This window comes from Peromyscus maniculatus, chromosome 4 (genome assembly GCF_049852395.1).
Source record: "Peromyscus maniculatus bairdii isolate BWxNUB_F1_BW_parent chromosome 4, HU_Pman_BW_mat_3.1, whole genome shotgun sequence".
NCBI lineage: Eukaryota > Metazoa > Chordata > Mammalia > Rodentia > Cricetidae > Peromyscus > Peromyscus maniculatus.
Window position 1 is genome coordinate 107,493,398 of NC_134855.1, and position 72,089 is coordinate 107,565,486.

General features: G+C 47.1%; 2 long non-coding RNA genes and 1 pseudogene across 2 annotated transcripts; 2 read left to right on the forward strand and 1 right to left on the reverse strand.

The window, feature by feature from the left end:
• Positions 1-19,753: 19,753 nt before the first annotated feature.
• LOC121829002 (glyceraldehyde-3-phosphate dehydrogenase pseudogene) lies at positions 19,754-28,840 on the forward strand (annotated as a pseudogene).
• Positions 28,841-41,012: 12,172 nt separating this feature from the next.
• LOC121828838 (uncharacterized) lies at positions 41,013-51,121 on the forward strand. Its single transcript, XR_006071452.2, has 3 exons — positions 41,013-45,593; positions 47,550-47,607; positions 48,499-51,121. It is a non-coding gene; the product is annotated as an uncharacterized LOC121828838 (long non-coding RNA).
• Positions 51,122-52,038: 917 nt separating this feature from the next.
• On the reverse strand, positions 52,039-57,359 carry LOC121828839 (uncharacterized). The gene is made up of 3 exons (XR_013050759.1): positions 56,806-57,359; positions 54,731-54,838; positions 52,039-52,685 (listed from the first exon to the last, which is right to left on the reverse strand). It is a non-coding gene; the product is annotated as an uncharacterized LOC121828839 (long non-coding RNA).
• Positions 57,360-72,089: the final 14,730 nt, after the last annotated feature.

Sequence of the window (72,089 nt, forward strand, 5' to 3'; positions counted from 1 at the left end):
GTCTGCATCGTTGCTCTGGCTGCTCTGGAAGCTAACTAGACTGCGCACAGTGAAAGTGTGAGGACCTGACTACCTACAGAAACAAATCATTTTTCATTTCTATATACTGCGCTCCTTGACATTATCTACATTTGTTTTAATCTCTGCTGTAGGCCTGACTGCCACAGCACCAGCAAACAGGAAACATGACAAAAAGCTTCTGTTGGCTCCTAGATGAGTAATAGTTGGAAAACATTTCTGTCGCTTTTGTTTTCCTTCTAATAGTTTTTGAGTGCTCTCTCTGGAAGACTTTTTAAAAAGACATGAGTAGCCGGGCGGTGGTGGTGCACGCCTTTAAATCCAGCACTCGGGAGGCAGAACCAGGTGGATTTCTGTGAGTTCAAGGCCACCCTGGTCTACAGAGTGAGATCCAGGACAGGCACCAGAACTACACGGAGAAACCCTGTCTCGAAAAACAAACAAACAAACAAACAAAAGACATGAGTAAATATATATTATGCATAGTACATAGTGTGTGTGTGTGTGTGTGTGTGTGTGTGTGTGTGTGTGTGTATAATTCTTAAAAGCTTCTGTTAACATTCTTTTGTCTTTTTTCGTTGTTAGTGACTGAGCTCCCTCAGCCAGTCACAATTTTTTTTTGACATATATAAAACAGACTATGACAAACCATGTGCTAACCTTACCTTAGAACAAGGATATATCCAAACAAACACACACACACACACACACACACACACACACACACACACACGCAGGCACACACACGCAGGCACACACACACACACACACACACACACACACCAAGGAATTCTGACCTCCAACACTTGGAGACTCTTGGTGAGTAAGTGCAGCTCCTGTACTAGAAACCCTGTCCAGATATGTTGATACAGTTATATTTCTTAAGGTACCTGGATGCCGCCACTGGAGATGTTAGATGATGCTATTTTGACTTTGTGCTGGCTAGTCCCGTGTCAAGTTGATATAAGTTAGGGTCATCTGCAAGGAGGGACTCTCATTTGATGTAGGAGGGCCCAGCCCCTTGTGGGTAGGGCCACCCCGGGCTGGTAGTCCTGGGTTCTATAAGAAAGTAGACTGAGCAACCTACAGGAGCAAGCTAGTAAGCAGCACTCTTCCATGGCCTCTGAAGCAGCTCCTGCCTCCAGGCTCTTGCCCTGACTTCCCTCAGTGATGGAGTTCAACCTGAGAGCTGTAAGATGAAATAAACCCTTTTGGACATGGTATGCATTCACAGTAATAGAAACCCTAGTTAAGAGAGACTCTGAAAGGGATCTGGGCATCAAAATGGCAGGAGGTTCTAAGAAGCTGATGGGAACACATGCAACAAGCCAGGTGGTGCCCTTGTGGCACATCACTGTCCAGTCTGTAACCATGGTACTCGCCTCTCCCCTCTATACTATAAATGATTTGTGGCTCGTTCTTCTGCTTGTGGAAAGCGTCTGCTTATGGAGAAATTTAGCAAACTCTACCAAACAAGCTTAATATAGCCAATCAAAATATGTCACTCTGGGTTGCTATGTGGGGGTGAGGAAGCAGGCCCGGGGACCGAAGCGGCAGAAAATGCTCTGTTTAACTGAACTGAAGCTCAGTCTGGGGACTGGCGGTGCCTAGGTCTGTTGTGTTCATGCAATAAAGCTGCTTCCTAGCTTGGTCGTTTCCTGAAGCACCACTGTCCCAGGAAAAGTCACACAAGAACATGACAGCTGAAAGACTCTACAGATTGCATCATTTAAAAGGGAATGGAGGGCTGGGGAGTCAGTCCAAACCTCGGGAGAGGAGCACAGGGAAAAGGAGGAGGTGAGAACCAGTCCTAATCCAGACAGGGCCATCAGCATAGCTGAACACCAAGTCCTGAATAATTCCCCAAGGACTCAACCATGCTCTGTGACGCATGGTCAAAATTCCCCTGCCATGAATCTCTCCAGGTAGCTTTACAACACCCTCTGCGACCAAGATCAGCGGAGGGGTGTCTAGCTTGATTCCGCCCTCCCCTTTGACTGCAGGGTAACTAGAGTTGGAAGTGGCAAACGAAAGGGAATGGCACTAGGTCATTCCTTCCCACAGCCCATGAGCAGGGAGGCCCAGGAGGCAGAGCCCGGCCTAGCTTTGCGGAACCAGAACCCTGGCTCAGTCCCCGGGACACTTCTCTCCAGGTGGTACCCTTCATGGTTCCCCCCACCCCTAAGGGCGACTCTATGCCATGCTTTACTCTCCCCTCTGCCACAGACACATGCCCATTGCCCCCTTAACAACTCCATTTGTGTGTCGCAAGCGTGCCACACCTTACCCATCCAAAACTCACTCCTGATCATGCCTCAAGCATGATCCCCTCTTCAGGAAACACCAATAACCCTGTGGTTCTGTTGTAGAGATCAGTGCCTAGAAGCCATCCCTCTCTGCTCTCCTGTCTCTCACACCAATATTTCTTCTCCAACATTTCCTTGGCCATCAGATTCTATGGGTTCTACATTTCCAATGTAGAGCCTGACTACTTCTTGCCATGTTCTGAGCTGCCAAGATGTCAGTTGGGATGACCCAATAGTACCTCCTGTTTGGGGTCCTCTGATGCCAATGCGCGTATCTGTGTGTACATGGAAGGCATCTAAGGGCACTGAGAACTTACTAAATTGTCTCTTCCACTCGTCACTAAGAATTAGATCCAAACAGTCTAAGAGTGCTAGGCATTACGGTTACTAAATGTTCCCTCAAATGGTATTGGCACTTAGAAGAATTGACCTGCTACTTAGTCAGCCCTGGTGCAACTCTGATTCTTTGCCTCACCTAGGGCCCTCCTGTCCACACAGTCTGACTTCCATATAAAACCATCTTTTGTCAGCTAAGCCCTGCCTTGGGGTTCTGCCACTAATCATTCTTAATGAGTGGGAGAGGTATGTCTTCCAGAATCCAACAAGGCGCGGTCACCGTGGAAACTCCTCATGGATGGGATGACACCACTGCCTTATGCAACACAGATCCATTACTGCTTGTTGGAAGGTATGCTGCAGCACCCAGTAGGCAGCCAGAGCCTCACTTCAGACCAGGAATTTTTGAACAAAAAAGAGCCATAGTCCGCCAATCACTTTCAGAGAACAGCAAAAAGCTACATTCAAAGAACCCTGATGATAATGAATATGCTAATGTGATTTCTACCAGGTCCCTACACACTTTCAAAGAAATGCTTTTGACCTTCCACATAGATTCAAAGCTTCCATTGAAGTCCAAGGGGGGTTTGGGCTTAAATAACATGAAAGTTTTTACATAAATGGCTACAACTGGAGAGTTGTGAATTAAAAGTGAATTTCACATTGTCCCCAAAAGCTCTGACCTTGAATGAGACACATAGGTCCTAATTGGTTGCCAGTGGACCTTCTGGCCAGGCAGCTGTTACCTTTGGGTAGAATGAGCCAGGAAGCATTAACTGGAGTCTTTTCTGCATGACAAGTGCACTCTGGAAACATGGGTTCAAATGCCAGCTCTGCCACTCATTAGCTGGCTGAGCTGATTGAGCTCAACTTGCTCATGTGAAAAGGCTTAGTGATTTCTTGCTAGCAATCTGTATGTGAGAGGGGCTAGGCATCCACCCAATCACAGCACATCCAAGGTATGCAGACCCCCCACCCCCAGCCAATCCCCAGCCTCACATGTTCCAATTCCAGCCTTTCCTCCCTCCCTCCAACACATACTGAGGAGGTACCCAGGATTCAGCTGTGAACAAACCAGATGAATAGGAGCTGCCGTATCAGTGGGAGGGGCTGGAGGTAAACCAGGAGCAATCAAGAATCTATAAGAGGTATAAGTTATAAAGGAGAAGTGGAGAGAGCAAAGCCTTAACATCATGCAGACCTGCATTCTAATCCCATCTCACGGTTTCCTGGCTGTAACTCTTAGAAGAGGCTTTTGATGACATTGTTCTCATATGTTCAAAGAGACGCACGCTGGCCATTCTTCCACCCACTGAACAAATATTTATGAAACTGTAACCCATGTCTGAATGCACTGCTCTGAATGCTACAAAGCCCACAATGAACAGAACAGACAAAAATCCTTGCCCTTGGAAGTTTAAACTCTAGAGAAGAGAAATAGACACTAAACAGTACAATCTCCCCTTGGTAACCACGGGGAACTGATTCTAGGATTCTTAATATAGAAATCCTTTGGTGAGCAAGTCCCTTATGTAAAATGGCCTTGTGTGTGTATAGCCTATACTCTCCAATGCACTCTAAGTCATCTCTAGATTAATTATACTGATTAATGATAATACCTAAAAACAATAAGCGGTTGCTACACTGCTTAGGGAATAATGACAAGAAAAATACAAGCCCTCACTTTGTTCTATTTTTGTTGTTGTTGTCTTGAGACATGGGTTTTTCTGTGTAACATCCTGGAACTGACTTTGTAGACCAGGCTGGTCTCGAACTCACAGAGGCTGCTTCTGCCTCTGGAGTGCTGAGATCAAAGGTATGTGCCACCACTTCCTGCTGCTTTGAGGGGTTGGGCCTGGCTTCGGGCAGGATCAGAGACTCCAGACCACACACCTGAAGCAGCTGGAACCTGCCTGGCTCTGTGCAAGTGCTCGACAGAGAACAGCTTTTATTTGTGGCATTTTTCATTGTTATCGGTGTTCTTGTAGGCTCTGTGAATTGGCCACTTTTCTTCTCTGAGTGATAACAAGCAAGGCTAGTTCTCAGGTCCCTAGCTAGCAGGGCTCTCTGCCTCCGATCCCAGACAAAGCCAACAGGAATGTCTGATGCGTGTGGTGGTACAGTCATGGAAAGGGGATGTAATGAGTGAGTGTCGTTGAAGGATGATCATAGTGTCTTGCATTCCGTTCCCCTCTACAGCCTCGCAAATTAGATGCCTTGGAAAAACTGTACCTTCATCTTGGGTGAAAGATAACATCTGCTAAACAGATGTGTCTTTTTAAAGAGCTGGTACCTAATTAAATTCCTTGGCTCTGGTATGGGCAGGCAGAGCTGAATGGACAGGGGCAAGCCAAAACATGGCATATACTCTTCCAAATTGAACCAACATCCTCTCCCCCAGAATCCTTCCCCAGACCCATTGAGTCAGCCAACCTGGCCCCTAACAAGCCATGCTCTCTCAAACTACCTCCTTTCCTTTATTCACCCCTCCCCATGTCCTTTCAAAACCCAGCTCAAACGCCAACAGCTCCTCCATGAGGCCTTTTCCAGCCTCCCAGAAACAAAGAATTACCTCCCATAAGATCTTGTTTTACAGCATACTTTATACATTACTTGACTGGAGCATCCATTTCATTCCAGTTTTATGAAGCCTACTGTTTCATGAGATCCTTGTAACCGGAAATCGTTGTTTAATTGAGTCTTTAAAAAGTAATGTTTGTATTAGTTCTTTCAGAATCTCATACAATGTATTTTGATCATATTCATCCCAACTTTTCCTGGATCTTCCCCAACCTACCTACCCACCCAACTTCATATTCACCCCAACCCTGACCCCCATCAAGTCCAGTTTGTCTTAAGTCTACTCCTGGGTGTGGGGTTTGCCCCACAGTATGGTCAATATCCTAGTGTCACACACCAGGTGTCACATCACTAAAGAAAACTGACTTTCTCTCTCCCAGATGCAATCAAATGCAAGTAGCTCTTGAGCTAGGGGTGTGACTATGTGCCCACCTGCATGCTGTCTTCATAGTTAGGATTTCTATTGCTGTGAAGAGACGCCATGGCCATGGCAACTCTTACAAAGGAAAATACTTCATTGTGGTGGCTCACTGCTTACAGTTCAGATGTTCTGTCCATTATCATCATGGTGGGGAGCATGGCAGAGTGCAGGTAGACATGGTGCTGGTTACACTTGATCAGAAGGTAGTAGGAAGTAAACTGTAACACTGAGAGTAGCTTGAGCATAGGAGACCTCAAAGCCCACCCCCACTGTGACACACTTCCTTCAATAAGGCCCTACCTACTCCAACAAAACCACACCTCCTAATAGTGCCACTCCCTTTGTGGGGGGCATTTTCTTTCAAGCCATCACATTCCACTCCCTGGCTCCCAAAGGCTGGTAGCCATATCATAATGCAAAAATGCTCTCAGTCCAACTTCAAAAGTCCCCATAGTCTATAACAGTTTCAAAATTGTTTCAAATCCAGTCTCTTCGGAGACTCACGGCAATCTCCTAACTGTAATCCCCTGTAAAATTAAAATAAAAAGCAGATCACAAACTTACAACATATAATGGCCCAGGATTTACATTACCATTCCAAAACGTAGGAAAGGGAGCACAGTGAGAAAATACTGGACCAATGCAGGACCAAAAACCAGCTAGGCAAACTCCAAACTCCCTATCTCCAGGTCTGATGTCAAAATGATCTTCAGATCTCCAACTCCTTCTGCTTCATTGATGACAACAGACTTCTTTCTCTCGGGCTGGTTCTGCTCCTTGTTAACAGCTTTCCTTGGCAGGCATCCCACGACTCTGACATCTCTAACATCTGAGGGTCTCTAAAGCAACCTAGGCTTCAATTTCACAGCTTCATGAACTGGCCTCTCTAGGCCTCCACTACAGGGACACCCCTGACACAGGCCAGACCTCAGCGGGTTTTCTTAGGCTTGAAGGCAGAGTCAACAACCCATTTCTTTTATCCTTTAGTCTAAAGCCAGAACTACATGGTCGAAGCTGCCCAGTTCCGCTGCTTGCTGGGGCTGGAACACGGTCCCCTTGTCCAATTACATCTTCACCAGCTTTCTCTTCTTCACTGCCTAAGCTTGGCTGTCCCAAAACTGGGTCTCTAGACCAAGCTGGTCTCAAACTCAAGAGACCCACCAGCCTCTGTCTTCCCAGTGTTGGGATTAAGGGATGCACCACCACACCTGGCTCTAAGCTTTTCTTTAGTTCCTTTTCACAAGTTGGAAACTTAGCTGGGTGGGAGCTTGCCTGGAGTTCACCACCCCCTTTATTCCTTTTCTTAACCCATTTATCTCTTTGAACATGAGATTTAGCTCTAGTCTACTTCTTGGTGCCCTTTTTCTCAATCTGTGAATTTTGTTATTTTTATTTGCTCAGCTTGATCCTTTTCATTATAAATCTTCATTAGAATTAACACTATTAACCACACAACAGAGTCTATACTAAGCTGTTTTGAGATTTCCTCTGCCAATGGAATTAATCCGAAACTCTTCACTTTAGCCTCAGGCAGGCTCTTCAGACAAGGGCAAAAAGCAGCCACATTCTTCACCAAAATATCACAAGAACGATCTCTAGGCCACATATTAATATTCTTCTCCTCCGAAACCTCCAGATCCAGGCCCCCACATTCAAATAACTCTTACCACTTCTGTCTTCCACGTTCCTACAGCATGGCCCATTAAGCCATGCTTAAAACATTTCACTGCTTTCATAACCCCAAGTACCAAAGTCCAAATTCCTCCAAACAAAAACATGATCAGGCCTTTCACAGCAATACCCCAGTTCTGGGTGGGGCAGGCCGTCATGGTGCTGGCTACCTCTTGATAGAAGGCAACAGGAAGTACACTGTGACACTGGGAGTAGCTTGAGTAGAGGAGACCTCAAAGCCCGCCCCCACAGTGACACACTTCCTCCAACAAGGCCATACCTACTCCAACAAGGCCACACCTCCTAATAGTGCCACTCCCTTTGGGGGCCATTTTCTTTCAAACCACCACACTGTCACAATGATTTTCTAAGTGCTTGATCAAGCCTCCTAGAGTTTTGACTGATGCGACTTTGTCCACCCACAGAAGCATCAGCCTCAGGTGCCAGAGCCAGGGACAGCACTACCACCAGAGGGTCTCACTCCTCTCTGTTAATTTGCAGGTACTTCATGAACAGGCATGTGTAAAAATTCTGCAACTAAACTTTCAGAGCAACATTAGACCCCTTGTTTGCTGCAGATCCTCTCTGAGACCTCCGCAGTCAGAGGAGTAAAGATCCGTGGGAGGCAAGAAGGCAGTTCGATTTAACACCAGCGTCGAGAGTCTGACCCCAAGTGGTTTATTTTAGGCATATTTAAGCACAGCACAATTTGGTGAAAACTTTTCTGCTATTAAATAACTCAATCCTGTGTGCACAATAAAGCATACATAATACTCTTTGAGGAACAAAGTAAGCGAAATAAAGATTGGGCATGACTACATTAAAATTCTTTGTAAAGTACATGTGGCACCCTCCATCAGATATGCTCTATAGATTGAATGAGACAAATAACTGTATGAAAAGGATCTGGGGAAGGGTCCAGTGCAGTCTCCCACCACACCAAGCTAGAATGTACATCCCTCCCTAACCTTCTGGGCAGATAACAAGTATAGCATTCCCTTTAAGGAATAACCCTGTAGGCCAGCATTCCAGGTTCCTCTAGTGGTTATCTGTGAGCACAAGGACCTGCATGCCTCCTACATCTCCCCCCCCCTTTTTTATTTTTAAAGAAAAAATTGTGGGTACAGTAGAGGCTAAGGTTATATACATTACCTAATGGCTAGTCTAACTATTACAAGCGAGCATAACAGAATTATAAGAATAGCTAGCAGAGAATCAAGGAAAGGGAAAGCCCTCTTAACCATGATGGCCATTCAAAGGTCACTTGAGAGATTTTGTTTATCTCTTTTTATGCAGATCATTAGCTTGATCGTCAATAGTGTGAGAAAAATCTGCCACAGTAAAGCAACACATGCCAAGAAATTGTTGACAACCAAGATTATTTGTTGCTGGAGCAACAAATAAATATACAGTAGTAGCTCTTGTAATGAGTCTTTTTCTGTCCTGCCAGCCAGCTCCCAAATAATGACACAGAGACTTATTAATTATGAAAGCTCAGCCTATGTATTAGGCTTGTTCCCAACTACCTCTTATAACTTAAATTAACCTATTTATATTAATCTATGTTCTGTCACATGGCCGCACCTCTCTTCCATCTTGCACCTACTGTTTCCTCTCCGTGTCTCCTGGCATCTTCTGGGCACCCAGATTCCTCCCCTTCTTCCTTTCCCTGGAAACCCCACCTATACCTCCAGCCTAGCTATTGGACATTCAGCTTTTTGTTTGTTTGGGGTTTTTGTTTGTTTGTTTGTTTGTCTTTTCAAGACATGGTTTCTCTGTGTAGCTTTGTGCCTTTCCTGGAACTCACTTGATAGCCCAGGCTGGCCTCGAACTCACAGAGATTCGCCTGGCTCTGCCTCCTGAGTGCAGGGATTAAAGGTGTGTGCCACCAGTGCCCGGCTGACATTCAGCTTTTTATTACACCAGTCACAGCAACACATCTTCACAGTACACAAATATCCCACAACAAGCTCTAGTTTGGAAAACTGTGGGTTTTGTTTTTTTGGTTTTTTGTTTGTTTGTTTGTTTTTTGTTTTTGTTTTTTTGGGTGGTTTTTTTTGTTTTGTTTTTTTGGTTTTGTTTGTTTTGTTGTTTTTGTTGTTGTTTTTGAGACAAGGTCTCTCTGTGTTGTCTTGGTGCCTGTCCTGGATCTCGCTCTGTAGACCAGGCTGGCCTCGAACTCACAGAGATCCGCCTGGCTTTGCCTCCCAAGTGCTAGAATTAAAAGGCATGCACCACCGACGCCCAAGTAATACTGTGGTTCTTAAATCACCCATTTCTTGGTTAATTTCTGCTGATATGTTTGCTGTAATGTTAGTAGTTTTACTAATCATACAGGCTATTTTTGAAACCTCTCTTTGATTTCTAGTAATCATGCCTGGTACTGGTAATAAAAAAAAAAAAAGGCATAAAAACAATCCTCAGCGTGGAAAAACAGCATGCTACTGTCTCCTATTAGGGCATGTGTTTTCTCTCCACTGACATTTTGGATTTTATATTGACAAGCTGAGAATTAACATGTGATACAGTTAGTAAATACCACAGCATCATTTTAGGGTCAGTAGTATTGTGCCTTGTTGTTGTCTTCCCAAGGTCTTGACTTGATGGGTTAAAGTCCTAATGTCTCCCCAGGTCTGTCCTGGTCAGGTGTACTGGAACTGGAGCCATCTGGGACCTCGTTCATTTTTCTGGAAAAACAAAAGCATAGCCTCACCCTGATGTCAGAAGAACTGGTCATTTCCATCGATTAGTTTCTAGATCTTTTCATTTAACAAGTACTTTAGGCGGTATATACTTTAGGGCAAAAAGTTAGGGGCAGCAGAAGAAGCATTGTCCTTTTTTAAAGTAAACTTGACTAAATGTAGCATAGTGTGTAGGGATTTAGGTGGGTGTGTAATTTTTTTAATTTGCCATTGAAGTGTTAGATGGTGTCATTCCACAATAGCTTGACCCTGTGGGTTGTAAGAGATTTCAGTTACTTGATTAATATTCTGTATATTGCATAATTCCTTAAAGCTCTTGCTATTATAAGCAGGACCATGTTATCAGGTTTTAGTTATAATGGGAGTCCTAGAAAGGAAACAGTGTTTAGTAAATGATTGATGGCATCCAATATGCCTTCATCCTTGTGAGCAGAAGCAACAATCATATTAGAAAAACTATCAACTGTTACATGAACATATTTTGAATTTCAAAATTCTGAGATATCTGTTTGCCAAATGGCACCAGATTTTAATCCTTGAGGATTAATTACGCCAGCAGAGGGCAGTGGGGTGAAAGAAAAGGACAGAAACAAATGGTACATTGTTCATAAGGGAAGAGAATTGTACTTGGAACAAAGTCTCATTTGGATGAAGAAGTTCTTGAGATTTATGAGTGGCCAGTAAAGATCATACTAGGGGCAAGGAGACAGCCAGTGCATCATCTTGAGCATTAGTGGATGCTAACAGGCCTGGCAAATTAGAATGAGCAGGAATATGAATTATGAAAAAGGTTGAGTTCATTATCATATAGACATCTGAAGGGAGAGAAATAATTATGAAATAACATTAGTAATGGCCTTGGGTTTAAATCTTGCAGTTTCTAAAAGAGAAATAGTTTGAGCACAATACACGGAGTCAGTTACAAGAGTCAATGGCTGAGAAACATCTAAGAAAAGCTGATTGATTTCAGTGAGTTCAGACAACTGGGGTGGGTTCAATCTTTTTTGTGGAGGATGTGGAATTTGTATATAAAACATAGATTCCTTGTCTTTTTGAAGAGGCATCTGTAAAAGCATTAAATGGAATCTTTGTAGGATTTATTAGTTGTAATTTTAGGTAATACCCATGGGGTATTTTCAGAAATATCTTAAAAGGGAATCTTTGGAATAATGATTAACTATAGATCCAGAGTAACATGCTAATATTACTTGCCAATTATTAGCAGTGTGAAACAAATAATCAACCTGCCCTTTATTTAATAGCACAGTGACTTCTGTAGGATCTTTACCAGTAAGTTGTTCAAGAAGTGTCTTTCCCACCATTATCAAGTCCATAATTTCTTGTAAATAAGGAAGTAACAGATAATTATGACATGCATAAATTTCTATGATACCATTACCTTGTCGATATGTAAGTCCAGGAGGTGATGAGGAGGAAGGAAGGACAAGCCAGGATAAGGAAGTAAGGGATTAATTCTATGAGCCACCACTTTAGCAGCAACATTATTTTTTTGAAAGTTTAGACATTACTTTCTTATTTATTTTGTAATTAAAAGAATTCAAATGCCTATTGAAGTCTTTGCCTTTGGTTTTCTTAACTATTTACCATTACACACATCCCATAACACACAAACATCATATTGAATTGAATTGTTAAGTTCTAAAAAATGAAGAGAACAGAAAGCAGGGTTAGGTCTGGGGGTGTAGCTCAGTGGTAGAGCTTAAGCTTAGCATACATAAGGCCCTGGGTTCAATCCCCAGGGCCAAAAAAAAAAAAAAAAAGAAGGAGGTACGGGAAGGGGTTTGCAGTTTTTTACTTCTGATCTGGAACAACATTTATTTCTTACTTTACCATTTTGAGTTCAATCTTTCAGAAGTGTGTATTCATTTGCTTACTTAGCTCAAGAAATTATCTTTTCCCCCAATTAACATACCTTTGACTTTCAGGTATTAGTAGACAGTCTATATTTCTAGCCTGCACTCATTATACCTTTTAAAGTTTGATTTTGATTTATGTGTAGTGGGCCAGGAGGCACTGGGTTCCCTGGAGCTGGAGCTAAAGGTGGTTGTGAGCTCTCTGACATGAGTACTGGGAACCAAATTCCAGTCCTCTGGAACTGGGAGCACAGCAAGTGCCCTTGACCTCTGAGCTGCCTCTCCATCCCCAGACCATGCAGCACCATTATTTAATAAACTAATAACTCCCTCTGCTTCAGTGTTGTGTGTCTTATAAAATTTAACTGACAGTCTCTGGAAAGCAACAAAGAGTACAGTCAAATCTTTAGTAGTGATAGGCAGATATGGAAGTATCAAACTGATATGGCCCCAAAGGTTTTGTAAATAATTGAGGGAACATTGTTTGGGAAGTTCTAAGCAGAGGATGGTGGATATTATTGTTGCATAATAATATCCTAAATAATCATAAAGTGATTGCTCTTCACTTTATCTGGAACTATGTTTACATTTTGTTCTCTTTTTATTTACCATGAAAGTTAAGCACTCATCTAAGTATTGATTAGATGAGCAGGAGAGCAGAATGTCATCCATATAATGAATGATCAATGGCTTGGGAAACTCAATCAGCACTGGCGTAAGGGCTTTATGTACATAATATTGATACATAGTGGGGCTAGTTTTCATCCATGTGGTAAAGCTTTCCACTGATATCAGGTCATTGGCTGTTGATTGTTTAAAGTAGGAAGAGAGAATGCAAAACACTCCTTATTACCAGGATGTAAAGAAATAGAGAAAAAGCCATCTTTTTTTTTTTTTTTTTTTACAATACCATTCAGTTCTACATATTAGCCATGGGTTCCCCTATTCTCCCCCCTCCCACCCTTTCCCCTTACCCCCAGCCCACCCCCCATTCCCACCTCCTCCAGGGCAAATCCTCCCCCGAGGACTGCGATCAACCTGGTAGGTCTAGTCCCTTCCTCCCAGACTGAGCCAAGTGTCCCTGCATAAGCTCCAGGTTTCAAACAGCCAACTCATGCAATGAGCACAGGACTTGGTCCCACTGCCTAGTTGCTTCCCAAACTGATCAAACCAATCAACTTTCTCACCTATTCAGAGGGCCTGATCCAGCTGGGGGCCCCTCAGCCTTTGGTTCATAGTTCATGTGTTTCCATTCATTTGGCTATTTTTTTTCAATAATTGAGTAAAACCGAAATTTATTATAAGCCACAGTCGTCCTAGGGACCTCCATGCTATATATATAGCCTCCATGGTTCTATGGGTTGTGGTCTGATTGTCCTTTATTTTATATCTAGAATCCACTTATGAGTGAGTACATACCATGACTGTCTTTCTGGGTTTGGGTTACCTCACTCAGGATGATTTTTTTCTAGTTCCATCCATTTGCCTGCAAATTTCATGCTTTCATTGTTTTTCTCTGCTGAGTAGTACTCCATTGTGTATATGTACCACATTTTTTTCATCCATTCTTCCATTGACGGGCATCTAGGTTGTTTCCAGGTTCTGGCTATTACAAATAGTGCTGCTATGAACATAGCTGTGCATGTGTCTTTATGGTATGAATCAGCATTCCTTGGGTATATGCCTAAGAGTGGGATGGCTGGGTCTTGAGGTAGTTCGATTCCTAATTTTCTGAGAAACCGCCATACTGATTTCCACAGTGGTTGTACAAGTTTACATTCCCACCAACAGTGGAGGAGTGTTCCCTTTGAAAAAGCCATCTTTTAAGTCAAGTGTAACATTGCATATCCTTGAGGAGTCATAGTAAGAGCTGGGAGCCCTTGCTGGAGGGCCCCACTGTTTTCATAGTAGCATTTATGCCCCTGAGATCATGTAGCAGAAGAAGTTTATTCTTTGCCTTATTATGAATTACAAAAATAGGGGGCTGGAGAGATGGCTTAGAGGTTAAGAGCACTGACTGCTCTTCCAGAGGTCATGAGTTCAGTTCCCAGCAACCACATGGTGCCTCACAACCATCTGTAATGAGACCTGGTGCCCTCTTCTGGCCTGCAGTCACATATGCTGTATACATAATAAATAAATAAATCTTTAAAAAAAATAGGGGAATTCCAGGGACTGACTAAAGGTTCTGTGTCCTAGCTGTAATTGTTCCTGCACTAGAAGTTTTATTTTTTCCCCATGAAGGGGCCATTGATCAATCCATACTGGGTCATCAGAGACCCATTGTATTTTAAATGGCCTTTGATCAATGACCCCTATGGGGGGGTATACTTCCTTGTATTATAATTATCAGATGATTCATTGTAGCAATGGTAAGCACTGCTTGCATTTGTTACAATGTATCTCTTCCCCACAGGTTATATGTAAGTCCTGAGACAATATAAGGCTGCACAGAGGAAGAATCTTCATTGGTCCAATTTAAGACATTAGTACTTTTTAAAGAATCCTGTTGGCTGCCAATACCTTGTAAACGTGGGCCTCTAGACATTGGCACTGTGGGGGCCCTGTTCTTGATAATAACTGAATAATCTGCCCCTGTATCTAGAATGCTTTTAATGGAATAGTTTTCCATGTATAAGGTCAACATAGGACATCCATCCTCAGATATAGGTCTTGTCCTTGGAGCTAAGAGATTTAATCCCATTGCACTAGATCCTGAGTGACTGGACACTGCTTTTGAGTCTGGTTCATGTTTTATTGTCTGGGTCAATTTTGCCCTTGACTCTAGGGCTGGGGATTGCCCCCTTGGGAGTTTAAAGGCTTACCATCCTTGTCAAAATTGGATTGACATTCCTTAGCCCATTGTTTTCCTCTTTGACATCACGGGCAAAGGCAAGGGGCTGAATTACTAGATTTTTTTTTTTTTTGCACTATTTTTTTCTGTGTCCTTTATCCCTACATTCAAAGCAAGGTCCTCTTAGAAGTTTCTTGAACAGCTGCTGCAGTGACTGCAGCTGCCCCATGAGTTACTTTCTGTTGGACAGCCTCTCAACTTGACTAGGAAATGCAGAACAAGGCTCATTGATCTTCTGTTTTGGTGGCCAGAGAGTCCTCAGTTTCTCCATGATCAGGAGTAGTTCTCCAGGCTTGTAGTGCACAAAGATTATCTTTGTTCAAAACACTGGGCCAAAGCCCTCGTCTGTAGTAGAGCATCACTATATTGTCCCTCTCCCCAAAGCATGTTGAGTTAATAGAGACATTACTGCTGTGGTTTCTTTCTGTCTCTTCATCACAGTCATCATACTATTTTGCTTTCCATATCAAATATTGTCCTGGGCGGAAGCTTTACATACTTGCTTATTGTCCCAAGGAGTAATAATATCCCTGCTTAAATTTTCCCATATCGTATCAGCAATGGATTTTCTGAAATTCTTTGAGCACTCAAAGTAAATTGGTAATGTTGACACACATTTGAGTCTCAAGCATTTAAAATCACAGGCATCGTAAGAGCTGGCATGGTAAGAGGTTCGGTCTAACCATTTTCCTGTTGATTATGTCCCTCGTCTTCTATAAGTAGTCTCTGGAAGTGAGGCAGCATAGACAGAATTTCTGAATCAGATTGATGAGAATGAGTATTTGTTGTACACGGTTATAACATTGAGGTGTTTGAAAGGGGGGGGCAGCATATGTATCTAAATCAGTCTCATTAAAGAAAGGTAGGAGCAGTAGCCCTCAGCCGATGTGTCCAGAGGATCTTCCTCCTTATGGTCCTCTTGGAGGGGTTCCAAGCAGTTCATCACCGCAGTGGAGACTGTAAAATAATTTGACAGGGATTTCGCTCCCCTCTTCGTGGGCTCTTTTCACGTTCACTCCTCTGTCTCTCCAGTTGGCAACACGTGTGGTTCCTTGTTCAGGAAACCAAGGATTTTACAGTCACTTGAGTGAACTCTCTGAATATTTTGCTAAAAGACATCTCAATAATTGTATGAAATGCTTTGCTCAGAGGACTGAGAAGAACTCATGTTATTTCACTCTCTCTTACGGTTGAAACTTGTTGGGTGAGAAGACTGAATTCTTACCCTCCGCTTCAATTAAAAGAAAATTTTTCCTACTTTTTCCAAGTTGTGAGATCTCTGCAACCTCCACGTCCAGCAGAGTGATGATCTGTGGGAGGCAAGAAGGCAGTTCTGCTTCACACGACTCAGTAGCCAGGGTTGGTTCGAACCTTGGAAGTCTGACCCCAAGTGGTTTATTTTAAGCATATTTAAGCACAGCACAATTTGGTGAAATTTTCTTGGTGATAATTAACTCAACCCAGTGTTCACAATAAAGCATACAGAGATCTTCTTGGGGAATAAAGACAGTTAAATAAAGATCAGATGTGGCTACACTGAAATTCTTTGTAAAGTATTTATGTGACACCTTCCATAAACATAGGTTCTACAGATTGATAGAAAAATAAAACAAAACAAGCTTATGATGTGGGTCTGGGAAAGAGTGTGGCCTCCAGCCACAGAGCTAGCACAAAGAACAATGGGCTAGAATGCTCGTTCACTCCCATCCTTCTGGGTGAGTAACAGGTATAGCATTCCTCCCCTTGAAGGAACAACCCTGTGTGCCAACATTCCAGGCTCCCAACGTGCTTGTCTGTGAACACAAGGACTCCTGTGCTGTCTACAGTTCATGACACTTAGAATTGAAATAGATGTTTTTGACTGTTTTTTTTCCTTAATCTATTTTTTAAATAGAAAATAAAATAAACTGTATTTTAGAAACTCATTTCCTAGGAGTAAGGCAAAGAGAGTAAACAATGTTTCCTGGTGTATTCAAGCATCGATGCTCCAGTGACTCTTAGAATCTCAGAGTTGCCAAAGCCAGTGTAATCATAGTCATGCAATATGGGAGCAGTGGAAATTTATAATTTTGTTGTAGATTCCCAGATTCCTAGGGGTGGTGGTTTGAATGAGAGTGGCCTCCATGGGCTCATATATTTGAACGCTTGATGCCCAGTTGGTGAAACTGGGGAGGATTAGAAGATGTAGTCTTGTTGGAGGAGGTTTGTCGCTAGGGGTGGAAATTGAGGTTTCAAAAGCCCAAACCATCCCCCCTCCCTCTCTCCCTCTCCCTCTCCCTCTCTCCCTCTCCCTCTCTCCCTCTCCCTCTCTCCCTTCCTCCCTCTCCCTCTCTCCCTTGTGCTTGCAGATCAGATGTGAGCTTTTAGCTCCTGCTCCAGTGCTGTGCTCCCGCCATGATGGTTATGGACTCCAGTCCTCTGGAACTCTGAGCTCCCAATTAAATGTTTTCTTTGTTTTATAAGTTGACTTAGTCATGGCACTTTGTAACAGCAATAGAAAAGTAACTCATCTTTTATAGACCTCTAGGGTCTTCTTTAAAAGATTGAAATCTTAGTCAGACCAAGTTAGACTAAAAATCTAGAGGCCTCTCAGGAGACCCTCAATTTGTTGACTTCTGTTTTCTGTGTTCCTGCCTTCAAGGGTTTTTCCTGACTTCTTGTCTGCAACCTGCCCTGGCCAATGACACTTCCTCTTGCTTGATGTTTGTTCACTTGTTAGAACTGCTCATTAACTAGCATGCGATGTATCTTTCTTTCCTTTTTTGTTTGCTGCCCATCTCCCATATACATTATATTAAGGTCAAGAACTTTTGCTGGATGGCAGCGGCAGCACACGCCTTTAATCCCAGCACTCGGGAGGCAGAGCCAGGAGGATCTCTGTGAGTTTGAGGCCAACGTGGTCTACAGACAGACTCCAAAAGCTACACAGATAAACTCTGTCTCAAAAAAAAAAAAAGAAAGAAAGAAAGAAAGAAAGAAAGAAAGAAAGAAAGAAAGAAAGAAAGAAAGAAAGAAAGAAAGAAAAGAAAAAAAATCTTAAAACATCCCTGGCATGCAATAAGAGCTAAAAACAACTGTCCATTCATTCAACAAATATTTACTGCATACTCACTTTCTGTTGGTCCTTTGGAGATGATCTTGTCTCAGGATGAGAGAAAGGTCTCCTTTTGAAGGCCAAATACAATTGGTAGTAGATAACTGGAGCACTGTATTGAAAAAGCATTCTCAGAGATCTGAGAATCCAAAGTGCATGAGGAAAAGTGAGTAACGATGTCAGGCATGAACCAACAAAGCAGCCATGTCTCCCAGAGCCTCTGGTTTTATATCAAAGGAAACTGAGCCCCAGAAAGGGATGGGGTACCTGGAGTTCAGATAGCATAGGAATCCCCATCATTCTTTCTGTGTCTTTTGTGGATGGAAGGCCATTCACAGGAGACCAGAAGAAGGAACCTAATCCCAATTAAGGATTCTTCACCAGCATGTTCCAGGAATCCCTAACTGCTAGTCTTGGAATGTTGCATAGCACAGAGCCAAGTGCCCTATAACCGGAACCTTTGGCTGGGATGGAACCATAATCAGCCAGGGCTGTCCATATTTGCATGGCCACGATTTGCATAGACCTTATTTGCATGCCAGAGACTACAAAACCGGAAATTATGTGTGCAGCAACTCATGTTAACCTCCTAGACTGCACAGCAGCCAATCTGAGCTGTATTCCCTTTGCATGTCATGAATTACATGCTAGGAAATGGCACACAAGACACTCATCCTAACCGAAAGTGCTTCTCTAAAATGGAGACATTGCTCCAACATTATGTTATAGGCAGGACTCTCTCTAATTGTGCCTCGGGCTGCTGTCTGCTTGTGGCACACTCAAACGGTTTTTCCTGTTTTATTGTGGATGGTGAGCTCATTTACCACCTGTGTCTGTCAAAGCCTTCCCTGTTGTCCTGGGTGTGCACACCCTGTTTGCTACCCTGTCAGTCTCACTGTATTAGACCCTCAGCTAGAGGACACCTCTGCATGTCCTCCCCTGCCCCCACTAGTCTTCAGGTTCTCCCTCTTTACTGGGCCTTGGAGGGGGTTAAAAGGATGCAGAAGTCCCTGGCCCTGAACCAAGCCTGGAACCCAATTCTGTCTGAACTCACAAGCCAGTTATTTTTAAAAATCCAAAGAGAAAAGGAAGAAAGAAAGAAAGAAAAAAAACCTGACTGTTCCAGTCACTGTACCAGCCAGCTGAGAGAATCGAGATTTGAAAGGAACAAAGGGTTTCCTCAAACATGCAGATCAAGGGCTTGGCTTATGTGGTAACCAGTAACCTACCACCGTGTGCTTTCTGACAGAGCCTTCAGAGGCAGCAGCCCCTGGTCCTGCCTCACTCCTGGCAGGGGATGGGGAAGCTAGGGACACTCTCGTCCCATGCCCTGGGGTCAGCAGCTTACAGTCAGACTCTGAACACTGCCAAGTTCCTGCCACCATGGCACATGCAACTCCAAGCCAACCTAAGGACATTGTCATCTGCCTAGGAAGCATGAGTGCCAGCTCTCCCTGTTCTTCCTGTTACCATCCTTCCCTTTCATCCCTGACATTGGCGTTTTGACTTAGGACACCCTTTAGAGCCTGGGGACAGGTGAACTCTAGGATTAAGATGGAGGAAACAGGAAGAAGGGATCTACCTGACATTCTTGGACACAGAATCAAGTTAGAGTCTGGGGCTCTGAAGGTGTCTCAAAGTACAGGATACCTTGTTGAAAAGTAGAGCTACCACCTAGGGGCATAGAGATGTCCAGCCCAGGCTGCAGCCAAGGACCATGTCGGGGTTCATGGCCCCACCACACCTGGGGTCTCTGCCGATATCCATGGTTCCTGTTATGAAAAACAGTGCAGAAACCCAGGGTCCGAACTGAAACCTGAGGCCATGTTGGTGTCTGAAGATCCTGTGGCCACCATGGCCATGAAGATCTGAGTACCCTGCACAGCATTCCAGGACCATGAGCTGTGGACCTGCACAGCAACGTGGACCTGAGCTGCAGCCTGGGGCCATGTCCGGGTCTGTGTTGATATCCATGGTGCCTGGTACCATCAAAGGCCGGACAGATGCCCGAGATCTGGGCCACCACCTGAGGTCATACTGTTGTCAGAGGGCCACCTTGCAGCTGGGACAATGCAGATCTGAGTGACTTGTACAGCCACCTGGGGGCCATGGCGCCATCCAGGTCAGGGATGCCGCCCAATACCATGTCTGGGTCCATGGTTCTACCGCAACCTGGCTCTATGGTGATATTCATAGTCCACGTTGCCACCAAAGACCACAAAAACCCTACCCCACTACCACCTCTGGCGACCACCTGTGGCCATTTGGGAGTCTGAAGGACATGGTGCTGCCGGGACTATGCCAACCTCGGTGGTTTGTGCCGCCACCTATGGCCATGGTGTTGTCAGGGCCTGAACTGAGACTTAGGGTCATGTCTGTGTCCATGGTCCCACTGTAGTCAGGGTCTGCATCAACGTCCGAGACTCTGGTTACCACCAAAGGCAAAACAGACGCCCTGGCTGACACCTGAGGCCATCTTGGTGCCCTCAATCAGGTTGGCCAGCACTGTCACCCAGGGTCATATTGATGCCCGGGCCTGAACTGTGGCTTGGGGCTATTTCTGAGACCGTGGCCCTGCCGCAGCTAGAGTCTGTGTTGAGGCCTGCGGCTCCTGTTACAATCGGCTGATTGACTGCCTGAGGTCTGAACCACCACACGGAGCCAGGTTGGAGCCTAGGGATTACCGCTGCTGCTAGGCCCATCTGGATCTGAGAAGCCTGCGCTGCCACCCGGGGCCATGGTGACATCCAGCTCAAAGCTGCTGCCAATGATCACATCTGGATCCGTAGTACTGCAGCAACTGGGGTCTGCGTAGATGTCTGTTCCCCGTGTTACCACAGGGGCCCATGCAAAGTATGTGTTGAAGTACTACAGCCCTGCTGAACTGGCCCCACCCCTCACTGGCTCAGGGTGACCTGCTCCTCCACACACAGGAGAGCTGACCCTGAACCTCCTGGCCCTAGGACACTGGGCCCTAATGAGCCCTGCACCAGAAAGCTGGCCCCACCCCCTAAGAGGAGAGCTGGCCCTCCATACTTGGGAAAGATAGCCCCACCCCTCACCATGGGGCTGGCTCCACCCCTCACCTGAGAGGAGTGGTCCTAGCCGCAGCCTGGTTGCCCACTTAGCTACCATCCAGGCACACATCCAGGGCTTGGAGTTGACCCACCCCAACATCTACCCCATCTCCGACCTGCTGGAGGTGTGAAGGGATTTATCCTGTGGAACCATAGCTGCAAGATTTCCATGACCCAGGGCAAGCGCAGGATATTGGAGATGAATGTCAGTGGGGGTCCAGCGTTGATGGTGGACCAAAGCCTTGAGCCTGACCAACAACTCATTACACAACCAACACTGGACAAAAGGGTCTACTGCATGATACACAGCAGCTCCCAATGCCACTGAGATCAACGAAGAGGGGATGGAGAGGTGGGAAAGGAGGCAGGGGTCGGGGGGAGAAGTGGTTTTCTTTCTTTCTCTTTTATTTTTGTTTGTTTTTATTCCTTTTTTTTAAGCTTTCCTTTGGAAGGGACACTACCAGAGTGAGTGGTGGATATGGAGGGACTGGGAGATAAGTGGGGTTGGGGTGCATTGTGTGAAATTCCCAAAGAATCAATAAAAATGGAAAAAGAAAAGAGTCGAGCCATCCCAATAATCATACTATCATTAGAAATGTCAACGGGGGCACTTACAATGAGCAAGACCCCTGCTGAGTGCTCTGTGTGGCTCATCCTAAGCAGGATTTCAGGACTATTGTCACCTCTGTGGGACAGATGAGAAAACCGGTTCAGAGAAGATCAGCGGCCCACACAACCTCCCACTGTGAGCCAGTGGGATCAGGACACTGACCGGATGAGCTTGGAATTCTCTGTCTAACCTAAGACATACTAAAAATGCTGACACTTCAGTGTCTGAGGGAACTGACTCACCGCCCGACAGGGAACAAGTCCATAAGCACATTCCTCCCTCGCGCCCAAGCTTCCTCATTTTTCTCAATGGTTCCCTTTGAAAAGCATAGACCTCAAAGATATTGTCTCAGCTAAGCCCAGAAAAACAAGGTATCTCCTTTCCTGGGAGGGAGGAAGCCCGTGAAGCCAGAGCATTTCCCTTTCTCAGGGCCAGACTTGGTTTCCTCAGCTAGGCCTTCCCTTGGCTCTCTTCTGAAAGCCCTCAGGGATCTGCCAATCTGTTGCTATTAAACTCTCAGCCTCCTAATCCCTGCCAAACACTGCTTCCGATTCAGACACGCTGGCTATATTGCTTGCCCGGGTATCTACACAGTCTATTCCTTGGTATATTTGCTTCAGCCCGAGCCTTCATCAGAACAACGACCTTGTCCCTTTCAGACTAAGCGACAAGTCTCCTCATACCCTTCATGAGTTCCTGTCCTCACAGAACAGGGCCTAAAGTGCTTGTCCTGGCTCTGTCCCACGTTCTCTGCCTCCCTTTCACCAGGACCCAGGTCAAACCAGATTTTCTACTCCAAGCTCTTGTTCCTTCTTCAATTTCCCTCCTGGCTTCTTCCTTCTTTCCTTTGTGTTCAAAAGCCACTCCTTCCCCGTGGTCTTTTTGGATCTCATCTCTAGCAGCACCCTCCGTGAACACCATGCAAGTATGTGGTCCACGTCAATGCATTTCTAGTGTGTAGCCTCTGCCAGGTTGCTTTTGCAAGCCAGAAAACTCCAAGGTCTCATTCCTCTATGGAAGCACCAAACTAACACACTCCGGAACAGGATGAATTGATACAGAAGCTCTGGATACCAGCCTCAGGTTTATAACAACCAAGTATATATCTAATTAAGGAACAGCCACTATGAAAACAGTAGGAAACGTTCTCCGGCCTCTGCTTGGCTCAGCCCCAATGCTTCCCTAGTGCAGCTGCTGTATTGGACTAGCCGAGGTAGCTGTCCTCCCGGTTCTCTTCCTGCAAACCTTACTCACAACATACCAGCATGCTGCGATGCCACTTGCATGCTGCTCTCTGTTTATTTTGACTCTGATCTCTCCCAAGCAGAGACCACCCACGGGCTCTGTTAAAGAAAATGGAGCAGGACACACAATAGGCCACAGATGCTTGTGGCCAAAGATTGTGGAAGGCATACATAATAAGCCATCTGTGACCCCGGGCAGAAGCTTCAGGGACTTCAGTGCTACTTTGCACCATGGCATGTGCAGTACAAAATGCACGTGTGTGTTCAGAACCACAGCTTCCACGAAGTTCAAGATGCCACATGGGTGAATGCCACCTGAAACTTCGGATTCATTCCACGTTTGATTTTGAAGGATGTTTCACTGTTACGCATTCAGCAACCTTTTGCTATTGCCAGATCCACCCCCCCCCCCAATTCCCACATTCAGTTATAAGATCTCACGTGGGGTGAAACTTACAGTTTAAGGAGTTAGGATGTGTGTAATCCCTGTGAAAACCATGAAGAAATATCTGCAGTCTGACAGGTCACAGAACTACAGCTGTTTCTAAGTATGGGTAGACATACCAACATGAAGGACAGAGTGACCATGAAGCCTCAACCTCAGACAAAGAACAGCAGGCAGCTTAGGAATGCTGAGAGGGGGAGAAGCAGTCTTCCTCAGGGAAGAGCTCACCAGTTATTTATCCAACACCAAATGGTCAGTCCTGAAGACATGTACATACAAGTAACATACAGACTGATCAGATGGTATTTGTATGTTAAGATATGTATGTGTGTGTATATACATATATATGGAACAACTAAAGAAAAGAGGGCAAGAATTGGAAAGACAGCAAGGGGGTTAGAGGGAAGAAAGGGGAGGGGGAAATGATGTAATTATATTGAATCTTTAAAAAGTAATGAAAATATTTCCTATCATAGGGAGCTTGTCTATCTATAAGATTATTTTCATTTAAAAGAATGACTATGTGAATAGAAAGTATGTTAATATATTATAAAGGGACATGTTAGTTTGTGGAGAGGTCTGGGCCATACTTCTATGGCCATGTGTGGCCACTGAAACGTTGTGCTTCTCAGAGAGCACACAGCAGGACCTGAAGTTCTCTATAAAATAATTCAACGATGTGACCAAATCAACTCCTCATTTCAACAGACTGTGAATGCCTCCTAGGAATTTTCATTGAAATATTAACTTGAACCTTTATAGCCTTATTCTACAATAACTGTTTTCAACTCCTGGAAAGTAGCAATTGTGAAAGCATTTTTTGCTAGTTTAATTTGGTCAATAGGGAGAGGTTTTTTTTTTTTTTTTGAAGATGCAGGTTATTTATTGTTATATTTCTATACTGTTGAGTATGGGTTTGTGGAAGTAAGACACAAATGTTTTAGAGTCCGATAGGCAGTCGTTTGATAATGTCTGCATCACTGTTTTACTTTAATAACTTTGTGACTACTGACTAAAATCAAAGCTATCTGAGAGTGACAGGAACTCCTGACAGTGACAATATGACATAGTTGCTGTTGTGTCCCAAACAGTGAGACAGCCTGGTAAAGCTCCATGAGACTCTAAGTGGAAACATTTAAAGTCTATCCTGAACGTTTCTCAGAAATCAAGGAGAGAAAAATAGTAACTTTGATCAGGATCAATATGTAAGGTATCAAAGAAAACTAAAAGGCCGTGGGAAAGCCCTAGGCCCCACTCAATAACACTGCCATATGGGAGAAAATGACCAGACACACAGCTGGATCGGGCTTTGTTCATTGAGAAAAGAGAAAGAGCCAGGCGGTGGTGGCGCATGCCTTTAATCCCACCACGCGGGAGGCAGAGCCAGGCGGATCTCTGTGAGTTTGAGGTCAGCCTGGTCTACAGAGCAAGATTTAGGACAGGCACCAAAACTACACAGAGAAGCCCTGTCTCGAAAAAAAAAAAAAAAAAAAAAAAAGAGAAAGAGAAAGAATGATCTTGGCTCTAAACTAAGGAAAGATCCCCAATTCACACTTGTTTTCAAAGAATGGGTACATCATTGCTGGATGTGGTGGCTAGCAGGAATAACCCCTGCTCCCAGAAAGAGGCAGGAGGGTCACTGCAAGTTCCTGGCTAGCCTGGTCTACATAGCAAGTTTCAAGCCAGCAAGTGGTACATGGTGAAACCTTGTCTCAGAGAATGAAACTGTAACATTAAAAAAAGAGGAAAGAGGGTGTCCTTAAAAAAAAAAAAAGTATCAAAATACCCAGAGGGAAGGAAATGAGAAAGAATTAAAAACAGAACTACAAAAACCCAGCTAAATAAAGGAGAAAGTGATAGAAGAGAGAATGAAAGGCAAAATGCTAGAAGACTTGGAAACAAGTAACAAAATGGCCAAAGTAACTATCAGTAACTCATTTAAATATAGAAGGATTAAGCTTTTCAGTCAAAAGGGATAGCTGAGCTGGGGGATTGGTTCAGTGGGTAAAGCACTTGCCACACAAACACCAGGACTGGGTTAAAGTCCCCAGGTCCCACATAAAGCCAGGCAGTGGCACGCTCTGTAATACCAGTCCTATGGCGAGACAGAGGTGCAGACAGGAGAGTCTCCGGAGGCTCAAGGGGCCGATCAGTCTGGTGTACACGGTGCCAAACACTACAAGGGAAACATCTCCTTCCTCCTCCTGCCCCCCAGCCTTTCTCCCCAGCCCACCCCCATTCTCACCTCCTCCAAGGCAAGGACTCCCATGAGGAGTCAGCAGAGCCTGGTACATTCAGTTGAGGCAGGTCCAAGCCCCGTCTCCTGAGCCAAGGCTGTGTAAGGTGTCCCACCACAGGCACTGGGCTTCAAAAAGCCAGCTCATGCAGCAGGGATGGATCCTGATCCCAACACTAGGGGCCTCTTAAGCAGGTCAAGCTAAACAACTGTCTCTCCTATGCAGAGGGCCTAGTCCAGTCCCATGGAGGCTCCTAGTCCAGTCCCATATTGGTCCACAGTTCATGAGTTCCCACTAGTTTAGTCTGGTTGTCTCTACACTTTCCCATCATCACCTTGATGCCCCTTGCTCATACAATCCCTCTTTTCTCTCTTTGACTGGACTCCTGGAGTTCAGCCTGGTGCTTGGCTGTGGATCTCTGCATCTGCTTCCATCAGTTACTGGATGGAGGCTCTATTATGCCAGTTAGGGTAGTCATCAATCTGATTACCGGAGTAGGCCAGTTCAGGCACCCTCTCCACTACTGCTAGTAGTCTAAGGTAGGGTCATCTTTGTGGATTTCTGGGGACTTTTCTAGCACCCTGCTTCTACTCCCTGTTCCCTTGATGTCTCCCTCTATCATGGTATCTCTTAGGGAAACACATTTTTTTTTTTTTTTGGTTTTTCGAAACAGGGTTCCTCTGTGTAGCTTTGATGCCTTTCCTGGAACTCACTCTGTAGCCCAGGCTGGCCTCGAACTCACAGAGATCCGCCTGGCTCTGCCTCCCAAGTGCTGGGATCAAAAGCGTGTGCCACCACTGCCCGGCTATGGAAACATTCTTAAACAAGGTGGAAGGGGAGGACTGACACCTGAGACCATCCTCTGATTTCCATACACGCACCATGGCAAGTACACATGTGCACACCCACAAACACATACACACACACACACACACACACACACACACACACACACACACACAATCATACATGCACAAAGGCATAAGCTGATGAATGGACTAAATGAAGATAAAATTCAACTACCCGGTGTTTAAAAAAGATTTTCTTTAGATCCAACAATGTGCACAGAATGAAAAGGAGGTGATGGAAAAGGTATTTCATGTAAAGGGTAACCAAGAGAAATCTGGGGGTGATTATACTGTCATATAAAGTGCCCTTTAAATCAATTGTGACTTGAAGAGACGAAGAGGAACGTTATATATTTATTTTTAAAATGTCAATTTGCTGAAAAGATGTGACACTTTTACATATGCGTGCGGCAAATGGCAGAGCTCACCCTTTGAATGGGAGTCCTGCGGGCAGGAACGAGGCGAGGCTCGCTCCCTTCCTAGCTGCAGCACCCAGCCTTTCTATGCATGTTTGCTCAGTTCCCACTGTCCCCAGCAAGTGACCTCGAGGACAGTGAATGGGTGAGGCCTGCGGATTGTCACTGGTCATCCTTACTCTCCTGGAGAATGTCCCATTCAGGAACTGGGTATCTGTTCTTTGTTTTCCATGCTCCAGTCGTGAAGACGAGAACGAGGGTTCTCGGACAGGTATATCGAGTCTCCCCAGTCAAGCATTCTAAGGTTTGTGAGTACATGCCGGGGGAATATGAAAACTCTAAAAGGCTTCCCCATTGGAGCTGGTGTTTCCTAGGAGGACACTGAAACCCAGACAGACAGCGTATCAGTTGATGGTCACACAGCCAGCTGACCGAAAAGCCAGCATTCAGACAGACTTGAGTCTATTCGTTACCCTACCTGTAGCATGCTGTCTCTTTAGGAGACTATGCATCTCTATGATTCCTCTGTCATGCCCTCCCCATTCACGTCCCTTGTCACTGGCCACTTTCCATGATGCTCTGTCCTCTGCCTTCTGCCACATAAGGCCACATTTCAGCCTTTTCTATATTCATGTTACACCAAATGTCAATTTTACTCCTATGGTGATCCTGTGGGGTTAAAAATTTGAGTGTTAGGCCATCAAGATAACTAAGAAGATAAAATAACTTGCCTACAAGCCTGACAGTCTGAATTTTATACTGGGGAACCACATTCAATGAGGAACTGACTCCTAAAAGTTGTCTTCTGACATCCATACTCACACCATGGCACACACGTGCCCTCACATGCACACACCATAAACATGGATACAGGAAATGATAGTAATAAATATTTTTAAAAGAAGTTCTCTCTTAGGCTCTCTGCTCCTCCCTGTTCCAGAGACAGCCATATCTTCTCCTGAAGTACCAGCCTCGTCCCTAAGACTCAGTGGTGAAGCAGAGTGAGCAGAGTTGACTCTGTTGGGTGCCTGGTTACCCAAACTGCTGTCGTGTTGGGAAAAGTGGACATTGTTGCCATCAGTGACCCCTTCATTGACCTCAACTACATGGTCCACATATTCCAGTGTGACTCTACCCAGGCAAGTTCGACGGCACAGTCAAGGCTGAGAACGGGAAGCTGGCCATCAACGGGAAGGCCATCACCATCTTCCAGGAGTGAGATCCTGCTAACATCAAATAGGGTGATGCTGATGCTGAGTATGTTGTGGAGTCTCCTGGTGTCTTCACTACCATGGAGAAGGCTGGGGCCCCACTTGAAAGGTGAGGCCAAAAGGGTCATCATCTCTGTCCCTTCTGCTGATGCCCCCATGTTTGTGATGGGCGTGAACCATGAGAAGTATGGCAACTCACTCCAGATTGTCAGCCACGCTTCCTGAACCACTAACTACTTACCACCCGCAACCCGCCCCCGCCCCCCACCTCTGCCAAGGTCATCCATGACAACTTTGGCATTGTAGAAGGACTCATGACCACAGTCCACACCATCACTGCCACGGAGAAGACTGTGGATGGTCCCTCTAGCAAGCTGTGGCATGATGGCCGTGGGGCAGCCCAGAACATCATCCCTGTATCCGCTGGTGCTGCCAAGGCTGTGGGCGAGGTCATCCCAGAACTGAATAGGAAGCTCACTGGCATGGCCTTCCATGTTCTTATCCCCAGAGTGTCCATCGTGGATCAGGCATGCTGCCTGGAGAAAGCTGACATGTATGATAACATCAAGAAGGTGGTGACGTAGGCATCAGAGGGCCCACTAAAGGGCATCCTGGGCTACACCGAGGACCAAGTTGGCTCCTGTGACTTTAACAATGATGCCCACTCTTCCACCTTTCATGCTGGGCCTGGCATTGCTCACAGTGACAACTCTGTAAAGTTCATTTCCTGGTACGACAGTGAACACTGCTACAGCAACAGGGTGGTGGACCTCATGGTGTACACGGCCTCCAAAGAGAAAGGAGCCCTGGATCACCCCACCTGCCCTAGCAAGGACATGAGAGCAAGAGGGAGGCCTTTGGGGGCTGAGGAGTCCCTGTCCCAGCTCAGCCCCTGACACTGAGCATCCCCCTTACAGTCTCCATATCAGACCCCTGGAATAACAGGAGGGGCTTAGGGAGCCCTACTCTCTTAAATACCATCAATAAACTTCACTGCACCCACAAGGAAAAAAAGTGAAGTTCCCTTTTAGGCCTTATTTTACAGATGAGATAACTAAGTTGCTGAGCTGGAAAGAGACCAGCCAGTGGCGGCTGGGTTTTTTGTTTGTTTGTTTTGTTGTTGTTGTTGTTGTTGTTTGTCAACTTGACACAAGCTAGAGTCATCTGAGAAGAGGAAGCCTCAATTGAGAAAATGCCCCTAGCCGATTGGCCTATGGGGGCAGTTTCTTGATTGGTGGTTGATGTCAAAGCGCCCGTTCTGCTGTAGGCAGTACAATTCCTGGGCAGACAGTCCCGGGGTATACGAGAAAACTGAGCGAGTCCATGAGAGCAAGCCAGTAAGCAGTGTTCTGCAGGTCTGGCCTCCGAGTTCCTGCCCTGACTTCCCTTCATGACAGACTCTAAGCTGTAAGGTGAAATAAACTTTCCTCTCCACGTTGCTTCTGGTCACAGTGCTTTATCACAGTGATAAAAACCTAACCAGTACACCCGCCAATGAAGCTGCTTAGACCCAGAGCCAAGCCCAGCCTCAGGTCTGATTTTGAAGGCCTCATCTTCCCTCAGAAGTATTATAATCCCTAACAACGATCTATAAACATTTGTCCTTGTACCCACAGATAAATGTAGGCTTGACCCCTCGTCAAGGAAAAGTCTCTTTGCATAGAGACCACTACAGAAATCCACAGCCAACTAAAATACACTGTTATGGAGCCTAGTCCCAGTGGATACATCTACAAAACACTCCTGCACCTAAGGTTAAGGGAAATTGCAGAAGAGGAGCAGAAAGATTGTAAGAGACAGAGGATTAGGGAGTTTGCTAGCAGACTGTCTCCTGGTACTGTCAGAAGACACACCCATGAAGTCTCACCAACATGATTGCCCAAATGTGTGCCAAACAAGGATGACACCAACAGACAGGCCAAACTGCGTGGGGAAAAGCCACGAGGGCTCAAACAGACACAGAGAATGATAGGCAACTGAGGAAAGCTGGAAGAGATTGCCCAGTACCAATGGTCAGCCCTGCAAATATACATACAAGTAACATCCCATGGGCTCAACAGGTTGTTTTTAGGAACATATATGTATATACAAATAAGAGGCCGTGAATTTGAAGTAGAGCAGGGAAAGGTGTATTGGGAGGGAGAAAAGAGAAGGGGGGAATGATGTAATTGTATTATAGTCTCAAAAATAAAATCAAAGAAAAAAGTATCAAGAGACTTGATTTACAAAAACCAGTTCTGTCTGCTCCCAGTTTCCACAGAAAATCTGTTCCAATTCCTGCTCCTTCCTCCTTAGACTTTTCCTTTCATTTAAGGATGACCATGAGGCATGAGTCTCATTCTCCAAGACTAGAAGACATGGAAGAACATGGGGACTCCCTGGGCCTGGACACCTTTAACCTCTCCAGGCTCAGGGTCCTTGTCAGTTGATAGGCATTGAACTAAACATTGTGCAGGTATGTCTCTAGTTCAACGAGGTCAAAGCCATGGCATCGTTTTGCAGTGGAAGACACCAGCCTGCCAGGAAGTGGCTTGAACCAGAACACTGCCATGGTCTGCTTTCTACCAGAGTTCCCCATGGTAACATACTGAGATGTGACAGAGCCGCTAGGAAGTATTTGAACCCTGCTTCTTGAAAGGATTGGTTTCGAGAGAAACTAACAAGAGAGAGCTAGTTTCTGCTGGAGCAGATTGTGAAAAAGAGAGCGGCCTCCATTGCCCTGTCTCTTCTGTATAAACCCCCTGTCTTAGTTAGGGTTACTGTTGCTATGCTGAAACACCATGACCAAAGCTACTTGGGGAGGAAAGGGTTTATCCAGCTTGCAAATCCACTCAGGAGATATATAAGAGTCACAGTCCATTTAGGGGAAGTCAGGACAGGAACTCAAACAGGGCAGGAACCTGGAGGCAGAAGCTGATGTGGAGCCCATGAAGTGGTGCTGCTTACTGGCTTGGTCCCCATGGCTTGCTCAGCCTGCTTTTTTAAATAAAACCCAGGACCACTTGCCCAGGGGTGAGACCACCTACAGTGGACTGCCCCCCCTTATCAATCACTAATTTAAAAAATGTCCTCTAGGCTTGCCTATAGTCTGACCTTGTGGAGGCATTTTCTCAACTGAGGTTCTCTGTCGCAGATGACCCTAGCTTGTGTCAAGATGATGTAAAGCTAACCAGCTCACCCCCTTCCCTCCCTTCGCTGTGGGTGGACCATCAGGCCCTCACAATAAGCCTAGCAGAGTTTCGTCTCACATTCTTGACCTTCCCCCACTTCTGGAACCCTAATGCAAATAAGCTATGTATACAAATTGTCTCAGGTATTCTGTGATAACTACAAAACTGGCCAAGACAAGATCTCATGGACATTAGCTGAGCCATGCTTTTAACTCCCTTGTTGTCTTGGGCTACAGATTGCTTGGACTGTTGGGCAGTTAGAAGTATGCAAAGCTGGGGTGATCCACCAGCAGAGCCTCTGTGAGTGTGTGGATACTCCAGCAGAGCCTCCGTGAGTGTGTGGATACTCCCAGGCAGCAGAGTCTCTGTGAGTGTGTGGATACTCCAGCAGAGCCTCTGTGAGTGTGTGGATACTCCGGCAGAGCCTCTGTGAGTGTGTGGATACTCCCAGGCAGCAGAGCCTCCGTGGGTGTGTGGATACTCCCAGGCAGCAGAGCCTCCGTGGGTGTGTGGATACTCCCATCCAGCAGAGCCTCCGTGAGTGTGTGGATACTCCCAGGCAGCAGAGTCTCCGTGAGTGTGTGGATACTCCCAGGCAGCAGAGCCTCCGTGAGTGTGTGGATACTCCCAGGCAGCAGAGCCTCTGTGAGTGTATGCATACTCCCGGGCTGCCTTGGCATGACTTACTTTTATTTCCAGTGAGTGAGAAGCAGTGAGAGTTGGTGTGGGGAAGCCCAGGATATTTTTTGCACAAACCACTTGTTCAAAGCCTGTTCTGAAGGAGCCTGACCCGCACAGGAAAGGAGAACTCAAGAGTCACAAGACCTCACTAGGCCCTGGGGTGCGGTCCTAGGCGACCAGAATTCAGCAGTTCCTCCTACTGCTTGGCAGCAGCCCGGTCAGCAGGGGAGGCGACTATTGGAGGAGAGCTGGGTTCCTGCCCAGACCAGGTGTGAGCAGCGGACCGCCACCCCAGACCAGGTGTGAGCAGCGGACCGCCACCCCAGACCGGGTGTGAGCAGCGGACCGCCACCCCAGACCGGGTGTGAGCAGCGGGCCGCCACCCCAGACCGGGTGTGAGCAGCGGGCCGCCACCCCAGACCGGGTGTGAGCAGCGGGCCGCCACCCCAGACCGGGTGTGAGCAGCGGACCGCCACCCCAGACCGGGTGTGAGCAGCGGACCGCCACCCCAGACCGGGTGTGAGCAGCGGACCGCCACCCCAGACCGGGTGTGAGCAGCGGACCGCCACCCCAGACCGGGTGTGAGCAGCGGACCGCCACCCCAGACCGGGTGTGAGCAGCGGGCCGTCACCCCAGACCGGGTGTGAGCAGCGGGCCGCCACCCCAGACCGGGTGTGAGCAGCGGGCCGCCACCCCAGACCGGGTGTGAGCAGCGGGCCGCCACCCCAGACCGGGTGTGAGCAGCGGACCGCCACCCCAGACCCATGAGGTCTGCAGTCCTCTCAGCCTGGTCACTTGATCCTCATCCTTTCCCCTTTCAGTGAGGAGGCTGTTTACTCCCAGAAAGTCAATTGTTCCCAGGTAAGATCAATCTCCTTGGTAAAGAGCCTCCTCTCCTTCTCAAGGAGGCAAAGAGCCCGGTACTCAGAAGCTGTCCTCAGAGCCTGATCCACGGCAGAAGGAAAGAGGCCCTGCAGGTAACACTGCCTAGCAACCCCTGCTGGACTAGTGGGGACACCGAGTCAACAAAGACAAAGTTCAGGGGAGCCACTGTCAAAACGGAGCCCAAAGATTGTCCCTGACAATCAAGCCACCAGGCATCGCTCGGCTGCTGCCAAAACTCCCACAGTTCCATGAGCATCCTCTTGATTGTAAGTTTACACACACCATACTAACAAAGCACAGTGACACTGCGTTCCAATGCAATAACATATTTTAGCATAATGCCCTAAAATCCTATTACAAACAGAATGTGCGAACACAGATTCGTAGTTTAATTCAACATTTTAAAAACACAGCTCTTACCAACATTCCAATCGAAAACTCCAAGGCAACCCACCCTTCTAACAGATAGCATGACCCCCAGCATCGGAGTGCAGACTCTTAATATATGGAACAGAGAATCTAGGCTCCTCAGGAAAAAAAAAAAAAAAAAGGATGAGGTCTGTGTTATTGGAACAGAGTTCGACCTCAACTCGCTCGAACACTTTTCTCAGGGACCACTTCAGTGTCGGTGACTCTGGGTTTGTGTTGGGCAAGGTGCTGCAGGACCCAAGCCATGCTCGGTGCTCATGGCTTCCTTACAGACTATTCACCATGGCATGTGTGTGGCCCTGTACACCCTGGTTGTGAGGCCAGAGCACTCCCCAGTTCTGGGCCTCTCAAGGACCCTGTCAGATACACCCAGCTGTGTAGCAGGGATAGATTTCTAAAGCCCTTGACCTCCCTGCTTATCTCTCCCTGCTCATTACTCCACACCCCAGGCTTCTGTGAGCTGGGGCTGGTTTGGGGGCAGGGTGGGTAGGGGGAGTCCTGGGGATCAGCCTTTGAATACACTGACATAGGCCTTCCTCACCATCTGGGTTACAGGGTAAAGATAGGCTGGACCTTGAGGCAGTGTGAGCTCCTTCCGACCTTGGGGAACTATAGACCACGTCTGGGCTTTGTGGCCCACCTGTGACTTTGGAGCAATATGTTGCCTTACTAATCAGCACGCTCCAACCCACTCTGCTTTGGCCCTTGCTCTCCCATGGCCTGGGCCCATGCCCCCTCACTTCCCATGGTGTGTTCAGGAGCTTTTATGGGTCCCTCCTGCTACAGGCTTCTCACCAGTGGCCCCACGGGCTGAACTATGTTGAAGCAGGCCCATTTTTTATGGATTCCTTTCCCTAGGCTAATTTCCTTTTCTAGGTGGTCATTCATTTCTTTCCTTCCTCACGCTCCAGTTCTCAGCAAAGCTGGCCCCTAGAATCACCATTTAAAGTCCCACGGCCTGAGTACAGGACACAGCCATCGAAAATGGTCAACATTCTCCCAAATGATCCTGCTGTGCCGCTAGGATCCAGAGCTGTGGACTGAATAATCAGCTCCTGGAGACCAGGACCTCTTCTAACTTGTTCCTTGGTGTCTGGCAACCAGGAGAGCAGATGCTCAACACAGAGGTATCCAGTGAATAAGCCATACAGCTGAACACACTTTTTAATCTTCCGCATAGGGTGGTGGTAGCGCACACCTTTGATCCCAGAACTCAGGAGGCACAGGCAGGCAGATCTCTGAGTTCAAGGCCAGCCTGGTCTACAGAGTATGCTCCAGGACAGCCAGGCTATACAAAGAAACTGACTCAAAACTAAAATTCTACATAGAAAAAACTTATAAACAGCATACATGTTTTCCCAGTGAAAAGCAAATTTCTTCCTGCTCTAGGTTAGATTGTCATAAAAGGCAAAGTCCACTAGCTAGGGGTGGAGGAGGGGCATCCTCTGCAGGAGGGAAAGTGGTCCACAGAGCCAGAGGTATGGCCCAGCACTCTTAACTCTCCAATATTTCCACGATGGAGATTTTCTTGCCTCCTTGCTCAGATGTTACCATCACCTTGCTGGTCTCATTCCCCGCCCCCCCTCCCCCCTCCCCCCCCCCCACCCAAGGGTCATGGCAATGACCACCCTGCTCCCTGCTCCCTGCACCGGGGTGACATTGAGAATCAGATGAGACACCAGCTGTCAAGCAGCACCCTGAAGCCCGAGAGCCCTCTCGGCATCCAGCTTGGGCCTCGCCATTATTAGGAAAGACGTCACCGAATCTGAACAGCTGGAACTGTCCTGCAGCCATGCTGCCTTGCCAAAGGTAGCCAGAGGCTCGGAGCGTCCAAAGTCACCTGACTTAGAACTGAGGCCAGCTTTGCCTCTCCCAAAGCCACGGAAGCCGCAGAGCCCAGTCTGCAGGATCTGAGGATGCCCATGCCCGGGCATGCCAGGTGGCCAGGAAGGGCGAACAGCTCACTTTCATGACTGTCTCACCGCACTCAATTGTTTGCTCACAAGAGGGGAGGAGGCGGTGGGAAGCTGGGCCATCCAGTCACACGGGGTAAGTTGACCCGCTGCCAGCCAATCCCGTCTGCCAGAGCTGGCGCTGGAAAGGCCCTGGCCCCATCTTGCCAGGACACTTTATCTTTGTCCCAGAACACAAAACGAGCCTTGTCTTGGCCCCTGCAGTACCAATTCCACATGCTCCTGACTGCCCCGGCCCCTCTGCCCCTAGAAAGGCGGACTTTGTCAAGTCCAAAGACTAACTTGTTTCTTTTTCACCAAAATGTGGTGGCTGACCTGGCTGATTTATCTTGGGAAAATGGTGGCTGGGGGAGGGGAATGAGGTGACAAGGAAGGGGCACGATCCAGAACGCCACGTAGATGGTCTCACTCAGGAGCAACAGCCGTGTCTTGAGTGCAGTTCCAGGGCCTCAGGACGGTCCTCAGCCTTACGAGGAGCACAGGAGCCACCACCAGCTACTCTTTGTCTGCTTGTTTTGTTTTAGCCTTTAAAGCTTAAACATAAAAATTGTCTTTGACTAGAAGCAACTTGTTATCACCCTTGAGTATGAATTAGTTTTCATGAAAACGAAGAGGTGGGTTAGAAGCAGGACAAAATGGTCACAAGGGGAGCCACTGTAGGTTGAAGAGGGAGGCGTGGGAGACAGGAGGGGAACCAGGCCTGGTGATGTTCAGGACAAGCATTCACGGAAAGAGAAGCAGGCACAAAGACCCAGGCACATGTGTGCATGCACACACTTGCATACAAAATATGCACATGTATTCACATAGATGTGTACATAGTGCACACATATGCTCATATACACATAAAACAGGGACATATGCATACATTCATGCACATGCACATGCACACATACTCAGGGTGGCATATTCATATGTGTATCTACACATACAGGCCCCAGTGGTGCAGAGCCTCCCAGAGACAATGAAGAGGCCAACATAGTCAGGTTCTTACTGTATATATGCATCTGTGTGTATGTATATGTTATGTATATGTGTGCAGCTGTGTGTGTACTTATTTGTGTGCATGTGAGTATATGTTTATTCATGTGTGCCTACAACTATATATGTCCATGCAAAGGCACATATCTATGCCTGCATATATGCTCATATGCATTATTAAGATCAATCCACATGAGTCTATTTAATGGGTAGTAGGGATTTATTAAGATATAAATTGAAGAAATACACTCACCTCAAGACCCAGCCATCCCACTCTTGGGCATATACCCAAAGAATGCTGATACATACCATAAAGATACATGCTCAGCTATGTTCATAGCAGCACTATTTGTAATAGCCAGAACCTGGAAACAACCTAGATGCCCATCAATGGAAGAATGGATGAAAAAAAATGTGGTACATATACACAATGGAGTACTACTCAGCAGAGAAAAACAATGAAAGCATGAAATTTGCAGGCAAATGGATGGAACTAGAAAAAATCATCCTGAGTGAGGTAACCCAAACCCAGAAAGACAGTTATGGTATGTACTCACTCATTGGTGGATTCTAGATATAAAATGAACAATCAGACCACAACCCATAGAACCATAGAGGCTATATATATAGCATGGAGGTCCCTAGGACGACTGTGGCATATAATAAATTTCAGTTTTACTCAATTATTGAAAAAAAAAAGATATAAATTGAAGAAATACACTCACCATCACAGAACGGAGTAGACCACTGAAGTCATCCTCTGATCTGACCGGGAGCGAATCCACCTGGCATTTGATCACACCAGGAAGCAGGAAGCAGAGAGAAGGGACTCATGACCCTTCTCCCTTACCTTTTAAGAGGTCACTGCCTCCTTTGGGCCAAGATCATGGGCAGAGCAAATACTAGTACATTCATGTTCATATATGTGTTTACATATATGCACATGACTTGCCAGCATATATGTGTATTCATGAATGTGTGCATGTGTGTGCCCATTTTCATGTGCTTGTATGGATGTGCATAGTTATGTGCATGCTGTGTGTACGTGTATGTGAATGTGTGTGCATAAACACGTTTCCATGCATGTACATGGCTGTGTGTGGTGATCACATGCATATGAGTATGTGCATGTGTGAACACAAGATAATGTATATGTGAGTATATGTAGCACAATGTAAAAAAAAAAAGGCTCTGAGTGACTCTTGGCCATGTAATTTTACATTCATTCTGGGTGACACAAGAAACTGTAAGAGCATTCAAGGGATGACATAAGTCTCCTCCTGACTATTGTATGAGAATAGGTTGGGTGGAGGGTGATGTGACCATCAGGTAAGAGCATCATCAGCTGGGACATGTAGTTCAGGGTGGGCCAGGGAGAGTGGACGGGCTGAGGAAAATAAGCTTCAAGTTTGGGACTGAATGAGCCCTTGATGTGGGAAGTTTCGGTCTGGCCCCCCTTCACTCACCAAGCAACAGTGGAAAAATCCACCTCCCTTTCTAGGCCTCAGTTTCCCTTGTCTACGACATAAGGTCTGAGGAGGTGGAGCAGCTGGTGCCAAGGTCTTCCGCAGTAGGCACTGGCAGCCCTATATTTGGGGCCTTGGCTCTCGGGCTGTGATCCAGTTACTAATCCCAGCAGGCCTGGATGCCCCATGGCAGCTGCAGAAACCTGGGGATGATGCTGTAGCTTAGGGAGAGTTGCCTGTTGTCTGCAGAAACTGGGACAACTAGAGACTTGAGACTTGCCTGCCCACCCACAGGCTGGGAACGGCTGGTCTGATGTCACCTTTCAGCTGGAGGAGAAGTACAGGCTACCAGCCCAGGGCTTCCTGAGCCCCTGAGGGGACTGATGTCCCAGCCACAACGCCTTTCCAAGTGGCCCAGCCTCAGCTCAGGGGCTGTGCCCACGCTCTATGGCTGACCTCAGTGTACCTCTTCAAACCTCTCTGCGGGGCTCTTGACCAGGTAGACATCACTACCTCTGTTTTATTGAGTAGAAAACTGAGAACGAAAAAGTAGTGGGCAGCAGAACTAGGAGGGAAGCAAGGTTAAATAGTTCTTCCACCATTCTTTGCTGCCTCTCAAGGGTGCAGTGGATGTGTGGAAAAGAGAAAGAGAAGCTAAATATGTTTTAATAAATATAGACATTCACACCCTCCTGTTTTGTCGGGGCTGAGGACTTTCAAACAAAAGCTGCTTTCTGCAGCTGAAGTGCGGCCCTTTTGTGAAGTGGATAAGCCCCCTGGTCATTGTTTACAGCTTTTTGCTGCCCATTTATTCCTTTGTAACTGCAGCAAATTTTTTTTCCAAGACATATACATGCTGGGGACTCTATGAGGCTCCAGGGAGGGGACCGCACTAATTAACAGAAAATGACTTAGTTCCTGAACCCACTGGTTTGCGCTGCAGTTGAAAGATGTCCTCTTCTGGCTGTGGTTTCTGCTCCGATCTCTGTACCAGAGAAATGCAGGGGCCTGGTGAGGTGCTGTGATTTCACCGGGGGAGAGACCTGATCAGAATTCAAACCCGGCCTTGTGGCTCACGGCAGCGGTAGTCAAAGCGCCGCCGGAGCAGCCCGCCCTGAGTCAGGCAATTTGATTAGGGTTTAGTAGAGGGATTACTCACAAAGGAAGACAAGACTACAGGGGACCACAAAGCACTCATCAGGACCCTCAGTTCACAGTAAGAGGAAAGAGAAGTCCGTCGGCGGCAGATAGATGAGGACTCCCAACAGAGCTGGGCTTTCAGTGGAGGGCTTGACGATCCCAAAATGACCCTGCATCAGTAGACTAGGAATAAATACTCCAACTTCACTGTCCTCTCTCCTTCCACATCCTTCCCGAGTTATCCACAGCTCAGATCATGGTCATGATGCCTGTAGGACAGATTCTGGCGGAAAGAAGGATACAAAGGGGACCTGGGAGAAAACCATGGGGTCTTCAGCCAAAGTTAAGATGCCTCTGAATCAAGTGCAGCTCATTGGGCCAGGGGAAATCTAGACTCAGGACCAAGCAGGTCATAAGTTCCGTGGTGCTCCTCACTTCAGGCCAACAGGAATGTGAATGTGTGTGCATTTACGGTTGTCCATGCATGTTCCTGCATGTGTGTGGTAATCACATGATCTCTCTCTCTCTCTCTCTCTCTCTCTCTCTCTCTCTCTCTCTCTCTCTCTCTCTGTGTGTGTGTGTGTGTGTGTGTGTGTGTGTGTGTGTGTGTGTGTGTGTAGCTGTGGTCTGGGTGGCTCTTGGTCATGTAATCTTACATTCACTCTGGATGACTCAAGAAGCTGGAAGAGTATTCAGCCAGTGACATGATCTAATTTGCATTTTCAAGAAAGTCTCCTGACTGTTTTGTGAGAATAGATTGGATGGAGCGTGACCATCAGGTAAGAGTGTCATCAGCTGGACCACTTAGTTCAGGATGGGGTCAGGAGAGAGCGGACGGGCTGAGGGAGATAAGCTTCAAGCCGGGGAATGGATGAACAAATGGAGGAGCCCTTGATGTGAGAAATTTAGGTCTGATTCCTATTTGCCCCATCACCTGCCTCCTATGAGATGGTCAGGGGACAAACACTGATGGCTGACGGCTCTTCTGACAGCCTCAGGGTTCGAACTTGGCTACCATCTGTCTGGATTGCAGCAGACTTCTGCAACCTTCCACTCTGCTGGGGCTCTCTTAAGGGGGTGGGGGAGCAGACAGAACAGCAAAAATGTGGGGAGAAACTTTGTCAGTTTTAAGGGGACAGGTAGGGGGTGAGCCTGAACAGCCTGGGAGCTAGCACTGGGGACTTTGGTTTGTTCCAGGCTTGTGTGAGCTCACTGGAAACGAGATATCCTTGCCTGAGGTAGTTGGCTGCAGGGGGTGGATAAAGGAAGTGATGGCTTTATCCAACAAACAGAAACCCGATTCACAAGGTTTCTGAGGAATGCCGAGTTTAGGTTTTGTTTATCCGCTAGCAATCTTTCTGTTTACCCCGTCAGAGTCCACCCCGAGCTGAGCCCAGACTGTCATTCAGGACACTGGCTGCCGGCCTTGGAGCCGGCTTTGGACCTAACAGTGCCTTCATTTGAAAAATGGAATAATTACTTGTAAGGGTGAAATAAATGCCATGTGTGAAGCGTTTAGGAGATGGCTTGGCACAGAGTAGGCACTATTATTGCTAATAGCTATTACGACTACACACACCTCACCCAGACATCAGAACAGGAGCCATATTGAGTGTACTACAGACTTGGACTCATTTCTCACAAAAAAAAAAAAAAAAAAAAAAAAAAAAAAAAAACCTGTGAGATTTTGGTCTCTCTTTCAGAGCTCAGTTCAGCCCAGAGATTTCAGCCCTTCCTCAAGGTCCCACAGCTTACAGACAAAGAGAGGTGTGCATCCAGCTCTCAACCCAACGAAATCTTTATTCTTGTTGCTGCTTCTCCTCAGATCTCTCCCTATGGGTCACTGAGGCCCTGAGAACTCATTCCAGATGAGTCCTGCTGGGCCCTCTCACCAAGGGCATTCCTGAATTCAGTCAGCATCACACCTGAGGGGCAGAACTATGGAGCTAGTTCTGTTTCCATTCTTGGAGAAGGAAACTGAGGTTCAGGGAGACAGAGGAACTCTCCCAAGACTACTCAGCACATGGGTAGAGACAGCACAGGTATCATTTCCCCCGAAAGACAATCCAGTCTCTAGGACCCCAGCATCACCTGGAAGTACCCCATTGCTAAGCCCAGCAGCGCCCCCACCCATCTCCCTGCTTTATGACCTGTTTTATGAGCCAGAGGCCCGCCAGCTTCTGTGTTGCCATGGAAACAAACCTCGAACAGATATCCTGGTTGCTCATTCCGGGGTTGATGATTTTTGTTGTTGATTTTGTTGCCTGTGTATACATGTGTGTGCGTGGCGGGGGGCGGGGAGCGTGTGCACAGATGCATGCAGATGCATGTGGAGGTCAGACAAAAGTCTGATGTCTGGTATCCGTCTCCATCCCTCCTCACTTTATTTACTGAGGTAGGATCTCTCACTGAACCAAGCGCTCACAGACATGGCTAGCCTAGCTATCCAGCTCGCTCCAAGGATCTATTATCTCGGCCTTCCGAGGGCTAAGATTACAGGTGAGCCATCAGTTCTACCTGGCATTTGAGTGGGATTTAAGAATCTAAATTCTGGTCCTCATACTTGTGTGGCAAGTGTTTTATCTGAAGAGTCATCTCGTTATCTTACAGGGTTGGCAGTTTTACGTCAGGAGCCCAATGTTGGAGATAAGGACTGGAATCTGGGCTCCAGGGCTACACAGAGCCTGCCTGTGTCTCCTCTGCCCCAGTTCAGGCTGTGCCCAAAGGGCTCAGGACTCACAACCTAGAGGTCAAGGGGTTGCCAAGGGATTGGGGGAGTCTGCAACACACAGGAAAATACAATGGCACACTAAACAGGGCTTGGAGATCCAACAGAGCTGGGCTGTCGACCCGCAAGGTCCAGGACATGCAGAGACAAGAGGACAGCCAACGTGAAAGGTGTCACAGTGGTTTACAAAGGCACACAGATGCGCACTCAAAAACAAAGGTGCCCACACAGCAGCTGCAGGAGGAGATGCCCACGGGCAACACAAATCCAGAGTGGTGCCCAGGTGCCCAGATTCCAAGACATACAGAGGACATTTGGATACCCACAGATACATGCCAACACACATAACACACACACTCAAAGCATACAGACACACACTGCTTACCATCTGTGTGACCCAGGCACCTTGTCCCACCTCCTGAAGCTTTAGTCTTATCCTGTGTCACAGGGGTATCAACGCTGTAATTCATGAGAACAGAGGAAATCAGCAGAGTGCCCATGCCACCCTCCCCCCACCTCTATTTAGCCAGTCAACTCACATTCATTAAGCACTTTTTTTTTTTCTGTGCCAGGAGAGAAGTGAGCTAGGAAGGATTCACTGAGCTCTGGACATGTCTGCTCCCTTGGGGATATTCCAGCCCAGGGGTGCACAATCTCCTGCTCTAATCCCACAAAAATCAGACCACCAAAAAGTGAAAGCAAAATGAGATTATGTGCTCCTTCACCAGACCCTACCCTGCTGAGATGGAATGGCGTCTCAGGGGTACCAGAATCTCTCCTGCTTTCCTAGACTTGAGGTCTAGAAAGGGTGCCCAGCCCAAAGGAGGACTCTAGGGCTCTTCTCCATATCCAGAGACCCCCTAGCCTTTGTGCAGAGTGGCCATGGCTGAAGCCTATTTATGGTTGCCAGGGAACTGAATGATTTTCCATCAAGCAGGCAGTTTGTGAGGGTGCTATCTCCCCTCACTCTCCAGGTAGCCTTGAGATGCTCTGGATTTCCAGCCTGGGTAGGCTGCATATTCGTTGATCACTTGGCACAGGGCGACAGAGTTGCTCAGGATCTTGCTTTCTACGGATGCTCAGCCCTGCTTACTAGGAGAAAGGCATGAGGAATGATCACAGTGCCATCCTTGTCTCCAAGGTCACGACCAAGGCAGGCCTAGGGTTCAAGATAGACCTGGAGGATCCACCACAGCTCAGCCAGTGACCTTGGCTGAGAAACTCCCCACCCCACCCCCACCCTCCACTGGTGAATCAAATGTCTTTGTCTGACCTAAGGAGATTACAGGCTTCCTCCCACCTGACTCCTGGAATTGGGGAGAGCCTAAATTAAGGATGAAAGCAGAAGTGTCCTGAATAATTAAAGAGGCAGGTGGGCCTCTATCTATCACCTTGGAAGGATCCACAAGGCTGGTCAGTAATATTGTGCAAGGCTACTCTTCCAAACTCCACTGCATAAAACTCTGAGTCAGAAAATTGCACAAGGCCCAGTAACTCTAACTTTGGGTGCATACCCCCGAACAACTCAAAGCAGGATATCAAAAATAAATTTGTTGGAGCTCGGGTCAATCGTAGTCGGTAGAGTGTTTGCCCATCGTCCGTGAGGCCCATGCTTGATCCCCTGGGCCACCTAAAATGCCTATAATCCTAGCACTTGGAAGGTGAAGACAGGAAGATCAGAAATTCAAGGTCATCTTCAGCTAGATAACGAGTTTGAGGCCAGCCTAGAATATATGAGAACTTATCTCAAAGTAGTCCCAGTAGCCAACATGTGGCGGCAACCTGTGTCTGCTGATGAAAGAACAGATAACATATGCTGTGCAAACGGTGGGATAGTATTCAGCTTCAAAAAAGAATGAATGAGTTTCTGCTGTTACAATATACATAGACCTTGAGTGCATTATACTAAATGAATTAGTAAGTCACAGAAGAACAAATACTGTGTGCTTCCATTTACATGAGGTTTCCAGAATAGTCAAATCCATAGCAACAGAAGAAGCAGTAGTTGACAGGGTGGAGAGACTGTGTTTAATGGATACAGAATTTCAGTTTTAAAAGGTAAGGAGGTTCTGAAGATGGAGTGTAACAATGATTGCACAACAGTATAAATGCACTTACTGCGAATGGGCCATGTTAAAAGCAGCTAAAATGGTAGATATTACGTGATGGAATATTATATCTTTTTTTAAAAAAACACTGCAACTGTGCACAGTGGCACACAGTATGTGTTCTATAAGCACCGGTTGGAAGAATGGAGGGTGACCTCAGCCATGCCCAGAATATACTCATGATATTCCTGTGGTGCTGTATCTTCAAAGATGTCAATGTGGAAAGACGCCCCATGCAAACAGTACTGAGCCAGAGACCGGGCTGAAATCACCGGCTGGCTGTGGACTCTTATTCACCCCACGTTTCAGCAGACTCTTCCAGTAGAGACGTAGTTGTGTGGAAGCTGGTGATGTTCAAAAGGAGTTCTGAGATAGCCGTGCTCTCTCCATCCCTTCAAGTGCCCGTGGTGATTCTTTAAAACCTCCCAACAGGCCTGCAAGGTCACAGTGAAGGTCACGCCTACCACACATCAGGCCTGTCCTGGGCTCAGAAGACACCCCTTTATGGAGCTTACACTGTAGCAGAAGAGAGTAACAGCAAATGGAAAACTTAAAGGAGTTTCAGGGAAGGGTGCTAGGAAGACAGGAATAGAGTTCTGGGGGAGGGGAGGTCAAGAGCAGAGCTAGAGAGTTATAATTTCACCAGGAAACCTAGAAAGTCTGGCTGGGGAACGGTGGTTAAGCATGTACCTGAAAGAGATGTAGGAAGAAGCCATTTGGATCCATCTGGGACAAGAGCCTTGGGTGGGGGCATCCCTAATACATCGGCACAACAGCCAGGCAACCACTGGAGCTGGAAGGCACACTCTTTGGAAAGACCCAAGCTTTAGAACAGGAAGTCACCTGCCTCATAGTAGGATCATGGGCCTATCTGACTAAGCCAGGGCTCTTAACTATAAACGGATGGACTTTTCCCAGACAGGAAGCCACAAGGCATGAGCTGAGCACATGTTAGTGTCAGACATGATAGGAATTGCAGAGGAGCACCTGTCCCTCTGGAGCTGCCACTGAATCCATGTGATTGTGTACATGTGGGAGCAGTCTTAGAATGTGTGCCCATGAGTGTACCTACCTCTGAGTGCAGATGTGCCTGAGTATACATATATATTATTATGTTCTGGCTCCCATGAGGTCAACAGTGATTTCTTAGCCACCCCCACCTGTAAGTGTGGGTGGGTATCTTTGTCCCACCTCATGCATCTACAGGAAGGTCTTCATGTCCATCAGGGTACAGCATCTGCATTCAAATGTCTACAACCAAGCATATGTCATTGTACATGCACACCATGGTCACACAGTCTCCAGAGTTCTATCCAGGTAGTGTGATTCCCTAGGTTATAATATAGGTCTGCCACTGGCCTGATATGACCTTGGGCAAATTTAACCCCCTCTTTGGTTCATCTTCCATATCAGTAAAATGGGAATAATCATTTTTTTAAAAAATGACTTTATCAAGTTGTTACATAAAGCACTAGATCAGAGGATTACATATGGCCCAGAAATTCCAATTCTGGAATCATATCAATTAATATACATGAAATAAATCCTGGGCACAGCGTGTGAGCTGTTGTTACATGGTGTTCTGTCTGTGTGTTTGCCTGTCTGGGTCTCTGTCCTCCTGAGCACTCCATTCCTTCGGAAGGAAGTGTCTTTATTCGGGCAAACTCTCATGTTTGTCATTTGTGGCCTGTCTCTGGTGACAAAAAATCCAATGTAGCTGGCATGGGGACAAGGGGAGGGAGTGCAGGAGAATTCATGCCACAGCTCGGCCAGCTGGACTCTGACCTGACCAGCCAAGCGGCTAAATAGGCAGGCAAGAGAAGGGAGGCCCAGCTTGGGGCCTGGGCCATCTCTAGCTTCGGCCATAGGAATTCCTTTCACAGTCCTCTTGCATCTCAGCTGGAGAAGGGGGTATCCCAGAGAAGTCTTGGGTCTGTGCCACCACTGTGTCACAGCTGCCTTTCTTGAGACAGCTGTTCTATGATGGCCCTTGGTCTAGCTTGCTGAGTCTTCATGTGGACTTCCGGAGACAGGCTCTCTCATTATCTCTGCTTTACAAATAAAGACGCAGAGAGACAGACTGATCATGTAAGTCGTACAACTGGTAAGTAGAAAGACCAGAGCTCAACCATGTCATTTATGTTGAATGAGCAGGCCCAGTGAATGAGAGAGTAAACTGAGATTGGAGGTGGGGTAAGAAGAGTAAGGAGACAGAAAACCATGGGGACTGGTGTGGTATCCTCCTGGCAAAGGCTGGGACCAGCTTGGCACCCTGCTGGAGAGGCTCTGGGGAGAGGAAGGGAGTGGCAGATGGGGCCAGATGGCAGGGGCTGGAAGGCATTGGAGGTGCTGGAATTTAAGCCACAGTGAGGTGCCATGGGGATGAGCCACCTGGATCCTTTGGTGTGGATAAATTGGCGAGCTGAGTGAAGGTCTTCAGGACAGCAAATAGATGGCATCAGCCCAGCAGCCCAGGAGAGCCAATTATAACAAAGGCTCTGCAGTCAGTCTGCCAGAGGGCTGGGACACTTTTAGCCAGACAAGTAACCTATAGTTACTGAGCCCCAATTTTCTCATCTAAATCTCTGGTTGAAAAGATTAAAATCACTGTTTCAGTGCTCGACTCATGATACTCAATAAACAGCCATCTATTATTAAACCAGAAGTTTAAACCACTGGCTTACATTATGTATGCATGCACATGGTACACATACATATACAATGCAAATCATTACAAAGTGATTAAAGGACCTAATAGAAAAGATGGACAGCATGCACAAACAGATGGGAAGTTTCAGAAGAGGAAAAGCTGGCTGGCCACGCTAACCCAATGCTAATGAGCCATGATGCCAGAGAGGAAGGATTCTGGAGATGAGATTAGAATTAGACTGGACACAGGAGAAAACGACAACTCAGTAATGGTTTCGTAGCAAACCTCTGATGCAGACATCTCCAGCTGCGGCACCAGCTCTCTGGATGTGGCAGAGGTTGAAGCGCAGCCCCAGGTGCACCATGCTTGGTGGGATAGTGCCCACATCCCTGAGCAAACATGATGGCATTGCCACCTGTGCCAACTTCTTTCAGCACCAAGGCTTCAACAGTGATCAGGATGGAAACTCTGTTTCTGGGAAACTGGGCAGCCGCCGAAGGCTCTGAGCTGTTCTTAATGCAGCCCTCCGGAGCTCACAGGCTAAGGGGGCGAGAGCGGGGATGTTGGACTGATAGATAAATAAAATGTTCTGTTACATGGTGGCTGAGCCAGTGAAGAAAGTCACAGAAGGGGACCTGAGGAAGAGAGCTGAGGGTGCATTTTTAAATAAGATGCTTGGGCAGGGTCTGAATAAGAAGGTAACATTTGAACAACAATCTAAACTGGGTAGCGTGCAGCAAGAAAGGGAAAGTCGAGGGTTCATCGACAAACAGAAAGAGAGCCTCTCGGTCCAGCGCCTCCGTGATGCCTCTCAGAGCTGAGAATCGAGGATTCCAGCGCTATCAACAGTAGCTGTGAAGGTTACTGACATAGGGGAGTATTTCTTCTACAGATATCTTCAAGTAAGGATGTTAAAATAGCATCAAAACAGACTTCAGGTCTGGGTATTTATGGTCTCAAGTAGAGTCCCACTTCTCTTGTATACATTCTGGGAATCCCAACAACGATACGCTGAATATTTGTTTACAGTAAAGATACCCTAACTGTGATCCCTGTGATCTAGAGTTTTGTCTGGATTCCTGTCTGGTTTATCTCATGAGCCATTATGATTTCATTTAAATTTCTTAGCACGGGCTGGAGAAATGCACCAGCCATTAAAGACTAAGTCTCACAACTCTTTGAAGACAATAACTTTACAATTACCAAAATTACATATATAATATATAAACACACATATATGTGTTTATATATGTATATACATACACATATATATGACTCTTGTGAAGCTAGGCAGCTTCCCCAAAGCGTAGTGGCTATTATCATCACTTTTGGCATCCTACCAACACTAGATGTTAGGGTCCTACTGCTGGAGACACCACATACTTTGGTTACAGGATGTGGAGAAACCAAACTGGAATTGAGCCGGAAACTTCCTCTCTGCTGGCCGCATATGTAAGTGTTAAAACCTGCTAAGCAGGCTGCTGGATGGGGGTGGGGATGGTGGTGGGGGGATGATCATCACGGTCTCGTCCACTCTAGAACATGCTTGCCACAGCACCTGCTTCCCACTTGCGGAAGAGTGACATGACTACAGTGGGGGTAACCAGCCTGTACAGGAGGCCCCTTCCATAGGAGGGCATACACATTCAGTACCATAAACCTGGCTGAAAGCCTGTGACTGAGTGAGTCACGAGCCCAAAGGGGAACATACTATTGTTGCTTCCCTAAATGGACAGGTTGCCACACTTCCTTCTAAATATTTATGTTTACAAGCCTATGTTTGTGTCCCTCTCAGCTTGGGGCAGGCTCCCCCTCCTCCCCCAAGGAACTATTGAGTGTTTATAATCGCTACAGGAGAAGGCATTTTCTTCAGTGGTGTAGCCATGGAGGGTCTATAGCTGGGAAGAAGAAGGACTTCAGAGTGGAAAGACAGGGAGCAAGGGAAGACTTTAATCACAGTACACTGTGTATGTGGATGGACTACTGAAAAATAAATAAATAAAAATAAATAATACATGGATTTTTTTAAGGGCCATGAAGCGTGGCTTTCCCTTGAAAAGCCCATACTCATGCTTAGGGGATGTCTTATTCTTTCCCTGAACAGTTTTCTTTCTACTGATCCCCAGGCATTAAATCCATGTTTAAAAAGCTCTTTTGGAAAGAGGCCATGATTTGAAAGAGAGCAAGACGGGATTTAAGGGAGGGTTTGGAAGGAGGAAAGGGAAGGGAGAAATGATGTAATTGTATTATGAACTTGAAGAAATATTTTTAAATCTCTTTTAATAGCCCACAGCTCTGTTTCATGCTGACTGGTTGTGAAATTCCTTTCTGTTGCCGTCATAGGTTTGGGCTTTCCTTGAGTGGAGCGCTGGGTAAGGAGTAAGGGGACTCCACCACGGGCTGCTGCAGTAAGGGGACTCCACCACGGGCTGCTGCAGCCTAGGAGCCGGATTTCCCTCCCTGCTATCACCAACAGCGAAGGGAACCATGTGACTGTCTTGGGAAGTGTTTGTTTCCACGGTCAGTCAGTGGAAAGAACAGAAAAGCGGGGTGGTGGGGAAGGAGGGAATGTCTGGTGACAGGGTCAGGGGAACAGGGATGGGAAGTTCAGTGAAAGGGTTAGGGACTGGGCCCCCAGCTGGAGCAGATAACGTGGGGCTCTTGGCTTTACCCATGAATGCCACAGGAACCTATCAGTTTCCTACTGTGAGCTGAGATCTGCACTAACAGGATTCTTCACGAACAGCTTGTAGGAGAGCGGGGGGCATTAGAACTTAGGGTACCTGGGATAGAGTTGGAGGTGGTGGATGGAACATCGGATTTAGATTTGGGGTGCACCCTGCAGGATCAACTGATAACAGGTGGGAGGCCCTTATCATTATTGATGTTGTCCTAGTTCAGTTTATGTGGCCGTGATAAGAACATGAGGGCCAAAAGCAGCCTGGGGAGGAAAGGGTTTATTTGGCTTACATCTCTAGATCACAGTCATCCCTGAAGGAGCAGAAGAGAGACCATGGAGGAGCGCTGCTTACGGGCTCCCTCTCATGGCTTGCTCAGCCAAGTTTTTATACAAACCAGGACCACCTGCCCAGGGGTGGCACTGCCCACAGTGCTGGACTCTCCTACATCAGTCATCAGTTGACGAAACCTAACCAGCAGCATTGTTATAAAGGCTGACAAGGACCCCAAGGCTCTTTCTTCAGTACCCCTTCCAATCTTCCTGAGATATCTTGTTGACTTTGTTGGAGGACTGTTGTCAAGGGCCATCTCCCAGAGCCTGGCCCGGAAGGCCCTGAGCCCCCATATAGCTGAGCCATCCCAGCTCCATAATGGCAGGATGTGAGTTGTTTTTTTACTCAAAAATCAGCAAAGGGGACAGAAAACTCACCAGAGAAACTAGTCCTTGCAGCAACAAGCTGCCCTGTGCCCCTGTGGAGAGAACAGGGGCCAAGCTCTGCAGACGCCTACCCACACCTGCTTCCTTGTCCTTCTCCACAGCCCTGACCAGCCTGGCCTCCTCTCTCTCGGCCCTCCCACCTATCCTCCCAGAAGTAAGAGAGAAGACTTCCTGAACAGTACAAAACTATCATTGTTTAGACTTCACTATAACCCCCATGCCTAAACACAGGCTCCAGAACCGTTATAATGACCTCTGGGTCCTGTCTGGTCTGTCTCTACTCTTCATGGCTTTCCCCCCTCGACCTCCACACTTATCCCCCAGCAGACAGAAGAAGCTATGCCCCAAGCACATGCACAGAGAGGCTCCCACGCCTGTTCATCTCATGTAGAGTCCTCACATTACTTGGTGGCCAGGTCCCACCCATCTGCCAACTTCAGGGCCAGTGCATCCTTCCCAGGTCAAACACACGCAGGTAGGGCTCCTTCTGCCCCACAGCCCATTTACCCCCCATCCCACTCATGTTGTACTTCAAGACTGTGGGCACTACAGGTAGCCATGGGCCCACAACATCACCAACAGTGCCCAGCCGTCGGCCCGCTCTCCCACCGAGTCTGATACTGTCTCAAGACCAGAGCGTTCCAAGTTAATTGGAATTAAAATCATTTGAAAGAGTCAACTAGATAGGTTACAACTTGTTAGTCCCCCCCCCCCAACCTCTGTTGCCTGTCAGTTACATGCAGATTTGTACTACATGTGTGTCTTCACACACTGGTGCTCCAGGAGAGCAGGACTAAGTGTCATCCATCTCTCTCTAGCAGGCCACCACAGCCTGGTGATGAGGAAGAACTCATAAATCCAGCCCTGACTGTGGCCTGGAGACAGCTGTCAGTTTGTCCCTGGCCATGCATTTCCCACGCAAGACAACTGCACCCCAGGGAAGGCCTCTGCTCAGAGCCACAGGGAATATAGCCAGCAGCCTCCGCCTGGGCAGGAGCAGGCACATGCTATCTGCCCTTCCACTTCCTCTCACCTCTTCATGCCAAAGCTGCCCAGGCTCTCTGGAGCTTCCTGGGATTTTTTTTTTCTTGTCTACTTCTGATCAGCTGCCAACCTTGCCTGTTGACACAAGGCCTCCCACAGGAGGAAGCCCCGCAGCCATTGGGGAAGCATTTGAGGAACCAAAACACTGCCCCTCCCCCTATGTCTCCGCAGGCCTCTGTCCATGAGAATTTTAGGTCTGACCTTGGTGCAGGCCTAAAGCTCACAGGGAAGGGTCAGGCTGGGCAACAGTGTATCCCATGATGAGAGCCTTCTCACTGCTGGAAGCATCACATCAGGGTACCACAGTGCACATCAGCAGGTCCAATCAACTCAAGCCAGAATGTGTTGGTCAAATTTGGCCCAACGCAGTTTTTCAAAACTATATCACCCTTATGCAGCCCTTTTTGGTGACTTCCCGTTTGCATCTCGGTCGGTTACCATTCTTCTGGTTGCTTGATAAGCTCATTTGCACAACCCTGAGAACATATTAGCTAACATTTGTAACTGAAAAAAGTCTAGAAGTCACATGTGCCACAGTTACATTGAAATCAAGATCTTGGCTCCAATTCTGTCCCTTCATCTGAGCACAGGTCCTCAGTCTAGATCTCCAACCTGGATCCCTCATGGAGGCAACATGGCTACCCCAATTCCAGGCGCCATCGATTCACACTGCACATTTCTCTTCTCATTGTGGAACATCGTGAGCTCCCTAGCCCTGGTTAGCTACTCTTTGGGGCCAGCGGAATGGGTATCAGCCAACGAAAGTATCCTTCTGAGGTGAAATGATCCCATCTTCCACTAAGTCCATGGTGAAATCTTCTTCCTGGTGAGCTCCTTCTCATGAACTCCACCCTGTTCTTCCCTGTTTTAGTCCTTTCTGTTTTATTCTCCTATTTGTTTTTTTCTCTCACCACAAAGGCAGCCATCACTGAGCCCTGGGTGTGAATCTTGGTAACACTTTTCTGTTCACTAGTAACTTGTTTAGGAATGGCCATACAACTTGTTTCTGGCTTATGGAAATGCAAGCAAAAAAATCTGTGTAGGCTTTAAGGAAAGCTTTTGTCTTCCCGACACAGCAAAGAGGCTTGATGACAAGGCCATTCACTCCCTTGATTTTCCTTTCTCTTTATACCCTGGAGGAGAACCTGGTACATGGAGGTGTGGCGATCATAATGGGGCCATGGGGCAGCAAGTGTGAAAACAAATGCGCCCTTCTCAAGAATGGAAGACAGAACCCAGCATCATTGACATAGACATAGACAGCATCATTAGACAGCTGAACATTCCCTGAGTAGCTAGCTCTTGGAATGCTCTTATTAAAAGAATAAGAGAAGAGGAGGAGGAGAAAGAAGAATAGGAGGAGGAGGAAGAGGAAGAATAGGAGGAGGAAGGAAGGAAAAGAAACTATTGGTGAAATTATTAAGGCCACTCCACGTAGTTAAAAGGAGATTTATTTAATGGCGTAACTTACAAATGAAGGGATAGGTAGGTTGAGGGTTCTGGGAATGATGCAGTGTAGTCCGGTGGTGTTCTCTGGAGAACTCTGTCGGTCCACCTCTAGCATGCAGGCTCCTCTAGCATCTGGGCTCCCAGCAGCAAGAGAGCGTGTCCCATTCTCTGGTCTTCAGGGACCTCCCTTGGCCCCACCTTGTAGGTGTAATAGTTACTGAAGCCTCAATGGGGGTTGGAACTTCCAGACCAAAGCTGGAATGGCTACCCACTACAAGAAACTGGCAACACTTCCTTGTTTAAGTTCAAGGTATTTCTGGCTGACAGGAAGTCTTTTTTGTTGTTTTGACAAAGTAAGATGTGTGAGAATTAGAGACAGCTCAAGCTTCCCTGAATCCCAGTTGCATGTTGTGCACCAAGGGTATTTGCAAAAAGGCCTATCATTCAAGCATCCCAACAAAGGAGCAAGCGTCCGGACGGAGTGAGGGCCCCAAAGCTGGGAGGCGCGAGGCAGGAGTATGTCTCATCTACCGTTATCAAAGGGGCCTGTGGCGACGACAATCCAAAAGCACACTCTGAAATCCAGAAACAACTGCCACGAAGTCTTTTCAGAGCCTTCATCTTGCCTGCTTCTCCCATCCTGTAACTAAAATTCAATGAGAAAAAGCCAGGAGTACATACATCACAGCCACAAGTACCTCAACGAAACCCAATACCATCTAAATACTCTATGACAGGGGGCACATTAAGAACATCCTGTACTAAGGAATGCTACATAGTTTTGAAAAACGAGGTTGGCAAGTTTGTAATAGCATAGAGAAAAGTTTTATATATAAAACTAGTGTGTGTGTCGGGGTGGTGGTGTGGGTGTAGTTGAGTACCAACTCTAAGAAATATTACAGGGAAATAAATCAGTAACGAAATGCACTATTGTGTTAAGAGCACTGTTTGCTTAGGTTGTTCTAAAGACTTTGTTGTGAATTTTTCTTGCTGCTGCTCTGGACTGTCTCCTTGTCTCTTTGCTCTACTGTTGTGAGCAGAGAGAATAAAATTGACTTTTCCTTTGAAGATTCCAGGCCCCCTCCACTGTCTGAGACCATTGCTGGTGTCTCCTTCCAGGAAAGCAGGGAACCAAGGGCCTCAGGGAGGACAGCTCCTCCCGAAAAAGAGGCCCCAATCAAAACAGCTTCCACACCAGAATACCTGATTAACTCTTGAAATTCTTTGAAAGAGCAAAGGGAGTAGTGGAGAAAAGGGAGATGGCCTGAACTTACAGGAACTAACAGCAGAAAAGGGATGCAAGAGTTGAAGTTTTATGTAAGTTTATGCAAACAGAACACACACCCTGGCACAATAAGAATTCTGATAGGAGCCTCACCTGGAGCCAAGCCTCAGGAGGCTATTCACGGAGCACCTATTAAGTGTCCAGCTTGCAAAGCATTTACAGCCAGGAGTGCTCTAACTCTTACTCTACCAGAGGTAAAGGTCAGATTATCATCCTTCAGACCTGTCAATCAAGCCAGGTTCTGACAAGAAAATGGTCAATGCAGCTGGCCACCTCTGAAGCTGCTCCTATCTGCTAGCCGGGTTGAGCAGGCCTGGAGTATAAGAATATACCCAGGGGTTATATATATATCTGATGGGGTTAGTTCTTCTAAAGTCCAAAGGTCTGGAGTCTCTGAAGGCTTTTAGAGGATGAGCAACATGAGATGCGCAGCTGGGGTACATTGCACAGACCTGGGCCTACCATTCCTAGGACACCCTCCTCAAGACACGTCCTAGCTTTTCATAAGTGGGCTCTTTCTCCAGTGGACACCTTGTCAGAAGGACTTCAGCTGACTCTGATCCCTAACAAAGCATCTATTTCCTGGGCTGTTTAGTTCCTCTTTGTCACATGTCACACTTCTCTGGAGTCTTGTAAATACATGTGCCTTTTGCTAAGAAGTTCCGCCTCCAACCGACCCACCCCCATGAGAGGAGAGATCTGTGGCTGATGCATCTGCCTCTGTGTTTCCCACGCCCAGAATGTTCTTGGAGGTCAAGATAATTGTGTGGAACGAACTGATAAATGAATGTCACCCCTCTACCACAAGACCTAGTCACACAACTGTGGACAATCACCCAGTAACAATAGTAACCACAGGCTAAGTCACATTATGTTACTCACACTTCTGAGCAGATATTTTTACATCTGTTTTCTCAACTGTCCCTCTGGTCAACTGAGACATGATACATAATTATTCCCATTAGACAGTTTCAAAAACACGGGAGGCTCTTCCATGTGTAGCTACAGACTCAGGCCTTGAATCCGGCACATCTAATTCTAGATCCTGCTTTCTAACCCATCACATGACGCCCTGAGTTGATTCTATCCAAGTGTGTGGGTACCACTTTGCCTTACTCACTCCATGTCCCTGGGCCAAGTACCTACTAACTCTGTTTGTGCGTAGTAAATAAAGCAGTGGTTCTCAGGGAGGGGTGCCTGGACCGCCAGCATCAGCACCAGCCGGGCATGTGTTGAAGGAGTGAGTCTTGAGTTCCACTGCCATCTACTTCATCACACCAAGACATACTAGACTATAACCCCCTCTGAACACATAGTGAAAGTCTCCAGTCCTTGATGCAGAACTATTCATCTGTGGTGTCCTAGGGTAAAGCAAGAAGGTCATCCAATGCTGGAGCTACCCGTAGTTTAAGCTGTCACGATTTCTTCCCTCGAGTTGTTGGAAGAAATGTTTCCAGTTGCAATTTCAGGCCTTTGATTTCGGTCTCATCTGGTAGGGAAGATCCAGCCTGTCAGAGGGAGCAGGAGTTGGAGCAGGAGAATCTATTATTAATTACCATGTAACATTGATGAAGAGCCCACAGGGCACCACAGCTGCAGGAGCCGTGGAGAGGCTGGCTCCTGCCTGCAGGGGAAAGTGATTAGCAACATTATAAAAGGAAATATTCATCCTGGGGTGGCCCTGAGCAAACACCTTCAGGGAACGGGAGGTGCTTCTTCTAGAACCTTCCTCCCTGAGCTGGCACAGCTGCCTCCAGGTCCAGGGAGGACATGAAGGAGAGGGGAGTCTGGAGCAAAAGGACTGGACCAGTGGGTCTATATTGAGCCCTTCCAGTGGTGGGAGCAGAGTGCAACTCCAGGGGCCAGAGATGCCCAGCTTCTGACTAAAGTTCTGTCTGTCTGTCTGTCTGTCTGTCTGTCTGTCTGTCTGTCTCTCTCTCTCTCTCTCTCTCTCTCTCTCTCTCTCTCTCTCTCTCTCTCTCGACCAGCTACTTAGCTGTCCATGTCACCTTTAAGTCTCTCAACAGTCTCAACTCTATGAAGAGACAGAGGCTCAGGGTGGTCACATACATAAGGGCAGTTGGGTTCAGGCCACCTGCATTTCCTGAGTCCTTGCTTTCTCCACGGAGCCACTCAGCCATAGGTACATTCCTGTATTTATGTCCTCAGACACTAAAGGCATTCTCTCCTGTTCCATGTCTCAGAGGTAAGTGTGGACACTCCTCCTGGAACACTGGATATTAGGATGAACACTCTGTGGCCCCACAATGGTGATCTCTAGAAAGCTTAGTGCCAAGGAGACAATGTCCTCCCAGGGGCCTGTTTTTGATCTTGGACCTCACATTTCCTAAGATAGCCCATGGGATTGGCTAATTACCTTTTACTTTGCTCCATGGGCTATTTTTTTAGGCCACCAACTAATTGGAATACCCAAATTCCTCCTCTTCCCTGGGACTCTGTTCTTCTGTATGCCAAACAGGACAGTTTGGAGTCAAGAGTCAACATCCTGACCTCACTTGCTGTATGATCAAACCATTGACCAATCAGAAATACCAGCCTGAGACTGGATTTTAATACAGATAATGCAAAATTCCCAGGACACATTAATGTCTAGCTCTGCCTGGCACCTCTTGTGCATTATGCTCTATCACCCTTCTGAGGACTCTGGGAAGAAGCTAGTCTTGTAAAGGACATGCCACAAGTGAGGTTGATGCTCAGTCCTGTGACTTGGAACTGTCTCCCTAGAAGTTTAATCTGTAATTCCCCTGTCACAGTATCAGGAGTCAGGGCCAAATGTTTGCATCCTGAGAGTGCCACCCTCCTGCATGGACTAATGAGATGGCAGGCCCCGAAACATGAGTTCCGTCGGGGCTCCCGTCTGTCATCTGTCTATCATCTGTGTGCACATGGACATGCTCCCCTTTGCCCTTCCTCCTTCTGCTGTGGCAGCAAGAAGACATTCATCAGAGGCCTGTTTCCTGATCCTGGTCTTCATAGCCCTCTCGAGCAGGGGTTCTCAACCTTCCTAATGCTGCAACCCTTTAGTAATACAGTTCCTCAGGTTGCGGTGACCCCCAACCATATAAAGTTATTTTCATTGGCACTTCATAACCGTAATTTTGCTACTGTTAAGAATCATAATGTAAATATCTGATATGCAACCCCCAAAGGGGTCTTGACCCCCAGGTTGAGAACTACTGCTCTAGACCCATAAACCAAGCCAGTCAACTTTCCCTCTGGCTGTGCTGGAGACCACACCCAGGGCACTAAGCTCTATCTACACCCTGGTTTCTTCAGACTAGCCTTCACTGTGGAGCCTCAAACTCACGGTCCTCCTGCCTCCACTCCTGATTGCTGGGATTACAGCTGCCACCACAATGGCTCCACACAAACTTCCCTGTTTATGAGTCACCCGGTCTGCAGAACTCTGGACGGCAGCACAAAACGGACTAAGCTCAGGGCGGGAACAACACACACAATAAGCCTCTGCTTGTGGGTCCACAACATGTCCTCTCTCCCGTGGCAACAAAACGTGAGGTTTTTGGCTCTTTCTAAATTTCTTCACTTGTAATCCAGACCACACCATGTCCCTGGGGGCTGAGCAAGCTGCTCTGTTTCCCAGGAAACCACTCTGAGTCTTGAAGACTTATTAAGCACTCCACAAACTTGAGGGAGTGTTTTCATACTGATGCAGCCAGAGCTAGATCCCCAGGGAGGTAGTGAGCTCTCCGTCCCTGCAGGTGTACAAGCTGAAGCCAAGCAAAGAATTCGAAGAGAGTTGCTGTCAGAGAGATTCCAACATCAGAAAAGATGAGCTAGCTCCCCTCCCCCTCCAAACAAACAGCAGTAGTTCAGAGCCAAGTGAACTGTTTTCAGATTCCCCAATCTGCTGAGCTGCCGTGGGTAAGTTACTCAATTGCTCGTTACTCAATTTTAAACTATTAATAGTGCTTTCCTCACTGCATTACTGGAAGATTACATCATAAATTAATACGTGTGAAACATTTTAGCAAAATGCCTGACACATGGTAAATCTATACCCACTAGTTACTGCTGTCAGACTTCGCATTTTAACTTCGGAGTTAAAATGGTGTGTTGAAAACTTCAGTCGATGCTGTGTAAGAAACAGTCAACAGCCTGCTGCCCTGCCTGGTGGCGTAGGGCTGGAATTCCCGGAAGCCCATCCCCTCTGGTCCCTGCCTATGACACCACAGTTGATATGAGGACACCTGCATTTCAGATGCTGTCTGGAGACTTAGAAAGGTGCCTACTCATCAAAAGCAGTTTGCTCAGCTCTTCAGTTGAGCAGATAGGGAAACTGAGGCATAGAAAAGAATGAGAGCTTGCTGAGATCACCAGAAGTTAGGAGACAGGCCCTTTCTAGAAGGCGGAAAGGTCTCCTAGCCACCCTTTCAGAAAACACCTCCGTCCCTCTCTTCCTCCTTTCCTCCCTCCCTCCCAGTGCAAACTCTGTGGACCTTGGCCCAGAGGGAACCCTCCCCAAGGCATGGCCTCCCACTGCAGGAAGCAGGCTGAAGTGTCAGGAGAGGATGAATGTATGGAGAAAGGAGAAAGTGTCCGGAGAGAAAGAACATAGGGAGAAGGGGCCAGGAACCAGATACAGGAATGAGGTGTCTGCGCACAGAGGGGCCTCAGCCCATGAGGGAGAGGCCTAGACCGGCCATTGGAAGAGAGCCTCCAACTTTGCCACAACCTGCCTCCTCCCAGCTCAGGTTGGCTGCCCTCCACAGCAGGGCTCAGGACAGAGTCGGGGGAGTAAGTACATCGGAGGCCTGGCAGGACACTGGTGGGACCAGCCTCTACCCTACAAAGGGAGTACCTGGCTGCAAATGGGGTTTGTCTGAAGTCACCAACAGGTCTTTGGGCCATGCCTTAGGAGTCTAGGCCTTGTTTCTACCCACAGGAACACTTCACAGTGGTAACTACAGTCACAATAATAACAATAGTGATCCTTCTCTTTAATCTCCCCATGGGAGTCATAGTCACAACAGTGACAACATTAGTGATTGTGTTGACTTTGCTTTGATGACCAAGAAAGGTCAGACATGACTCAACATTCTTTCCGGGATCATTTTTTTTTTCAGCGTGGTAAATCCCTCCATTGGGGAACAACATGCTCCGTTTTCCAGTGGAGCAAGTGCAGGCACAGAGAGGAGTCGGGGGGCTGTCTGAGACACACAGCTGGCGCTCGGCAGAGTGGGACTAGATCCTGTAGCCTAGCTACACTGCCCATGTCATGCACATATGTTATCAGAGGTAAGCAGGCTTTCTTTGCAGAAGTGCAAATTATCAGTGCTCGTAGACAAAGAGGGTTTTCAAGTTCAGAGAGCTACCGTGTGTGCACAGCTGCCTTCCAGACAGCTAATAGCTCCTGTCATTGTGGCTCCAGAGAAGCCAAGTGTTCATTTTCCCTTTTCACTAGGAGTGGTACACGACCCCGATGGAACCAAGAAGGCTTGTGTTTGTGTGTGTTCAGGTGTTACGGTGCCTTACGAAGCTCTCACAGCCATGGATATTGCTTCTCCCTCTTTCCTGCACAGAAAAGGGGTGCATTTCCTGAAACTCAAAAGCCATTTTATAATCACAAAGCACCAAGAATGAGAATAACCAGGTACCTGTTAGAGGTAGGAAAAATGGCAAACAGAGCCTCAGTCCCCAGTGACTAACTTAGCCTTCCTCGCCTTACAGGGCAAATGGATTATAGCCAACAGTAATACAGTAATAGTTGATGTTACTTATAGCTGCATTATATTCATTCCTAAATTTCCCAAGAGTGGGGCCTAAGTAGGATCTAAGAACTTCTTGAGCCCAGACACACTATCACACTGTCACATATGTGTGTGATTGCCTCTCCTCTCCAAATGTACCAGCTTCAGGACTTTGCTTGGCCCAGGCTCAGAAAAGGCACCTATGCTGTTTGTTCTTCAGGCCACACTGTGGCCAGCCACCAGAACGGTTTACATGAACAAACTCGAGGATCTTGAAGAACAAAGTATGGATCTTGCCCTAAGCCCCACTGCTGAGAAATGTCCAAGGTCCCGAGAATCCATCCTACCAACTTTGAGCAAACATCTGGCTTAGCCTATGGTTCCCATCATACCATACCTCCTGTGCCGTCTAGACAAGCACTGAGGGACATGATGCCAAATTTCCAGTGCTGACAGGTGAGTGAAGCCAGCAGTGTGGGGAGCAGGTGAAGTGCTAAGTGGATGTGTGTTGTTGACAGAGCACAGCCACGTCAAGGACCCCAATGCCTCAGACCCAGGGGAATGGCAAAGCTTTCCTGAGGTCAGGCTCAGGAAATGGTGAAGTCTTCCCTTGGTCTGTGTGCAGATGTTGTCAGTGTGTGTGAAATGTCAACAGCAGCTTCCTCCCCCTGGATGTTTGCAGCCTGAGACTGGTCCCCTATAGAGACCTCCTACCAAGATTAACTAAATCTGCTTTTTCATTCCTCTGAGTACAATAAGCCCACTTCCTTGTTCAGCTGTATAAATAAACGCACTATGTTTCTGGGCTGCTGCTTGCGCATCTCTGTAGGAGCAGAGTGCCCACCTGGTCCTGTTTTTCTGTAGATGTGTGTCTGTCCTTTCTTTATGCCTCCCCCCTCCACACCCCAGTCAGGTCACTTCCTAAAGCCATGCGTATCTCAGCACAGCAGTCCCTATTACCAGAGTTCATAGTCTAGAGCAAAGCAGTCAGCGAGACAGGGACCAAGAGATCCTCTTGATAGTGCTTTTGACTTTCCAAGGCATTTTGAGTTTGCATTACTGGTCCAAATCTCCTGTTCAAAGTGGAGCCCAAGTTGCCATTGCTCAGAAGAGATGAGGAATGGGAAGGAGCTAAGAATAGACCCTAAAGATCACCCTTTGTCCAGAAGGCAACTTGACTTGCGCCTGGTTTATCTGGAAACACAGCCTCTCCAATCGTGCCTCTGTTCACTGGAACAGCCTTAGAGGCCCCTCAATCAGGAGACCCGCTGCTCTCAGCTCTACCAAATTGGCTGCCAGAAACAACAGCCCCTCCCCAAAACCAGAGTCAAGCTGGGACACTGTGTTGTCAGCTCCAGCACCCTCTGCACCAAGCTGTTGGCACCGGTAGCTAGTTAATTATTCATCCTCCAATGAGCGTACAAGCCCAGGGCTTCAGCCGTGAATTTGGAGCACACTCATGTGGGGAACCAGGGTGATGAGTCCAGACCTGTCAAGAAGTTTGGATATGTCTGCCCACAAAATGTTCCCTGATCCTCCCACTTCATCCCAGTCAGACGCAGTGGAGGACGACAGCTAAGAGACTTCAAAGACACAGGCCAGGCCATGACTGCTGTTGATAGGAAAGCCCTCTCCTGGTTGCTGGTCTACCTAGCCCAGCACTGTTCAGATTCAGCCCAATGCTGTCAGCCAGTTGTGCTGGTGGATGAGGGGTGGGGATGGAGAGTCATTTCCTCAGGACCCAAGGTGACTCAAATAAGTCCACATGCAGGGAAGGTCCCCTTTGCCACCATGGACAGAGCCAAACAGACTTGGCTCCCTCTTTGTTCTTAGACAAAACACCATTCTGTCGGATCTGATGCCTTGAAAATGACACGGAGACTCATTCATCTATAAATGTGTGTTGTGCCCCTCCTGGACACTGGGGACCCAACAGGAAAATAATAGTGATCTTACAGGGCTAAAAGAGTCAGTTCACTTCTCTAAAACACTGTGTCTGATAATAAGGAATACTCAGTACAGAGTGGCTGTTAGTACTCTCGTTGTTTAGCCTTTACGCCCAACAGGATGGGTGCTGTCACTGAAAAAAAAAAAAAAAGCCCCCTGCCGTAGACCTTCCATGAATGCATGTGCCTTGGCTGCATAGACCTTTCCATGCATGCACATGCCTCGGCTGCATAGACCTTTGTCATAAGAACTGATTTCTTCCTATACAGTTGCCTTTGGCATTCATTTCCCTAGCCTATGAGGCTTTTTGGGGAGTGGGGTGAGGGTCACATTCCTTTCCCATTGTAGCTTATCCCCACCTGGTCTAGCATACAGTGGGGAATGAGAAATGTTTTCTTCATCCTCTCACTCCATTTATTCATCTACTCAAAAAACATTAAGTCTTATGCTGTGTAGACTGTAGACCCTACTCTCTACATAGAGGACAAATAATCTCTGTTGTTGATACAGACAACAGGAAGGCAGGAAGAAACTACACTGCAGTAGTCATCCCTTGTCCCCAGGAGATGACTGAAAGTCATGCACACCTTTTCCTGTACATACATGTAAACTTGTACTAAAGTTTAAACTGAGCACAGTAAAGGATGAGCAACAATTACAAATAGAATTAACTGCAGCAATGTATTGGGGAAAAATCTTTAATCCACCAAGAAGAGGACCACCTGGTAGCTGCCTGATGATGGTAAGAGCGCATAGACCCCCAAAACTGTGCATCATGAGCTGGGGAGCCCAGCCAGGATGGGTGCCAGAAGAGGAAAGCAGAGGTCATTGGGTTGTGGGAGAGCCCTGTGTGAAGCAGAGGAGGAAGACCTGGGAACATGAGTAAAGAGATCCCTGTGTACTGGAGACACCCAGTTCAGAGGCCTGAGGTGAGAGAAAGGTGGGGAGAAGCCCACCCTGGGGTCCCAACCTTACTCTTTAGGTGACAGAGAGGAAACAAGGTGCTTGGTGAATCTTGAGACTTCTAGGACCGGATTAGGGAATACTGCAGACTCCAACTTCTCCCTGAAGAAGTGGGTGAATGGGGGGGGGGGTCAAAAAGAAGGGTTATTTTCACAAGCACACACAAGTGTCTGGGCTGGACCCAGATCCCACATCTTCTAGCTCCACCCAGTATCACCTCCACTGAGCCACGATCATTGTCTTTCTGGGGATCTGATTCAAAGGCTCAAAAAGATCCTGGGTTATACTGAGGGTTTCACAGGTTGGGGGAACAGACTAGAGAGGTAGGATCTCAAAGCCTCTCTCCAGGAGCCACGCTCATCCTCCTGGTCAGAGTCACTAGAACTGAGAGCAGCCACCAGCGAGGCTCTGTATCTGGGAGCCATGGTTACGGCTGCTGCTTGATTGGCAGGGGTTCCAGATGCTTGCCAGTCTTACACTGATGCCTAGAGGTTGCCTGAGAAGCAGAAGCAAAGGCCAAGGGACACATCAGAGGTCACCAGTTGCCAATGGATACTACCCGTTAATCTTTCTCTCCCAAGTGATTCATTTCTGCATGGCATATCAATGCAAAATCTTTTTTAGAGCTCTGAATTAAAAATAAATTTGCAAGCACGTAACCAGATGTTACATGGGGAAAAGATAAATAACTCAGCCTGTCAAGGAACTGCCTCATCTCAGTCAACCCTCTCTCTTTCACAAGGTTTTAATTTTTAATTTCACAGCGGTAACTATAGCAACCTGCAAAAATAATATATTCCATAGCAAAACAACTTTCTTGGCTCAGGCTTGGCATCTCCATGTTCCTACATTCTCTCCTCTCTACCAACTTCATGCAGTCTGTGCCCAGTGCTGATGAGCATTCTCAGTTTTGGTTTCACATCCATCATTCATCCATCCATCCATCCATCCATCCATCCATCCATCCATCCAACAATCCATCCATCCATCCAGTCATTCCCAAGTAGCCGTGCCACTCAAAGTCATGGAACCACTGATTCTGGGTACCATGGTGCTGGACAGCAGATTCAGCCTCATGAGGGATGTCATCCTGACCTGACCTCATTGCGTCCTAGAATCTGAGTACATAGGAGAGTTTGCCTGCACTTATGGGGGAGCTAGTTGGTTCCACAATCAGTGCTGGGTATTGGAGTGAAGGAGAAGAGGAGAAGGGAACCAAGGATCCAGGTTCAAATGGAGGTGACCCCAGAGCAGAACGCTCCAGCCTGGAAGGGGAAGAAATACTGTTAACAAACCAGTTACCACCCTGGGCAACGGGAGTCTTACCACACTGGGAGTTCTGAAGCCAGTTCCTGGCATGCCCCAGAGCTGGAGTGACAAGTCCTTACTCTTGGTCAGCAGCTGCTCCTAGGGGACTTTAGTTCCCAGGACATCTTAGAAGCAGAGCAGCTTCCATTGCCAAAGAGTCCTCGTGGAGACTCGCATTACCCCTCTGAATCAAAAAGCAGGCCAGCTTGTTACAAGCTGTAAAGGGCTTGGGTTCCTGAAGCTTGCTCCTTCTTTATTATAATGTGACATATTAGACTGTGTAGGGATTACATGGCTCTTTCTCTGTCATGCTGTGAGAATTGGAACTTAGGGAACCAATGTAAAAGCACTGATAATGTGGCTACTGGAATTTCTTTGGATAAAAAAAAAACTAGATTTCATTTATAGGGGAAAACAAAAAAACAAAGATGGGCATCTGGACGCAGCCCCTGTGACAGGAAAGAAAGGCCAAATGGGGATGGGGAGTCATCAAAAGCATTCAGCCTATTGACTTCTTGCTGCTCAAATTCTTTCCTTGGGGGGGGGATGTGATGATGTCTATCCTACCTCCTTAGGTCCCAATGCAAACCAAGATGTGGTTCCACCAAAGTCCACTCAGTTAGCCCTACTTACAGAGCAGGGGTGAGAGGTTACAGGCAGGGGCACAGGGGACATTAAAGCAGCCACATTGGAAGGTCTGAACCCAGCAGGGATGATGACATGCTCTCATGGCTATGTAACTGAGGTCCCCCCTTTGGTCTTACCCCAACTACATACCCAGGGCAGCTAGTGGATAAAGGCTTGACATGGTTCACATGGCCCAAGTGACAGCAGACCCACAGTCATTCTGGTGAAGGACTCCTGGGGCGGTGAGCAATCCAGGACGGTCTGCTAAGTCCTGCCTAGGGTAGAAACAGAGCTGTTCCCCCAGTCTCTGATGAAAACTGAAATGTTGTAAGCAAACACATTGAGTGGGGAAATGCCCCTGTGAAGACGTTGCACTGTGGTGTCTGGGGAGAGGTGCTAAGTCATTTCTCCAGGCCTCAGTTTCCTCTTCTATGAGACGTGGTTCACAGAAGTGACTATTGTACTTACTTTGTTGTACTTACTCATGGTAAGGAGGAGATTAAATGATATGCTTTGATAGCTACACATTGCCTAATCAATTACCTGTGACTATTATATTTTTTTAGAACGTGGCATAGGTGCTTAGCCATGGGGATCAGCAATGAGCAAACAGGCATGATTGTTTTCTTTGTGTTGCATGCAGCCTTGTGGGCATGCTCAAATGCTTCATACAGAAATTTGGAGAAAGCCAGATAAAAACTTATTAAGTATGCCCTCATTTGTTTAAACACTCATAAAGCCGAAGGGATGCACACCAATATATAATGCTAGTTAGGATAAGATCATGCATGGCAGGTGGCTTGCGTTTTTACAGCAATTTTCTCTGTAATTTTTTTTTTTTATTTTTTAAGATTTATTTATTTATTATGTATACAGAAGAGGGCACCAGATCTCATTACAGATGGTTGTGAGCCACCATGTGGTTGCTGGGAATTGAACTCAGGACCTCTGGAAGAGCAGTCGGTGCTCTTAACCTCTGAGCCATCTCTCCAGCCCCTCTCTGTAATTTTTATGTTCACACTGGATTGTAATATTTTGCATCATCATTTTTGAAAAAGAAGGAAAATGAGTATATTCCTTTCTCTGACTTGCCACCCATCCCAAATTCCACTAGCTTCCCCAGGAAAGAACACCGCCACCCCAAGGGGAAACTGGCTTGTACCTCTGATGGCTAACTTTGGTGCACTGTTGAGGAAGGGTATGTCTCCATCAGAGTGCCTGGACAGACTGATGAGTGGGAGAGGAATTTCATCCTCTCCTCAACTGGGGCAAGCCCCTGAAGACAACCCTGCCAAGCCTCAGGAGAGCCTGGGCTCATCGATGTCTGCAGAGATAAGGCTGTGGTTTCAGCACCACAGGGGTCAGCTCTGGGTGCCTGTCTGCCCAAGCCATGTTCTCCAAGCAGCTCTGTAACAAGCTGGCATTTTTTCTTCTCTGGGCTCCTGTGACTGATTATTCTGAATACAAGCCAGAGAAGAAGGAAAAAAAGACACCGTTAACACTGTAAAATCACACGGTCCACCTCTGTCTTCTTTTAGGAGTTTTTAACTGGCCTTTAATAAATATGTTAGCCACCTGTTTGTCATGTCATCCATCCCCCCCTTGACTTCCAGGACTGTGTGATAGGCCAGCTGCTCTTGGATAGTTATCATAAGGTGCCCCACTGTGGGCCTGATAGTTGTTGCATTACAGACTTTTCCTGGGGAGATGCAACACACACACACACACACACACACACACACACACACACACACACACACATCTACTCACTCCAAGTACAGATATCACCAAAGTCCAACTTAGTGAACCAATGAGTTTTATTGGGGTTACTTATAGGAATATAAGTGAGGGATTATTTATAGGAGCAGAAATGATTCAAAGGCAGCTGCATCACCAAAGCCCACCCAACATGGGTGACCGTTCACAAAAGCTAGAAGCCTAGAGTGTATGGCACAGTCTGTAGCAGCTCAACAGGTTGGAAAGTGTCCTTCCCAGGTGGCTCAGGTTGGTCTGGTCCTCTTCCAGGCAGCTCTGCTGGTCTTTGTTTCTTCTGGGCAAGTTAGTGGGTTTCTCCTTCTTATAGGCTGCTGACCTTGCCTCTGCTTCATTCAGGCATCTCTAGGGCTTGTCTGAGAATCTTTTTTTGTTGACTCTCAACAGTCTTTAATGTTTATATACTCTTGGGAGAGGGCCCTTGTGAATCTGATCATTTTCAGGGACTTCCTGAAACTGTTTTGAGTTGTTGACTTCTGGTACTTAACTTAAATGAGCTACCTATAAGCAACAGGTACCCTTAGAACCTGCTGCCTTAAGAAGTTTCTCTCCAAAATGGAAGGTTTTAATCTCAGAGAAAACAACTACACAATAGTATTATTTGTTTGAGTCTCTTTGGGCCAAAGTGTACTTTCAACACGATAGGGGCTTTTGTTAAGACCCACAAACAAGGGTGGTCATGAGTTCAGTGTAGAAACAACATGCTTTCTCTGGAACTAAAAACTGGACAAACCACGTAGGCACATACTCACTGTGTAGGAGAAAGAAAACCTCTCTCCCAGCAGACTTGATAATCTTGGAGCACGTAAGTTTGGGGCTACCTGTTAGTGACCATCCTTTCTTCTAAATGTTAAAAACTTGCAAGCAGGACAAAGGCAAGCAGAGATGACAGCCCTGTTGGGTCCCTTTATCTAGTCATTCCGAAAAACCACCTTTCAAGAAAAAAAGTAACCCTTCAAAGTCTGCTTTTTCTCAACAATGAGTTGGGTTCATCAACAGAAGTGTAAGGATGGTGATTCCCACACTGCAATGGGCACCTACTGGGTGGAGGTTTGTGGCCATCAGCTTCCTAAACACATCCCTCCCCTCCTTGCTGAAGATTTAGCATCACTTTCCTCTGCTATATGCATCTAGAAGAATTGTGGGTACTGATCTAGCCTAGAGCTTTCACCATGGGGTGATGTCTCAGTTTAATGACTGCAAATATTTTATTGAGCTCCTAGTCTGTGTTAGCCCAGTCCTTGCCCTATGCTTCTCTTTAACCAGCACTGCCCATGATTGCCTCTCTCCTCACCTGTCTTCTCCATATGGTCATGAGTTTCCCCAAAGACAGGTCCTTACCTGTCTTCTCCTCTGCACTGTGCTCCAGGTACCCAGTTAACTGCTAGGCACACTGTCGGTGTTAGTAAGTGCTGATAGATTGAATTTGCAAATGACCAGTTGCACAAAGTTGCTGTGAGGCTTAAACATTGTTCTGATCGAGAAGGTACACGGCACACAGGAGTCCTCAGCAAATATCCACAGAGGGAACTCGAGCTAGTAAAGGCAAACGTGGGCTGGGCAAGGCTTTCAGGGGAGGGCATATTTCAGCCACGTTTTATCCTACCTCAGCCTCTTCAAAGAACTCATTTCTTTCTGGTCTTTCTGGGTAATCGCAGACTCTGCAGAGGAGCCTCCATCCAGAGGCTCTGGGATGTGGCAAGGGTGCCACAACACTTCAATAAATAACTCGTGGAAGGCTTGTGCTGTAAGAGCAGACTTCTCACCCTTGCCTGGGTGTGGGATGCCTGGTGTGCCTCTAGGGAAAGAAATCTTCTCTCAATTTCAAGTTTTATCCTGAGAAAGGTTAACTCTTTGTGCCCTGTCCTTGTTCCAGACAGGCTGCAGACTTAGCCCAAGCCTGCAGAAGAATGTTCCAATGGCCACTCCCTAGGAGGAAAGGGATGGCTGTATCATGTCTGTAATGGGGAGTGCTTATTGTCAACTTGGCAAGTTTTAGGTCTGATGGGGATACAAACCTGGGGGGAGGGGGATCGTTTAGATTAGGTTAGCCTCTGGGTATGCTTGTGAAGGATTATCTCGATCAGGTACCCTGAGATAAGAAGACCCCCCCCCCCCAAAAGAGGGAAGCACCATTCCCTAGGCAGGGGTCCTAGCTTGCAGAAAAAAGAGAGAGCTGGCTGAGCACAAGCATCCAATTGTTGTTGCCATTCGGTGGTGGCGCACGCCTTTAATCCCAGCACTCGGGAGGCAGAGGCAGGTGGATCTTTGTGAGTTTGAGGCCAGCCTGGGCTACCAAGTGAGTTCTAGGAAAGGCGCAAAGCTACACAGAGAAACCCTGTCTCGAAAAACCAAAAAAAAAAAAAAAAAAAAAAAAAAGCATCCATTGTTATCCTTTATCCTGACAGCAGAGGCAATGTGACCAGCTGCTTCAAGGCCTGACACTTTGATTTCTTCATCATGATGGACTATACCCTCAAATTGTGAGGCAAAATACGCCTTGTCTTCCTTTGGTCAGGGTATTTTATCACAGCAATGGGAAAAGCAACTAAGACATTGTCCAAGTACCATAAAAAGTAGTTCACTGCTTGGGCTCTGGAACCAAGCTGCCTATAGTCCAATCCCGGCTTTAGGAGCCCTAGGACTACTTAGCATCATCGATCTTAATTTCTCGCCTATAAAATGGGATGATGATATTAACAATGCCCACACTGGAGGGCTGTTATAAAGAAAACTCCATTGTTTTGATAACTAATGGAATGCCTCTGTTTTCATTTCTAACATGGTAGCTTTGGAAGATAAACTGATATAAACAAAAACTGGATTTTTTTTCTCATTTGTTTTGTTCTCATTCATTTTTAAAAGAGCATAAAAGGGCCTTAAGACCCAAATGTTGGAAACCATTCTCTCTTCAGTAAGGATGATCACTCCAACCATGTGGATCCCTTAGTCCTTAAGACTCTTATGACACTGGCCTGACAGTGTGTACAGATGTCAGAGTGTCGAGGTCACTTCTAGGAAATCCCCCACCTTCCCACTAGACCACATGATGCTGCAGCTCTGCATTCCACACAAACCTGAACTGTGCAATCCCAGACGAGTTACTTCCCCACTTCGAGCCTGCTTCCTCATCTGTAAAATAAGAACAGTATAACATTTACCTTGTAGTTCATGTAAGAATTGGATGGGCTAATGCATCTGCATTATTAATACACACAATTAATACACCACCGAGTACTACAGGTGGCTGCAACAACAGAAATCTATCTTCTCAACAGTTCTGGAGGGTGAAGTCCAAGATCAAACTGTTAGCAGAATTGGTTCCTGTGGGGTTCTCTTCCCTTGGCTTACAGAAGGCCATCTGCTCCCTCTGGCCTCATAGGTCTTCCCTCAGTGTATGCCTGTGCCCTGATCTGCTCCTCAAATAAAGACATCATGGTATGGATTAAGAGTCTCCCATATTACCTCGTTTTTTAACTTAATTGCCTCTTTAAAGACCCTGTCTCCAAATACAATCACATCCTAAAGCACTAGGATGTAGGAATGGGGAGAAGGAAGTGGGAGAGATCACAGTTCAGTTTATGAACTCATCTAAAACACTCTTCCCTGGGGCCTCAACTGTACTTCTTTCTTCTCCATCTACCTAGAGCTGTAGCCATTAGTTCAGACCATTAGGCCCAGGAGGGATAAGTCTTTGGTGCCTCGGGAGAGGGGATGACCTCAAATGAGGCTGCTCTCTACTGGACAGCCCCGAAGGGGGCTCTCTGCCGACTTACTGGTACCTGTCACACACACATACACACACACACACACACACACACACACACACACACACACACACACACCTGCACCTGTGCCTTTTCTGAGCCTCAGTTTCCCAAACTGGCAAAACCAGAGAAAGTGACTTGTAGAGTATGAATGCTGTGAACATACTAGGAGGGAGGTACGGTGCTAGGGATACTGTGAAAATCCTGTTCCTGCTGGAGCTGATGGGATCCTGGCGACTGGAGATGGCCAAACACTAAACAAATACCCAAGTAACATGCACAGCATGTCAACAGCGATTAAGTACTGTGAAAGAACAATGAAGGAAGGGGAGTGGGGAGTGTGATAAGTGTGGCAGTGGGGTGCACTTCAAGTAAGAAAGTCAAGGAAGGCCTTTCTATGAATACAGCAAGTAAGAGGATCGGTATCTCATGGCTATCTCAGAGAAGTGCCTTACAGGCAGAAGGGCCGGGAATGTGCCCCACACACCCACAAAAGTGTTGCTGGAGCTGAATGAACAAGGAGGAGACAGGCCACAGGGGAAGGAAGAGAAGCAGCTCCATTCAGCCAGGACGGAGCTTCCCAGACCACCGCAAGGACCCAGCTTTTCCTCTGTAGGTGGAGAGCATAGAAGTGTCCTGGGAGCAGGAGGAAGTGTGACCCCTCTCGAGTGTGACCCCTCTCGAGTGTAACCAGATGACAAGAGGAGATTGCAACGGATTCTCAGCTCATAGAGCCCTGTGCCTCTGCAAACAGGCCAGATGTCTGCTCCGGCTCCGGCCCTGAGCAGTGCCACCCAGCTACCTGCATTGGTACCTTACACTTAACAGTCATGCTCCCAGCCTGTCAGCCTTTCTTCCTGGTCCTTCAAGCCTCGGTCTAGATCTTACTCCTCTGCGAAACCATCTTAGAGCTCTAGCTCTGCACACACACACACACACACACACACACACACACACACACACACTTCTGAGAACCAAGAGGTAGTTAGGAAATAGGTCTGGGAACCTAAGTGGAGGTGGGGTGCAGTTCTCTCTCTCTCTCTCTCTCTCTCTCTCTCTCTCTCTCTCTCTCTCTCTCTCTCTCTCTCTCACTCTGCTTAGAGTTCCTGTGCCCCAGTCTTCACCTCTGTAAAATGCGATCAAAGGGACAGAGCCAGGGTAAGCTGAGTCCCAAATATCTGGTTTTGTAAAATGCAGCACAATATAGTCACGGAGTTAACAGGCAGGAGCACTTCTAGTTGGTCTGTGTTGTTGCAATAGTAAAACCAAGAAGCTGTGAGAGAACTCTGTGATCACAAGGCTTGTTTGTCAACTAGCTACCCACCCCCATCCCAAGTCCATCACATTTGGGAACAGAAACCAAGAGGAGGAGAGCAGCTCAACACCACCCAGATTTCGCCGTCCCTCTGCCCCACGTAGTGTGACATGGAAAAACGAGCCTGTGCAAGTACATCCTTGGGAGAGTACCCAGAGGATGCAGTCCCCAGAGCTATGGCCCAAGCACCCATACCACGTGGGTAGGATACCTGGCAGATGTCCAACAGGCACAACAATGCTCATGGTGGGTGTAGCCACCTCTGTGCCAAAGAGACTTGGGAATGAACTTCGTGAGTCTCCGGATGGAGGACTCCCTTAGGAGTCCGGTGACTTACATCAGCAGATGTGAACACGAGGTGATGACTGGTTCTGTCCCATGGATGACTCTGTTTAGCAGAATCCATTGGCTGCCCCTCCTCCCCCTTGACCCAGTCAGTCAGTCCGAGGGCAAAGGGTGATAAGAACCCCTCCCCCATTTAGTTAGTCAGTGCTAGAACCAAGATTTGAAGGTGGGTCTGAGCCCTTGAGCTTTTTCCCTGAAAGGCAGCCTGGTGATTAAAGCCGGCACCCCTCCCGAGCAGCCAGAGGGTTCAAAGGTAATCTGTTCCCTCCTCAATTTCCTCATCCAGAAAATCGAAGCATCAGACAAACCTCCCTTGAGAAGCTGCCATGGGGATTAAGGAGGAGCCATGTTTGGAGTGACAGACAGCCACCTTCACTGAAAGCTTGCTTTAATCATCCCGTGTGCCCCTTCTCCTGGCCCAGGGCACCTCTGCCCACTGTCTCTGCATCTCCTACTGCCTTACATTTTTTTTTTTTACTTATTGCCATCTCTTCCGGGGCACATGTCTTGCTTTAAGAATCCTCTCATTGTCAATTTCTTCTCTTTCTTGCTCCTGTCTGGGCCCTAAACCCTAGCTCTACATTTTCCTGCTGCATAAACCCAAGTTGAACCTCGGATGGACATTCTAACCAGTGCTAGTTCCACACTTAGCCTTCTAGAAAATTCTCCCAGAGAGCTGCCTGAGTGCAGTTGTGGTTCTACTCCAGAGTGTTGGACTTGTAGGCGGGGGTGGGAGTGGGGGGTAGGGGGTGGGGGGGTGTCAGGGAATCTGCATTTTTAACCAGGCCTTCCCAGGGGAGAGAGGCTGGCTCTTGGATTGTACTCTGGGAAGCACCCATTTCTCTCAGTTTCCCGGTCTGTAAGAGGAGTGGACAGAGCCTCCATTCCCAAGGTTGCAGAAATGAAATGATTTACCCGCAGACAAACATACCCTTTATCCTGCCTTAGTTTCCATATAATTGCTTTTGCCTGCGCTTCCCATTCT